The sequence below is a fragment of the Ascaphus truei genome, chromosome 3 (assembly GCF_040206685.1).
Source record: "Ascaphus truei isolate aAscTru1 chromosome 3, aAscTru1.hap1, whole genome shotgun sequence".
Classification (NCBI taxonomy): Eukaryota; Metazoa; Chordata; class Amphibia; order Anura; family Ascaphidae; genus Ascaphus; species Ascaphus truei.
The window spans coordinates 349,690,262-349,762,350 of NC_134485.1; the positions used below are offsets into that span (position 1 = coordinate 349,690,262).

Consider the following 72,089-nt stretch of genomic DNA (forward strand, 5'->3'; position numbering starts at 1 on the left):
CTCTGAGGAGTTTCACAGGTTCCAATATTAGGTTTTGCACAGTGATTCTGTGTTACCTCTATAGCCCCAATCCCCTTGGGCTTTCTTTACCCCCCTTACCTTGGCGGCAGTTGCGGGTGCCACCGGAGTCAGTGACGTACCGGCCGGTTGGCCGCAAGGGTTGGGGTCGTGAGCGAGGTGGCGTGCGGGTGGTGGAGCTGCATGACGGGGGTGAGCCGGTCGTGGGAGCTCATGGCGTACCCAGTTAGCGGGGACCGCCATCTTGATTGCGCACGCATGCGCAGAAAGATTAGGATGGATGGGGCACTGAGACAGGTCGCGCATGCGCAGTGACAAGCGCGCGAAGTCCCAGCGAATAGGAGAAGGCTCTTGGCAGGGACTACAGGTCACATGAGCCTGAGAGACCCATCACCTGATGCCAGGGACCAATAAGGTGTCAGGATTTCCTAGGAAGGGAAATAGGAAGCTGTCACTAGCCCACGTTTTAGTCAGACAGGACCAGGAAGAGCTAGAGGTAGGAGGTGAGTGCAGGGGTCTGTGACCCACTGCATTAGGTCAGCAGCCCCCGAGGCCCCAGTTAGGCCCTGAGCCATATTATAGTTTGTTGTGCTTCAGGGACAGGCCCAAGGTTAAGGACCCTGCCCCTTAGTGTTATACAGTAACAGTAAGGGATACAACGGATCCTGTGCTTCCCGCTAAGAGGCTTGGTATCAGGTCTACTCCACAGAGAGAGCAGGACTATATATTAGGGTGGACTGCCCTGACAGAGCATCGCGCTGGTGGAACCGGACGTTGCCCAGGAGGTTGTCGGATCCTTTGCAAAGATATTTGAACGCCCAGGTGCCGCCGCACTGGGCAGGTATCGTTATACACGTGCACCAACTGAGTACTCACACATAGTGGCAGCACTGACCACGGGACATGGGTTATACTGTGGACATGGTGTGGGGGTACACGGTGGTGGGAGAAGGGTTATTCTTTCTATAGGCGAGAGTATTGATTATGACAGTTATAGAGTGATAAGTGGTATGTATAGTAAAGCCAGTTCTGTTTAATACGTGTGTAATTAATGTTTTGAGTACCCGTGAGGGGCAAATCCCACTCCGTTGGGATCCCTCCCAGGTGGAGGCGCTGCACCACATGGTAGAATTATATCGCCCCAGTCTCTCCGTGGCAGAGGCTCAGGCCCTGTGAGCCAACAGGTTTATACAGCATTCGTAGTTTCTGTGTTCAGGGGGAAACAGTGCTACACCTGCCATTCAAGTAAATGAATGCATTTAATAAACCTTGGTCTCTTGCACACACCAGAACACCCTGCTACTGTCTCTGTATAGTCGTCCTACCAACCAATTAGATTGTGTGCTCGTCAGAGCAGGGACTTCTTTAGCTAAATGTTACTATTACTGTATGTCTGAAGCACTTCTCCCCTGTATGTGTTATTTGTATTTGTTATTTATATGATTGTTACGTGTATTACTGCTGTAAAAAGCTATGTACATTTATGGCGTTATATAAATACAGACATAAATATATTAATGCATGGCAGTTACCACGAGATAGCTCTGCACGACCTGGAATAAAAACTCAGTGTACTATGTCTATATATTAAGCCCTTAAAAGTTGTGCAAGGTTTTTTTTTGTGTAAAGTCATGCTGTTTTTGGTGTCACAAAAAAATCCCTAGCATGCTATTGCAATTTGAAGCTCCCTTATGGCTGATGAGTATAATAGGCAAAGATATTCATTGTGCCATCTGCCGGACTCACATACAGCACTGAACTGCATAAATAACCTCACAAATAATCCCCTCTCTCTCTTTCTCTCTATCCCCCTTTTTTCTCACCCAACTCACTCTCTCCTCCATGCATATATTCCCCTCTCTCACTCCACCTCTACATGCCCCATGGCTCTTGCCTGAGTCGGCCGTCTCCTTTTATCCGCCCTCCTGCTCCTTTGGAATCACAGCATCAAATGACGCAGCAGACATCATGACCGTGACATTGCATGGTGGCGCATTGCCATGGAAATGCGAAGTCATAACGTAATTTGTCATCTATGGCAACGAGACACCATGTGGTGCCAAGTATGGGACGTTCGCGGTGTTATTTGACGCTGGGATTCCAAAGGAGCAGGAGGGCGTCAGAAAGGCAGCTGACTCAAGCAAGTTCATTCTTATTATGTCCGATAGGCCAGAGAGTGCGAAAAAAGTATATGGGCAATTTTTGCCGCCCCCATATTTTTCCGCTCTAGGCCCAGGCCTAATGGGCCTAATAGGCCTAATGGGAAATCTGACACTGTCTACATGTATTGATCCACACCACGCTCATTCTCCCCCCTTTCTCATGCCCTCCATGTATTTTTCTCCTTCTTCACCCACTCTAACAATTTTACCCTGGAGGTGGGGGGGGGGTGGTGTGATGGGAGGGGTAAACCCAACTTCCGGCATTTGGCTAAATGCATGGGGCTGGTGGGATGGTTGTTTAGATGACCCCACAGGGTCCTGTGATCTAGCAGCATACAGAGGACCAGTGGCCCAAAGTGGAAGTTGGACCTGACATTTAAGCGGGTCAAACTTCCAACATCAGCTGACCGGGCTCTCAGAGCCACCAGACCCAGGACACTTGTCCTGATTCTCCGGCCTTTTGGGGGGCCCTGGGTGGTGTAAGCTCTGATTTTGAACCACAATTTAAGCACAGTACTTGGTGTACAGTAGGTTCTCTTGGGCACATATAGTGTAATACATTCTAATATATGGCACAACTTTGTGGTTAAACCTATGCAATTTAAACTCAAACTCTGTCTGTCTTGAGCTGCAAATACTACATGATTCTGTGGTAATTTAGCCAGGTTCTTGAACCAGATTTGCATCTAAGAGAAGGAAAGAAAAGAAAAGGGTAAAGTTGTGAACATTGCTATAAATGCCCATGCCAGTCCCATAAGGCTACCAGCATAACAAGAAAAAAGAACAAATGGGTCTGATAAAGGTACGCCCTTGTTCCAAGCTTTGACGAAGACTCTTCTGGGATACCCCTTACTTAGATTCTTAAGTAAAGTGCCCAGTCAAGTTGATGCCTGGGTATCACCTGCTGGGAGAAGTTATTGCTGCCCAAAGAAATCATTGTTGCTGCTGTTGAATATATTTTTTTTTTTTATATATATATATAGTATATAAAGTCTCTGGGGACTATTTGTATCCTCCCAAGCTTGTCACCCTGCCTCAGGAGTTTGTGGCCAGATTGCAATCTTTTCCTGATATAAAACCCCAAACATCTAGCTGTGCCAAGGCTTTTGGCCCTTAGCAGCTGATAAGTGATAACTTTCACATTGACTTCCTCGCTGGTGGGTTAAACAATATTTTTATTTACAATAGTATGCTCCACATTGAGATTTGAGGGTATCAATAGAACAAAAATCAATGCTTGCACATCTGTGACTTTTATGGAGTATCTTTGCTATATGCATAATTCATTAATAATGTTATACTTATGTATTATGTCATATTTCCCTCCTCAAAAAGGGACTAGTGCATTAAATGTATCTTATTAATTTTCTACTGCTAATCTAACACGGTATAAGCAACTATTGTTATATATGTTAAATGTATGAAGGAAGATTCTGAAATGGAGATGTTCCTTAAAGTACATGTAACGGGTATTCCCCCCCCAATCGCAGATACAATGTGGGTGCAGAGAACATACGGGGTTACCAGGTGTGGTGCGTATACCTGTCAGGCTCACAGGAGGTCTGAGCCTCCGCCAGTGAGAGCCTGGGGTGAATCCTCTGGAACGTTTCTTGGTTTCAGCGTCTCCACCTATGTAGGATTCTATGGAAATGTAGAATGACCCTAACATAGGAACCCACCCAGAAAACACATACACCAGTATTATGGATAAAAGGTTTACTGAGTGAACAAAGAATACTCTTACATCATCTTATAACATTATAGCAAAACCACCTTATACGGGTGTCCCTCTCTAGAGGAGACACTCACTCTTGCGTCTCGCAGGACGCTTCCCCCTACACTGGGTGATCCCACCCCGTGTCCAACAATCCCCTCACACTGTCCCACGCTCTTAGAGGGATAAGATATAGGTGACTGCGCAGTCACTAACTAATAGAACTGTTGGTGCACTTGATGACAAAAGGGGTTACCTGCCGAGTGCTCCTGCACTCGGGCCTGCAGCACTTCGAAAAGGATCCGTTGCTCTGGATCCCATCTGATCCGGTGGTTCCTTGCATGGGGTCCGCCAGGGGCGATCCCACCCTGGAGATAGTCTCTATGGACCCCAACGTGGGTACGAACCTCTTCACAGGAACCGCAGCGTCCGCTGTGTCCCTATCTAATATCTGGCACTACGTGACACGGTCCCTAACCTAGGGCCTGTCCCTGTAGAACCAAAAGCTGGGGAATGAGGATCTACCTGGGACCTAAGGGGTTAATGGCCTATCCCGTCTCCCTAGCTCTTCCCGGTCCTGACTCTACCTAACTACTAACACTTCCAGCACTTGCAGTAACGCGCTGCAACCTACTGGGTTGCGTACAGCAACTCGCTGCACACTAACACTATGCCTTCTTGTCAGGCCTCAAAGCACTGCCAGCCGTGACCCTGACAAGACAGCACACTATGCGCTAAGGGCAGCATCCCTATCTTGGGCCTCCCTCAGCACTTACCCATTAACCTGGTGGGGAGTTGGGGCCTACCTGGGGTGTGGGTACCTATCTAGGTGCAGGAGCTGCTCTCGCTCCCCGCACCCTTCCTTCGCTCACAGCTCCCCTGCTCCTACTCACTTAACTGACACCTATCAGCGCCTGCAGCAACGCACTGCGAATTAACACTCAGCCCGCTTGTCCCTATCTTCCCTTCTGTTCCCCAGTTCCAACTAAGGTAAGTGACAGGGTCCCTATCCTGAGGGCTGTCCCTGGCAACACTCACTCTACTGGGGGAGTCAGGGCTATCTCGGGCCTTGGGGGCTGCTGGCCTAGTGCAGGGAGTCACTGACTCCTGCACCCTACCTCCTTCCCCTGGCTGCTCCTGGTCTGGACTGCCTAGCATGGGCTCAGCGCGTGAATTGTATCCACTAACCTTTCTGGGACTCTCTCACTGCTATCCTCCCCCTCGCGCTACTTCTCCCTGGCTCTGGGGTAACTTCTGCGCATGCGCGATCACTGCGCATGCGCGAGCCACTAAGAACTGACGGCGCACTCTTCGCTAGCCGCCGGGACCATGGCAACACGATCGCAGCCTTAGCGACGGCCCGATCACGTCCCCGGCAACTGGCCTGCACTAGGGGGCAACGCGCTAATCCCTGTTCTGGCCCTACACTCGCGCAGCCACTGCGCATGCGCGAGCTAAGGGGTAATGGCGGCGCCCTCGCCACCTGGCTCCGGGATCACTGGGAGTCCCGTGATGCGCGTGCGGCCTTGGCAACCGGCCGCAGGCGTCCCCGGCAAACCCCGAGCCGGGACCTGACCGCCCTCACCTCTGTGATCACCGGGCAGGGCCGCCATTGGACTCGGCGGCACCCGCGATCGGACACGAGGTGAGGGGGGTGCTGCTGTGCAGGGGAGACCTGGCTACATCCTCCCCCTGGTGAAAAACCCAACGCCCTCGCTTGGAGAACGACATACCCTGACATAAGTTTACACAATAAAAAATTGCATGGCATAATTGGTATACTTAGCAGGTCGACTATAACATCCCTGAAACATGGCACATCACACCCAATAATACCGGAGGCCAGCTGAGTATCAGCTGCTTGCTGAGACCATTTGTGGGGTGCCCCTAACTGATCATGTGGGGGTACCTCACTTTTGCGTCCGTGAGCCTCCCCCAGAAAAACCTCTTGGAGAGTACACTCTGGGGTGACAGTCACCGGTTCAGTACTTCTTCCTCCCCCTGTGGAAGGAATAGCACAGTGTCTTTTAACTGGGCCTTTTCCCGATCATCCGCGGCATGGATGCGGTAGACCAGGAGGCCAGGACCTTTTCCACGGTCCACCACATGGTGAATGGGTGCTCCTTTTTGGGCTTAAAGGATGCCACTTTCCCTGAATTCTTTTCTAGACAGTCTTTGTCCCTACATACTGGCGAGGCTTCCATTGGGAAGCGAGCAATAGACAATGTCTCTTTCCTCAAAGTCTCTATTTCAACCCGGCAGGGGGTAAAGGGTAGATACTTTACCACTGCGGTGCTTCAAGGTGGCCAACAGGTCCTCGGGGACGCTGTCAGTTCCCACCTCGGCTGTATCGGAACCTGTCCCCGGTACTTCTGGGACAGTCCAATTACTTGCTGGAACCTCGGGAACGTTGGATCCCAGTACTGGGACCATTTGGGTGGGAGCGTACGGGCTCTCACTCAGATCAGGCACCGTAAGTCTGGCCTTTTTCACGGCCACCTCCATCGGAGCCTGTGGGGAGCAAGGGGGTTCCTTACCACTTGGCTGGCTTGCAATGGGTTTCTCTTCATCTGGAACCATCTTTGGATGTCCTTCTGGTACACGGGGAGTCGCCATGGCCGGGAGCCTCTTCTGCCGCTCCGGCTGCACCACTGCTGGCTGCTGAGGGATATCGATGCAAAACGGTTCCACAGCAGGGTCCTTCGCTGATACTTCAACTTCAGGTGTGTGGTCCGCCGTCATGCGCATCACCACGAGCGGTTGGTCGCTTTAATCAACAAAAGAATATGGGGGTATAGACACCTTACCCTGTGATTCCGCTGCCTCCTCTGTATCATCGCTGGGATGGTTCGCCGGTAGGCGCATCGCCACCGATGGGACTTCAACTTCTTCCTCTGAGAATATTACGATCGGATCCTCCGCCAGGGAGTCACCGGAGTCTTCTGCGATACAACCAGTGGTTGGGGGTACGAAGCTGTCGTGCTCCGGTACCATCACTGCGGTCGCGCTCTTCTCAGCCGATGGTTCTTTCTGTTCCGTAGCTTACGGGGTCTCAGTTCTTCCCGCTTGGTTGCAACGGGGAACTAGGGCAGCCTTGTCTTTCAATTCCTCCACCTCTGTGGTTGAGGTAGAGCCGTTAACAGCATCTTCATCTCTGGGTTCGGCCACATGGTTTTGGACACACGGGTCCACTGAGGCCTCTGGAATTAGGACAGACGGATTAGCAGTGTCACTCACTTTTGCAGAGGGATCAGGCTTCCTCGTTTCTTCCTCAACTGCCTCCGTAGCCTGGGGTGTAATAGGCTTCAGGAACCGCACACCGCAGCATTCACATTCGGGCTCCCACGCCAGTGCACCCCTAGAACAGTCACAGGTGGGACTAAAACACTGTATCCCCGGTTCTCCGCCTACCTCATTTGTCTTGTAGTCTAGCGGTAACTGGGACATGTCAGCTCCCTTGTCATAGGCTTCTTGCAGGCAGGGGCACATTAGCATAAGGACATCTATTCCCAACGCTCACCAGGCCACATACATCTTGGGGGGTATGTCCTGACAGTCTTTCTCATCCTCATACATTATCTCACCCTCAGAGAAGTAATAGTCTATTACTGCATCAACATATGGTTGGAGATCACAATGCTTGCTCCCCTGGTGGAATATGAAGGAGGGTCAGCACACTCTTTCAAGGAGTTATTCTGGCTCTGCACGGCGTCACTCAGTTGGCGGGGGCGGGGCTTAGGTTTTCCCGCCAAACCCGGGCGAGTTTCTTCGACCCAAATTAGTGCAGGCTCGCAGTCAGCAGCACGTGCGCGCTCCTGTTTAGGCGGTTCTGTCGACCGCCGCAGCACGGGTGTCATGAGCGGTGACCTGCAGATGGCACAGTGGATGCCCCAGATCGCTTCACAGAATGAACAGTCACATTTATTACAGGCACATCGTATGCACTCCTCCCCGGTCGCCTGGCGCACCATCGCCTCTATCAAGTGCATCACATAGTCACGGTCTAGGCTACGAGCCCTCTCCAATAATAGTTGCAAGCACTGGCACAACAACAAGGATACATTTCCTCCCTCTATCGGCCAGGATCCATACAACGGAGGGTCTGATTTACTGCATCCTTTGCTCTCATTATTGCAGGGGCGGGGGTCGGATTTTCCCGCCAATCCCGGATTGTTTTCTGCAAAGGCAGTCGGCGCCGCCTTCAGCGCAGTACCACGTGCACTCTGCTCACTTGGGGAAAGTTGCCATGGCGCGGGGTCAGCGTAGACTAAAGGGTAACCCTTCGGAGTGCACCCAGGCATAAACAATATGGACGGTGCCTCTGCCAGGCATATATCCTTAAAGGGGATTGCCACAAAAAGTATGGTTTTCCATGTGGACGTGGGATCTTGTTCTTCACCTAAGACACATGCGTACGGCCACCCAGGAATTTTGCACATATACTCCCTGACCGTGTCCGTGGGTATAGTTGTGTAAAGGCCTCCTACCACCACCACCTGGCCAGGTTCCATATATTGCCTCAAAGCCCAGGCAAGGACCTCGTGTCCGGACTTTACAAACATGGTGAAAAAAAATAGGAATTGGACAATTTGAAAAAAAATGGACAGGGCACCCCAGGTCGCTCTCAGCAGTGCCTCCAAATGTAACGGGTATTCCCCCCCCCCAATAGCAGATACAATGTGGGTGCAGAGAACATACGGGGTTACCAGGTGTGGTGCGTATACCTGTCAGGATCACAGGAGGTCTGAGCCTCCGCCAGTGAGAGCCTGGGGTGAATCCTCGGGAACGTTTCTTGGTTTCAGCGCCTCCACCTATGTAGGATTCTATGGAAATGTAGAATGACCCTAACATAGGAACCCACCCAGAAAACACATACACCAGTATTATGAATAACAGGTTTACTGAGTGAACAAAGAATACTCTTACATCATCTTATAACATTATAACATCACCACCTTATACGGGTGTCCCTATCTAGAGGAGACACTCACTCTTGCGTCTCGCAGGACGCTTCCCCCTACACTGGGTGATCCCACCCCGTGTCCAACAATCCCCTCACACTGTCCCACGCTCTTAGAGGGATAAGATATAGGTGACTGCGCAGTCACTAACTAATAGAACTGTTGGTGCACTTGATGACAAAAGGGGTTACCTGCCGAGTGCTCCTGCACTCGGGCCTGCAGCACTTCGAAAAGGATCCGTTGCTCTGGATCCCGTCTGATCCGGTGTTCCTTGCACGGGGTCCGCCAGGGGCGATCCCACCCTGGAGATAGTCTCTATGGACCCCAACATGGGTCCGAACCTCTTCACAGGAACCGCAGCGTCCGCTGTGTCCCTATCTAATATCTGGCACTACGTGACACGGTCCCTAACCTAGGGCCTGTCCCTGTAGAACCACAAGCTGGGGAATGAGGGGGGAAGAGAAACAGGGGGAAAAAGGGCAAACAAAAGGAAAAAGAAATACTGAGTAATGTTAATAATGTGATTAATATTTCAGGAATGGAGCTGTCGCCCGCAGAGATCTCGTTACTAAACAAAGGTTTGAAATACGCGCCAACAATGGACATCGACCTCTTCGGTGTGGCGGTGGATGTCCACAAGTTTGTGCGCAAGATGACTTTGAAGAAATTTTTCCATCAACCAAACAGTGGGGGATCTCTGACGGCGACAGATTCAGGTGAGGTGTTACAGGACAATTATTGTCAAGCATTGCCTACAACCACTCCCCTCCCTTCATTAACCCTTAACTCCCTAGATTCTTTTCAGGATCAATGTACACTTAGAGACATGGAAGATCTTTTAGCACAGGGAGAGAATGTGGAAGACTCACAGTCATATACTCTTGGGGATTGGAGATCCAGACTCAAAGAAAAATCAGTTTTTTACCCCACCTTCATTAAAGGTCCATTTCTCACTATGTTCGAGAATCTAGTGATCAGGGATCTCAGAATATTAGCCCAAGGGCTCTCATCTCCTCAATGGAGATATGATAATCTCAACAAAGATGAGCGTGCAGCCATCAAATCTCTACAGGAGAATGAAATGTTAGTAATCAAAAATGCAGACAAGGGGGGAGCAGTGGTGGTGCAGAGTAGGACAGACTACTTCAGGGAAGCCTTTCGCCAACTTGGGGATGTCTCATCCTACTCTGTACTACCACGGGACCCCACAGATCCCTTTTTGAGGGAGCTACTAGATTTAGTAGACTTAGGAACAGCAACACATGTTTTGAATAAAGATGAATCTAATTTCATAGTAAACCCTCAACCTGTCATACCGATATATCACCATCTCCCAAAGATCCACAAGACGTTGGTCGACCCTCCTGGTCGGCCGATTGTCTCTAGTATTGGATCTTTGGGAGATGGTCTGTCTCGGTATGTCAATTCCTATTTGCAGCCTTTTGTGAGGACCTTGCCGTCCCACATTCTGGACTCAGGGGACTTACTTACCAAAATGCAAGATATTTCTTGGAATAAAGATTACCTGTGGGTGACCATGGATGTGGTCTCCCTCTACTCGATAATACAACACGATCTGGGCTTGGCGGCTGTCCGACACTTTATAGAAAGTCCAGGTAGCTCCTTACCAATGACTACATTTATTATGGAATCTATACTTTTTCTTCTTACACACAATTATTTTCTTTTTGAGCACAAGTTTTATTTGCAACTTCGGGGGACGGCAATGGGGACAAGTTTTGCCCCCTCTTATGCCAACTTGTTTATGGGGTGGTGGGAGCACACTTTCATTTATAATAGCACCAATCTGTTTAGACACCATATTATTTTCTATAGACGTTTCATTGATGACCTTATTTTTATTTGGCACGGGAGCACAGAAACATTATTAGAATTTTTCAATCATATTAATAACAACACATTAGATATTCACTTCACAATAAATTATCATGCACAACATATCAGCTACCTTGACATTCTATTTTATATAGATATAGAAAATACAATACAATCGGATGTATACACAAAAACGAACTCGAGAAATTCATTTCTGAGAGCGGACAGCTGCCACCCCAGATCAGTGGTCAAAGGAATACCCAAAGGTCAGTACCTCAGACTACGAAGGAATTGCTCTTCGATGAGTGATTTCAGGGCCCAGTCTGAGGTGCTGACTAAAAAGTTCATAGAAAGAGGGTATGATCAGGAGACCCTCCAATCAACTGTACAAGAGGTAATGAAAATTGATAGAAAAACTATTTTGCCCCCTGGGTCCAGAGTGAGGAACGAACAAAGGGGGAAGAACACAATTCACCAAAGTGATAAGGTGTGCCCCCTATTTATATCTCAATTTAATAGATCAAGTGGTCAGGTTCGAGAGATCATTAACAAACATTGGGAATTATTACGAATGGATCCCATTCTAAGTGAGTACACGAACTCGGGCCCGAAATGTGTATACAGGCGAGCCAAGACACTAGCCGCATTCATTTCACCAAGTGTCATATCCACCAAGGTGGGTGAACCTGACCGGTTCATGACCAAAGGCTCCTATAGATGCAATAGCTGCAACATGTGTCAGTTCATGAGGCCCTCGCAACATTTCTTTTCCCACAGTCCACATAAAAAATACAACATTGGGAGCTATATTAATTGCAATACAAACTTTGTAGTGTACCTAATTAGTTGTGGCTGTGGGAAGAGATATGTTGGTAGAACTACGAGAGCTCTGAAAATAAGAATGCAAGAACATTGTAGACTAATTCGTAAAGGGGATCTGGAACATCCTGTATCAAAGCACTTTACGCTATGCAGTAAGGGCAGCATTAGGAACTTTTCGTTCATGGGTCTAGAGAAAGTCAAAAAACCAGAGAGAGGGGGTGATATTCTCAATACTCTGAATTGTAGAGAGTCCTTCTGGATCTTTACACTCAGAACAAGGTTCCCGGAGGGAATCAATGTGGAGTGGACAATAAACCATTTCTTAAAATAAGTATGAATGTTAGGGCAGAGATGGTTGTTGTCCACATGTATATAAAAATTGTTGAGTATACTAATGAATATTGTATATTATATTAAATCTGATAATTGTCCATGGGAACCGACCTGATCTCTTGATATCTTGATATATTGAAATGTAAACTTATTTCACATCTTGATATATTGAAATATTCTATGTGGACTTAAAATAATCTGCATAAGTGACTTAGGATAAAAATTTAGTATTCTTTTTTGAATAAAATATTTGATCAGATGGGGATAAAAACTGTTATTAACTATACTAATGACATAAAATATCCAATATGGGAAAAAAAAAAAAAAAAAAAAAAAAAAATTGCTCAAAAATAGGCACGAATATATAACAACCAAGTGTATTATATTGTTGTTACCTCATAGCATAATAACTCATACTAATGCCTCATGTATATAATTGTGTGAATAGATGTTCTCTATGGTCACTCATGTTTTTTCCTATTGGGTTCTCCACAACAGTTAAATATTAATATTCAAGTACTGCTTTATTTAGATACAATGATCATCAGTCATCAGTAGGGAGCACATTTGTTTTTACATGAGTATAGCAGTATACTTTTTATTTTAAGGTCATATTTAAGTTTAGTTTAGTTTTATTTATAGATAATAAAAATTTATATTTCATGTTTTGATATATGGTTACATTGATGGCCGAACTCATCGCAGTATGTGTAGAAATAGATCGCTTTTTTTATATATGCATTGTATTAATTTGTTATTGCCTCTCTTGGTGGGACGATGTATGTGAGTATGCCATATTATTTTTGGCGGCTCGTATGCGTTGATTCATCAATAGGGAAGGCATTTGAGAGCACCTATTTGCGCATGCGCGGGGCGGAGGGTCCGGTATGCACGGTTTAAGCAGCCAGGGCTGGTCTCCTGATTAGCGGTGTGTCTACCAGCTGAGATACACGCAACTGCAGTGAGACAGGTGGTTTGCCGTGATTGTTGTTGTGCAGGGCTCGATCGCGTCGCGCATGCGCGGGGTATGGTTGTCTCATTGGTTAATAGCGGTCTGATGACGTCATCGCATCTCGCGAGAGTTGAGCGATCTCTTGTATTTAAGTGGCTGTATATCGTGTAAAGGCACTTCTTGACAAAGTGCTTTGCACGAAACGCGTTGAAGGGCTGCATCCCTCTTTTTATGCCTTGCTTTAAATAAAGAAAGTTTTCGCCAGACCTGCCTTCGTTTTTGGATGCTGTGCGCTACACAACCATATCTCTGCATTTGAACCACATGGCGGCACGCATTGGAAGGGAGATTCTGGAGGCTAACAAGGAGTGAGTACCTAAGAGGGGGCTATCCCAATGAGGTGAAGGAGATTGTCCTAGGGCTGCTTCCCCAACCTTCAGGGCTTTCTGATGCCCCCCACCCCATCTTTATGGACTGAGTACATAATCTATGATGCCTTAATACCCAGTGTTCTCCCTTTCCATAGAAGCACACATACAGCACTGTGAGCACCATTGTTCTATCTCTAACTCTGGGAATGAGGACCTACCTGGGACCTAAGGGGTTAATGGCCTATCCCGTCCCCCTAGCTCTTCCCGGTCCTGACTCTACCTAACTACTAACACTTCCAGCACTTGCAGTAACGCGCTGCAACCTACTGGGTTGCGTACAGCAACTCGCTGCACACTAACACTATGCCTTCTTGTCAGGCCTCAAAGCACTGCCAGCCGTGACCCTGACAAGACAGCACACTATGCGCTAAGGGCAGCATCCCTATCTTGGGCCTCCCTCAGCACTTACCAACTAACCTGGTGGGGAGTTGGGGCCTACCTGGGGTGTGGGTACCTATCTGGGTGCAGGAGCTGCTCTCGCTCCCCGCACCCTTCCTTCCCTCACAGCTCCCCTGCTCCAACTCACTTAACTGACACCTATCAGTGCCTGCAGCAACGCACTGCGAATTAACACTCAGCCCGCTTGTCCCTATCTTCCCTTCTGTTCCCCAGTTCCAACTAAGGTAAGTGACAGGGTCCCTATCCTGAGGGCTGTCCCTGGCAACACTCACTCTACTGGGGGACTCTGGGCTATCTCAGGCCTTGGGGGCTGCTGGCCTAGTGCTGCTGACTCCTTCACCCTACCTCCTTCCCCTGGCTGCTCCTGGTCTGGACTGTTGGCGTGGGCTCAGCAAGCGAATTGTATCCACTTGCCTGCCGATTGCTCCTGAGCCCTATTGGCTCCCTGGCATCACGTGGGGTGCACAGAGGATCCTAGGACTCGTAGTCCCTGCCTAGGGCCTTCCATAATAGGCTAGGGTTTCGCGGGCTTCCTGGGCTCTCTCCTGCGCATGCGCGACCTATCTGGGACTACTGTGACTCTCTCACTGCTATCCTCCCCCTCGCGCTACTTCTCCCTGGCTCTGGGGTAACTTCTGCGCATGCGCGATCACTGCGCATGCACGAGCCACTAAGAACTGACGGCGCACTCTTCGCTAGCTGCCGGGACCATGGCAACGCGATCGCGGCCTTAGAGACGGCCCGATCACGTCCCCGGCAACCGGCCTGCACTAGGGGGCAACGCGCTAATCCCTGTTCTGGCCCTACACTCGCGCAGCCACTGCGCATGCGCGAGCTAAGGGGTAATGGCGGCGCCCTCGCCACCTGGCTCCGGGATCACTGGGAGTCCCGTGATGCGCGTGCGGCCTTGGCAACTGGCCGCAAGCGTCCCCGGCAACCCCCGAGCCGGGACCTGACCGCCCTCACCTCTGTGATCGCCGGGCGGGCCGCCATTGGACTCGGCGGCACCCGCGATCGGACACGAGGTGAGGGGGGTGCTGGTGTGCAGGGGAGACCTGGCTACAATCAGATGTCGCTAGACTTACTGTTTTCAGTGCCACACATAACCATGTTTAAATCCCCGGCATCTATTTGCATATTGCCGTGGCCGCTAAACGTTAGTTTAGAGGTGACTGTAGTACTCTGAAGTAATGATAGGTGGTGCCAATGTGCTAGTACTGTACAGTATGTGTTTAATCTAAATGCAATGCGACCAACCACTTATTCCCATAAAAACTTCAGATGACTAAAAAGTAATTTTTATGTATGACATTTTTATTACATTCAATTTGAGCTGAGAGATATATAACAAAGACATGAAATAATGCAATCTTCTTCAACCAACATTTTCCTCTGGCTGTCTCTTGTACAGTTTCACCTGTAAATAATGCTGACAATGTTGTTTATTAATATTTGAGAAGAAATAGATGCATGAATTACACTGTGCTCCTGTATCTACCAGTATGTGAACTGTATGGAGCACACATATGGTTAATTTGTGTGCATGTGTGTACAATGTAAACTGTATGGAATGCATATTCGATTAATTGATTGTTCGCATGCGCTTACTCCCAGTATTTGATTAGTATGGAACACATATGTGGTTAATTTGTGCGCATGCATTGGTACAGGCAATGCCTATTTAATGGAACGCATACATTAACTTAATTATTCATAATCACTGGAAGTGTTGACATTGATCAGCCTGCCGAATCTGCAAAAAAATATGAAAACAAAAATTAAACAATGATAAAAAATAAATGACCATATTAAAAACTGTATGCATTAAAAAATGGTATGTTTATACATTGGTTTCATTCACTGATTGGTCCAGCACACAGCCTTCTGATGCCGTAAATGTCAATTGATTATGTCTTTCACGGTCTTCAAATTTGCAGTAATTCATTCATACTGCTTCCCTAATTTATCTAAAATAGCTCTCCTCAAACTGTAAGAATAACCTTCTTACCCCTGGAACCCACAAAGTTCACATCTAGCCCACTTGGCATAACGTTCAAAAGTCACATGATGTTGAAAGATTAGATAGGCAAATCGACTTGGCTGTCCCTTGCTCTATGAAACATAGCTTTGCAACGAGTCACCAGAGTAATTTTCAGGGTGGGTTTGCCGGAGAAAGTTGTTACAGATTGTGGCTAGGTAACGGGTTCCCAAGTTATGAGGTATCCCAGAAATGTATCTTGGAATCAAGTGAGAATCTCGTGTACATGGAAGCTCAGTGCTCTAGGCAGACCCCCATCCTGGAAACGTTCTTGCAACTCGCCCCTAGGATGTCCTGCTAGAGCATAATCCAGGAAAAAGGTAATATGAGGCACAGGGTTGCCTGGTATAGAGGAAGTTTGTTTTATTAACATGGGGACACAAGGGGTTAATGTATATTTTACCACACATAAGACAGACCACAATATTATATTATATATATATACAATTATATTACATGGGTTTAGTTTAATGTGTATATTTATAGATGCTCTGTGGGTGAACTGTGGGATTTAGAAGTCATGGCTAGCAGGTTTAGAGCCTATGCAGCTGAGAGTTTATTGAGGGGGTAAGGAAAATGTTTAATTCATGCTAGAATAACGGTGTAAATTAGATTTTAATGTCCCAGCGGGGGCTTATGACTAATAGCTTCAAAGGGACATTTGTCCTAAAGGTGTTAAAAGAGGTGTTAGCAGGAAAGGCTAATTGGAACACGGTTATCCTCACTTTAAAGGGTTCATTTGGCCTACTGTAGCTAGACTGAGCGGCATTCATTAAAAAATCAGGAGGGCATATGCTAACTGGCAAGTGGCCAGTGGGGAGAAGATGACAGTTTTGTTGCACATGCTCAGTCACTGTTCTGAAGCTTCTGCCATGCTACATGTGTTAATGGTGGAGCATGCCCATTGGCCAGGGATAAAATGCCACGCAGTGATTCGCTGCAGACTGACAGGATGGATTTTGGGAGTTTTTAAAAAGTCATGCAGTCAGTCAGAGAGTTAGATTCATCAGTTCCATCTCAGAGTTCCATCTAAGTTTTTGATGAGTTCCATCATTAGTTCCATCTTGTGTGATTAACCTTAGATTCAGTCCCGTTTGAGAAGTTCCAACTCTGAGTAAATCGCCTAAATTTCTCAGAGGCTAAGTGACCGGAATTCAACAGCAAGAGGCCACAGGATGGAAAAGTGTGCAGGAATTATTTTGCTGTGTGTTTGCCACTAGAAAAGATTAGTTTTGTTATCCCAATTTCCAAAGTAAGTGTGTCTTTTTCCTGTAATTTGTGTAACATAGTTTTGTACGTTCGTTATGTGAATAAACACAATTTATTTTTATCTCTCTGCTTTTCTCAATCAATGATCCCGGTAATTAAAAGTCTTAATAAGCTTGGTCTACCGTGACAATATGTAAATCACAAATTTGATTTCTCCATCCTTTTGGATTGCAAGAAAAGAATGCAAGTTTTTATAGTACGATATGCATATTGGAGTTTAGTGAATATTTTTTCAGCTACCACACTACTTGTTACAGCCGGAGTGTTATAGCTCAGTAAAAAGCTTTTTTTAGTGCTATATTGCCCTGTTATCTAAGCATTGTGAATAGCTACACATGCAATATCACTCTAAAAGGGCACTTACAGTGCATTAATACACTTATCAAAGTTTAGTGATTAAGCCCCATTTAATCAGTTCAAAGGGAACATAGCCCTTTCAACCATGCAAAATAATTGATGAATAAGAATTTAAAATGTTCACTGTAAACCCATTATGGATAAATAAGGCTGTAACAAACTAAGGGGCTTAATCTACTTTCTGTCCACCAAAACGACTGATGGGGACATTTTTGGGCAAAATTCCTCATTGTAGTGAGCATGGAATTACAGTCGAAAATGGCCTGATAGACTGCTTCGGCAGATATGCTGTAGAATAAGTCCCTCTCATTGCAATGATTAACCAATGAATCAACAGTATAAAATAATAACATAAGAATATGAATAATGTTACATTGTTAAACATAATAAAAAGTTATTTAAGTACCTTAATAACAAAAAATTAGAAAAAAATATATAGGACCCTTTCAGTGTGAGATAGGTAGCCAAATTATTGGAGATAAGGAAAAAGCAGAGGTATTAAGCACATTCTTTGTCTCTCTATCTACAAAGGAAGAATCAATTACAATAATAGTGATGCAGGAGGAAACCATAAGCTCTATATTAATGAGCAATTGGTTAACTGAGTAAGAAGTTCAAAGTCGGTTTGATAAAATTAAAGTAAATAAGGCACTTGGCCCTGATGGCATACATCCAAGAGTTCTTAAGGAGCTATGTTCAGTAATAGCCAAACCATTACATTTAATATTCAACGACTCAATTTCCACAAGCTCAGTACAACAACAATATTGGTGTAAAGCAGACGTGGCGCTTATATTTAAAAAGGGAGCTAAAGACTTGTAAGCTTAACATCAATAGTGGGGAAGCTACTTAAAGGTTTAGTACGGGATAATATTCAGGAATACCAAATTAAAAACAAAATTATTAGTAATAGTCATCATGTAGTTCATGAAGGATAGGTCATGCCAAACAAACCTTATTAGTTTTTTGAGGGGTAAGTTGGAATTTAGACCAGGGTAATGCAGTTGAAGTGGTCTACTTGGATTTTTCAAAGGCTTATGATACGCTTCCACACAAAAGGTTAATGTACAAAATTAAGCAAATTGGACTTGGTAAAAATATCTGCACCTGGATTGAAAACGAGTTGAAGGATAGACAACAGAGAGTTGTCGTAAATTAAACTTTTTCAGGTTGGTCTACACTTGTTTTTAACTTGTGTACTAATGACCATGAGGTTATCATAGGGAGAAAAATCTCCATGTTTGTTGAAGACATTACATTGTGTAAGGTTGTAGAATCAGAGAAGGATGTAATTTTTCTCCAGAAGGACTTGAAAAGACTGGAATCTTGGCCAGGTAAATGGCAGATGAGGTTTAATACAGATAAATGTAAGGTTATGCATTTAGGAAATAAGAATAAACAGGCAATTTACAAATTAAATGGGGATAAATTAGGAGAATCCTTGATAGGGAAGGATTTAGGTCTATTTTGATCTGGTTTTGTTGATTGGCCAACGGCTAAGTGAACCAGCAATTCTACTTTGTTAGAACCAAGAAACACAAAGAAAAACCAGCCAAACCAATACACAATTAAAGCATTAATGAGTACAGGCATACCCCGCTTTAAGTACACTCACTTTAAGTACACTCGCGAGTAAGTACATATCGCCCAATAGGCAAACGGTAGCTCACGCATGCGCCTGTCATCACGTCCTGAACAGCAATACCGGCTCCCTATCTGTATCGAAGCTGTGCGCAAGCGGGGAGACTATAGAGCCTGTTACAAATGCATTATTTACATCAGTTATGCACGTATTTAACGATTGCAGTACAGTACATGCATCGATAAGTGGGAAAAGGTAGTGCTTCACTTTAAGTACATTTTCGCTTTACATACATGCTCCGGTCCCAATGCGTACGTTAATGCGGGGTATGCCTGTACACTGTAAAGAAAATAAAGTGCGCAAAAAATGAAGGGTTAGTACAAAATAATCCAAAGTGGGCCGCAGGAGGAAGCCAAAACCTCCATATTAATGAACAATTGGTTAACTGAGGAAGAAGTTCATAAGCGACTTGAAAAAATTAAAGTAAATAAGGCACCTGGCCCCGATGGCATACATACAAGAGTTCTCAAGGAGTTAAGCTCAGTAATAGCCAAACCATTATATTTCATATTCAAGGACTCAATTTCCACAGGCTCAGTACCACAAGATTGGCGTAATGCAGATATGGTGCCTACTGCTGCGGCACAGTTTATTCGAGCATTTGCCCGTTCTGTGCCGCAGCAGTAGCCTGGCGCGCGCTCGAGTGTGATGGGCGCACGCCGAAGCAGCGGAAGAGCGCCCTCCGATCGGGGCGCTCTCCCTACCGCTGCCGGGTCCGCCGGGTCCCCCGGAACCCCCTGCCGCTGTCCCGCGATCGCGGGACACCAGGGCTCCCTCGGGGAGCCCCTGGACACGCGTGCAGGGGGCGCACGCTCCCGATGACGCGTGACCGCGCGTCTATGACGCGCGGCACGCCGAGGGGCGGCCACAACCAAGCCGGGAGATTTCCCGGCTTGCGGTACCGACCACACTTCAATAAAGTGTGTCGGTAGTGTATATTAAAAAAGGGAGCTAGATCACAACCGGGAAATTACAGACCTGACTTCAATAGTGGGGAAACTACTTGAAGGTTTAATACGGGATAATAATCATAAATACCTAATGGAAAACAAAATCATTAGTAATAGTCAGCATGAATTTATGAAGGATAAATCATGCCAACCTAACCTTATTTGTTTCTTTGAGGAGGTACGTAGGAATTTAGACCAGGGTAATGCAGTTGATGTGGTCTACTTAGATTTTGCAAAGGCTTTTGATACGGTTTCACACAAGAGGTTGGTGTACAAAATAAAGCAAATTGGACTCAGTAATAATATATGCACCTGGATTGAAAACTGGTTAAAGGACAGACAACAGAGGGTTGTCATAAATGGAACTTTTTCAGGTTGGGCTAAAGTCGTGAGTGGAGTACCTCAGGGATCGGTACTGGGACCCCTGCTTTTTAACTTGTTTATTAATGACTTTGAGGTTGCCATTGAGAGCAAAGTCTCCATCTTTGCTGATGATACTAAATTGTGTAAGGTAATAGAATCAGAGCAGAATGTAAATTCTCTTCAGAAGGACTTGGAGAGACTGGAAACATGGGCAGGTAAATGGCAGATTAGGTTTAATACAGATAAATGTAAGGTTATGCATTTGGAATGCAAGAATATAAAGGCGACTTACAAATTAAATGGATATATATTGGGGGAATCCTTGATGGAGAAGGATTTAGGAGTGCTTGTAGACAGCAGGCTTCATAATAGTGCCCAAAGTCATGCAGTATCTGCAAAGGCAAACAAGAACTTATCTTGCATCAAACGGGCAATGGATGGAAGGGAAGTAAACATAATTATGCACCTTTATAAAGCATTAGTAAGACCACACCTTGAATATGGAGTACAATTTTGGGCACCAATCCTAAGAAAAGACATTATGGAACTAGAGAGAGTGCAGAGAAGAGCCACCAAATTAATAAATGGGATGGACAATCTAACTTATGAGGAGAGGCTAGCTAAATTAGATTTATTTACATTTGAAAAGAGGCGTCTAAGAGGGGATATGATAACTATATACAAATATATTTGGGGACAGTACAAGGAGCTTTCAAAAGAACTATTCATCCCATGGGCAGTACAAAGGACTCGGGCCATCCCTTAAAGTTGGAGGAAAGGAGATTTCACCAACAACAAAGGAAAGGGTTCTTTGCAGTAAGGGCAGTTAAAATGTGGAATTCATTACCCATGGAGACTGTGATGGCAGATATTCAAAAAAAGGTTGGACATCTTTTTAGATGGGAAAGGTAAACAGGAATATACCATGTAAGTATACATGGGAAGGATGTTGATCCAGGGATTAATCCGATTGCCAATTCTCGGAGTCAGGAAGGAATTTATTTTTCCCCTTATGAGATATCATTGGATGATATGTCACTGGGTTTTTTTTGTTTGCCTTCCTCTGGATCAATGGGTAAGTATAGATATAGGATAAAGTATCTGTTGTCTAAATTTAGCATAGGATAAACTTGATGGATGTACGTCTTTTTTCAACCTCATCTACTATGTAACTACTATGTAACTATGTAACTATGGATACCGAGCAGAGCACCCCGCCTGACGCCCACTGGGAGGCAAACTCTGACACCGTCCCAGTGGACTCAGAGTACTTGTAGACAGCAGGTTTAGCAATAGTGCCCAAAGTCAGGCAGTAGCTACAAAAGCAAACAAAATCTTATCTTGCATTGAACGGGGAATGGACATGTAAGGGTTCCAGTCCTGTGTTTTTCTGGAACTTACATGGCTGTTACAGCCATCTTTGATCATTGCAAATCTCTTCCTGGATTTAGTAATTGGCTGCACCTGATACATAACTTTAATATCAGTCAGTGACTTACAGCCCGGGCCTGAGCATGGAATTATATCTCATGTTCCTAATCCCCTTGAGATCTTGTACACGTGCACCCACTGTACTTGTGCATCCCTTGTACCCATGCATATCCTGTACCCATGGATTCCATGGTGCTGACCGCATCCTGTGACCCTGACCATCGCTCCTGTGCCACCTGCCTCGACTCCAGCCTATATCCTGACTTTACATCTTTGCCACCTGCCTTGACCTCTGCCTGGATCCCAACTATAACTACTAAAGCAGGACTCTGTCACCTGGCTCTTGTCGGTGACATATACCCCTACCTCAACTCTGCGGGTCCGCTTCCTATCGGAGATGAGCAACTTTATAGAATGGAAGGGGAGTTAATATAATTATGCCCCTCTACAATCCATTAGTAAGACCACATCTTGATTATGGTGTACAATTTTGGGCGTCACTCCCTAGAAAAGACATTATGAAACTATAAAAAGTGCATAGAAGATCACCTAAAATTAATAAATGGGGTGGATTATCTGATTTATGAGGTGAGGCTAGCTAAATTAGATTTGTTTACATTAGAAAAGAGGTGTGTAAGAAAGTATATGATAACTATATACAAATATATTCGGGGACAATACAAGGAGCGTTACAGTAGGGGCAGTTAAATTGTGGAAATCATTACCCATGAAGACTGTGATGGCAGATACAATAGATACCGTATCTTCAAAAAATGATTGGACATCATTTTTTAGAAAGGTATACAGGGATATACCAAATAAGAAAACATGGGAAGAATGTTGATCTATTGAGTAATCTTATTGACAATATTTAGAAATGGTAGGGGAACCCCTGCTGCAGCCTCTTGCGGTGAAAAAATGATATGAACGGTGCTTGGGTGTAAACTGTAGAATATGAAGGAGAGAAGGAACCCAATATAGCACTCAGGTTCACACTCTGGTGGTGAGTGAATGATTTAAAAACATAATCTTTATTAAACAACAATTATAAAATATTGGTCGAGCGACGTACTAAGGGTGGGTTGATCCTAAATAAAGAACACCAAGTGGCACTTAGTATACACGTGCACGCGCAGATCAGGACTGCCTCCTCATGACTCTCAGAGACCGCGAGTTAATGCGGTAGTCTGCGAGTGCATTTCTATACAGGACAAAAGTGCCCCGACGGTCACTCTTAGCCTCCTGAAGGTGTTTATAGGGATAGTGTTCCGGCATCACAGTACTGAGGGAACGTACCTTCAGCATACTGCAGCTGCCCTGCAGTGTTGGGGTGCTGCATACCATCCGTGAGGTTCCTTCAGCTTCAATTAAAATCACTCTGTTTAGTGTGAGTCAACAGCTTGCCCCCCACCATCAGCGTCTCCCAGATTGGGATACTGACCCTTATGACCTTAGTCAGGATACTTACCTCTGACTCCTACCACGCTGGTATATATAGGTCCACACACCCCTCAAGTATAGCACGCAGAGGGTTAACCTTAGGTCATTCTGACACTGATAGGGGCACACACACTTCTCCATTGAGGAGCTTAGCTGATTGTACTATACTACCACTGATATACATAGTGTATTTGTTTTTTATGTCTATCAGTTAGGTCACGCTTACCATTAAGTACTATATATTATATCTCTGTGACCTGCAATCTCAGTACTTACCCGGACACACCTGGAATAATCACCTACCACACAGGTCCGCATCAGGAATACTGTGCGAACTCAGTACCAGTGATTTATTAAATTCATCTGGCACACACTAATTATTTTGATCCAGACCCAAATGGTGTTCTTTATTTAGGATCAACCCACCCTTAGTACGTCGCTCGACCAATATTTTATAATTGTTGTTTAATAAAGATTATGTTTTTAAATCATTCACTCACCACCAGAGTGTGAACCTGAGTGCTATATTGGGTTCCTTCTCTCCTTCATATTCTGACAATATTTAGAGTCAGGAAGGAATTTATTTGTCCCTTTGAGATATCATTAGATGATATTTCACTTTGGTTTTCTGTTTGCCTTCATCTAGATCAATATACTGTAAGCACAAATAGAGGATATCTGTCATCTAAATTTAGTATACTGTAGGTTGAACTTGATGGACGTATGTCTTTTTTCAACCTCATCTACTATGTAACTATGTAATACCATAAACATCTTAAATGATACAAGTACAATTTTCTTTATAATTAATACTATGGCGTCATGACGTCACGCATCGCGACACGCACCATGGCAGCCTGCAGACTGACACAGGCTTGACTGGGACGCCGGCACTCATACAGGCACAAGGGTATTTCGGATCGCGCTCCTACAGGGAAAGCACAGTCAAATGCTGAGGGTTCTCTTTCCCTCTGTTCTTTCCTCTCCCCCTCCCCTTCCCCCCCATGTGAAGCAGGGGTATGTTGTAAAAGGATAGCTATTAGGAGTTGACGATCCGTCTGTTTAGCACCATTTCATTGCTATATCTCCCTGCAGGGACAGTATATATTGGTGTGTAGGGTCCTGATTAATTTCTCTCCCATCCCTGTGTGTAGTTATCAGCATCCAGGGTGAGATCATGCGGGGCTAGGTACTATTCTACTAACAGTGTACCATCTCATTTCTGATAGTGTATACATCTTTACTGTCACACATCCCAGCAGCTGAGATATCGTGCTAAGTTGCATATTTGAGCATTTTCAGTTATTTTGTCCTGTGTGTGCTATGTGCGTGGAGCTATTGGAGCTCAATACAATTTGAGAGTTAATTTGCACTTTTTCCCTCTATTTTGGGTTATATGCTTATAAGTGTGGGAAGCTCACTCCTACATGTACTGCATACTGGGATGTGTATTGATGCTTCATTAACCCCATTATTGTTCTTTGCTCTCTACATCTGAACAAGGAAATGTTTGTGGTAGTTTTGGCTATCAATTGCCATGACTTTGGTTTTAGAGTGCATGCTTCACAGGCTCTCATGAGTTGATCATATATACTCCAAACGCACCAAATTGAGTATATTATACCTGTATGGTTGCTATCTGTTGACGTTGTGACTATATCACAAGCATTTGTCAGTAAGGATATACTGGGATTCTCTGACATATGCTTCTGTTTTATTTCAGCCCGTTGTGCTGTCTCATTAGTTACTTACCTGTAATTAATTTTCTATGTCCCTACAGGGACATAGTAACACGTACCAATACGCTGTGTATTTCTTAGCCCCCACGGGGACTTACACATGACCTGCTCTAATTTGTAATTAAACCTCCACTTTAACTATTATTTACGGTCTGGTTCCAATTTTTTAACGTATACCAATAAATGGACGTTAACTTAATTAGTTTCCAATACATATCGTACCAGTACTTTGCTTCATACTGTACATTAGCTGCTGATTAAGGTTACTATCTCCCCACAGACACAGAGTGCATCACACAGGGACTTATCCAGATGGTAGTGCCTTTGCTCCATTTGGTGTTTTTTCTTCCTATTACGGTTTAGTCAATGCCCTTTTTGCACCTATCTGTATGTATGACCTTTGGTCATAATAGGTAGAGTGGGTTCATTTTTCTTGTAATTAATACTATGCATGTTGATCCATCTTCAAATATTTCATTTCAGTATTTGTCATAATCAAAATGGTGAAGGAGAAGCTCAAAAGGATGTTATATTGTATAACATTAAATAGAAGAATATGCTTTTCATCTTTAATAATATTGTAGGTGTGTTGCTGCTTTGCTTTCTTTTAAGCTAGGAGGATTGTAATAATGTCAGCAATGCCAAATCATAACAGGCAATTACAAGCTATTAGTATACTTCAAAGTAGCCAAATCCATTTTGTTGTGAATATAAAAGGGGAACATCTCTGCAGTCAACTTAGACGGACTTACTAAAAGCTCACTCCAGAGTCAGCTCCAATACCACTTTGTCCTTCTGACTCTTGCTGAAGCAACATGTCTCACCAATCTCATCAATCCACACATAGCAGCTCCGGCTCGGGGCACAAGAATTTCAGTTCATCCTCAGCTTGTTTACCATCTTTCAGCAAACATTGTGGGAGCTCATTCACATCAAAGAAAGTATCCATGGGTCACAAAGCGCTACACAGTTTTGGAAGCAAAAGTGTTTATAGTCATGGATCAGGTGGACCTAAGATCTCAGTGGGAAGTTGTCGACCAATGGGAAGTGGACATGGATATGGAGGATATGGTAGTGGATATGGTTTAGGTGGATCTGGCTATGGTTTTGGGGGGTCATCCTGCTCTGCAGGCATCACCAATGTTACTGTGAACCAAAGTCTCCTGGCCCCACTGAATTTGGAAATTGACCCAAACATCCAGAGAATGAGGACAGATGAGAAGGACCAAATCAAGGGTCTCAATAATCAGTTTGCATCCTTCATTGACAAGGTAAGGTAAACATGTTGAACATCCAACTTTATAAACTGGAAAAGGGTCTATGCCATGTCCTAGCTTGAATAACCCACATCAACCCACATCAACCCACATCAACCCACATCAACCCACATCAAACCAGATCGGGAGAAGGAGTGGCTCAGTGAGTAAAGTACTGAGTACTGACTGACACTGAAATTGCTGTAGGGGAGCCTGGTTCAATTCCCGGTGTTGGCTCCTTGTGACCTTGGGCAAGTCACTTTATCTCCCAGTGCCTCAGGCACCAAAAACATAGATTGTAAGCTCTACAGGGACCTGTGCCTGCAAAATGTACCTGTAAAGCGCTGCGTAAAATTAGCAGCGCTGTACAAGAACATGCTAAAAAAAAAATATGGAAACCGATCAACAACAAATAAAACTTGACATCTTTTCATCTATATTTTTTAGGTCTAACAGCATTACATTTGTTAACAATATCTAAAATGTTATAATATTACTTAGATTGTAAGCTCTCTGTGACAGAGATTCCCTTTCCTGTTGTGGACATTTCTGTTTGTTGCACTTTTTTTGTTATAATAATGTACTTTATATCCAACTGTTAATATCATGTAGCACTTTGTACATTGTTGTGCCACTTACAATTTTTCATAAAATTGAAAACAATTTATAAAGGCTCTTGGTTTCAACATTTCCAATGGACATACAAAAATCACTTCATATTTCTTTAAGATGAAAGTACAATTTCAGATCTGTTTACCTTGAAGGGAAAAGTACAATGTGACAATATTAGGAAGAACATTTTAATTTGTCATTATTTATACACGATTTTCATCTATATTTCAATGTTTTTATTTAAATCTATTTGTTTTATGAACATTAACCATTGGCAAGAATTGACAATTTCAAAATATGTATTATTTTATTCAAGGAAACTTATTTGTTGCAAACAACTATTTTAGCAATGGTTTATTTATTTACATTTTTTATGTGTCCTAGGTGCGATTCTTAGAGCAACAGAATAAAATGCTGGAGACAAAGTGGTCTCTTTTACAAGACCAAAGAACTGCTAGATCTCAAATTGAACCTCTCTTTGAGGCCTACATTAGCAGTCTCAGGAGACAGCTGGAGAATCTGGGATGTGAAAGAGCGCGTCTGGATGCAGAAAGGAGGAATATGGAGGAATCAGTAGAAGAATTCAGAAGAAAGTATGTAAATTAGGAGACATGTTGGTTTTCTAAACATTGCAAAATACCATCAAAACCATATACTAATCTACAAACACACCATTTAATAAAACTTTCTTACCAAACAGATATGAAGAGGAAGTCAACCGACGCACAGCTGCAGAGAATGAATTTGTTGGGCTTAAGAGGGTAAGTGTAAAGTGATGAACTGTACTAAATGTAGTCTTATTTTATAAAGGTAAAAATGTAACTTTGAATCAGTAAAACTATTCTTAAAGCACATTAAAGCAGCATTTCCTCCTTCATTTCCTCCTGTCTGTTTTTGTTTTAATAAATGCAGAAGTTCCTTACATTGCAATTATCTAAGGTGCCGATCGATTAATTCTCCGGGATTGATCGGTGAAGTTTCGGCTTACGCACTATGCGGCCTATTTCAAAAGATGAAGTTGTGAATGGTTGCTATAGCAACCCAAGGTTGTTTAATTAATTTAAAAGCATTAACAATGGCATAAAGAGAGGGGAAATAATGTGGTATTATCTAATACTACACAACTCATTTGTTTAAAATAAACACGTATAGAATTTTGAACGAAATACTGATTTAATTTCAGAAGCATTGTATTATAAATCCTAACTTTGAAGGGATATACTTACTGTATCTATTTGTATCTTCCCTGTAGGAAGTTGATGCTGCTTTCATGAGCAAAGCCGAATTACAAGCAAGGGCGGACTCCCTATCTGATGAGATCAACTTCCTGCGAGCTCTGTTTGATGCGGTATAAATATGGAGCTCTTTAATCTTCTTATTCTTTAATTTGTTGAACAACAGACTTGGTACCATTTTCCTAAAATAGTAATAATGATTTTACACCACATGCTTTTAAATGGGTAAGAACTAGAACTTTATTTCTAACAGCTACAAAATGTAAACCTCTTTATGGCAATTCTAGCTTTATGATTTCTTATAGTAGAACAATATATTTAAAAATATATATTTTTGAAAATGAAGGGACCTTTTTCATACGGTACCTGTACATCATCAGCACTTATATCACTGTTTTCTCTACTTTGCAGGAAATATCTCAGCTTCAGTCTCAGATCTCAGATACATCAGTCCTTGTTTCCATGGATAACAGCCGAGACCTGGATCTGGACGGCATCATTGCTGAGGTCAGATCCCAATATGAGGACGTTGCTAACAGGAGCAGAGCTGAAGCAGAGGCCACATACCAATCAAGGGTGAGTTTATTGAAGGCAAATTTAAACAGGCCTAATCAAAATTTTCACATATAGATAACATACACATGCTTTGGTATATAGTACTCAACTGAAATATAATATCCACATTATACTAATTGTAAAACTGCATATTGTTCATAAACTTCTGAATCTCCATAATTGTGTAAATATAAGATCATCAAGCTATTTGGTTTTAGATACAATTAGATGCTTCACACCAATGCTTCAATCTACTCTCACATGATTTTATCTCTTCAGTACGAGGCGCTGCGCTCCACAGCAGGCAGTTATGGGGATAATCTGCGCAACACTAAACAGGAGATTGCTGAGCTCAACCGTCTGATTCAGAGACTTAAGGGAGAAATAGAGAGTGTGAAAGATCAGGTAAAATTAATACATGTGTAATATGTAATCTTACTAGTTTAACAAACAATGATAACTTCCTTAATATACAAGATAACATTTACTGTAAAGTATATATTACAGTACATATTTACTCTGTCTGAAATGAAGAATGGAAGTATTATAAGAGGATTTGTCTGTTTGTCCATTAGTTAACAATGTGAAATAGTGAAAATCCTAGCACAATGTTACATGTATTAATGTACAGTGTGACAGTGGGTGGGGGAGTGGGGAATGTGGATGGACTGGGCGCTTCCCAATTAATATTAGATTGGTGTAATTAGTGACACACCTTAGATACACACAATAAACCTTACACCACAAAGTGATAATAGAAATAAAAGTGTACAAGTGCAGCTCAACTTCCTCTGGTGGGACAGTTCCAAGTTCCAGGATGTAGAATTTTCTTTTCTTGGGGTTGAGGAGGAGCGCAGGATAAGTTCGTGATATGTGAAAAAATAAAAATATATATAGTGCAGATGGTACAGTAGATCACTGCTAGAAAGATAATCAATAAATGAAATGAACTCACAAAAATCGTATTGTATTACTGCATGTCAGAGATCCATCTCTCTCTGACTGGAGCCCTTTGTGTAGCTGGGGTCAGGATGCCTCTCAGTGGAGTGGATGATATGCAAGTGAAAGAAACCACAAATAGTGCATACTGTATAAACTATAAATATGTATTAGTCACAAATGTTAAGGAAACTCACATTTTCCATAAATTCAATGGGTGGTGGAGAGAACCGCCGATAGAAGGGTGGTGGAGTGTAAGGCTGCTGCCCGGTGCTTCCTTTCACTTACACCTCACAGTGTAGTTCCGCATCAGTCTCTGCGGTCGCGTCACTTCCGGTTTCGCGTCACAGGTGAGGGCAGGAAGCCAAAATGGGTCTGGTGTCAGCAGTAGATTGCCAGTCCTTCAGTGAGCAGATTCTCTCCAAACTTACTCAGGAGTACTCCTGACGAAGCAGTGTGCGAAACGCGTAGAGTTAGAGTTTGGAGAGAATCTGCTCACTGAAGGACTGGCAATCTACTGCTGACACCAGACCCATTTTGGCTTCCTGCCCTCACCTGTGACGCGAAACCGGAAGTGACGCGACCGCAGAGACTGATGCGGAACTACACTGTGAGGTGTAAGTGAAAGGAAGCACCGGGCAGCAGCCTTACACTCCACCACCCTTCTATCGGCGGTTCTCTCCACCACCCATTGAATTTATGGAAAATGTGAGTTTCCTTAACATTTGTGACTAATACATATTTATAGTTTATACAGTATGCACTATTTGTGGTTTCTTTCACTTGCATATCATCCACTCCACTGAGAGGCATCCTGACCCCAGCTACACAAAGGGCTCCAGTCAGAGAGAGATGGATCTCTGACATGCAGTAATACAATACGATTTTTGTGAGTTCATTTCATTTATTGATTATCTTTCTAGCAGTGATCTACCATCTGCACTATATATATTTTTATTTTTTCACATATCACGAACTTATCCTGCGCTCCTCCTCAACCCCAAGAAAAGAAAATTAATGTACAGTGTAAGAAAGAATCTTTTATTTACTTTGTGTTTTACCAGCGTGCTAGACTAGAAGGTGCCATATCTGAGGCTGAGGAACGTGGGGAGATGGCCGTCAGAGATGCCAAGTGTAAACTGTCTGAGCTGGAGGATGCTCTGCAGAAAGCTAAGCAGGACATGGCTCGCCAGCTCCGTGAATACCAGGAGCTGATGAATGTGAAGCTGGCTCTGGATATTGAGATCACCACCTACAGGAAACTGCTGGAGGGAGAGGAGTCCAGGTGAGTGACAATTATGCAGCATGTAGACACACTGTCAATGTTAAAATGTCTTTCTTTCTGAATATTAATTAAAGATATGTATTAAATAAACACAGAGAGCTGCAAGCACTACAAAAACAATCTTCACGACGTACAATTTACACAAAAAGGCATCCATTGATATATGTAATAAATAATATGACTTTGAAATTGTAAATTAACTTTAACAAATGTTTTATCTTTATTTCAGGCTGGGCGGAGAAGGTTCTGTTAGCATCTGTAAGTAAAGGCGTGATTCATTTTTATATTTGTATACTATTCCAGCTATTTAAAACTGAAACCAAGAATGAACTACAGTTTCACTGGCATTCAGAAACAAGAATAGAGGTGGCACTGTAGCTGCTAGTTTAACCACTTTGATTGAAGATGCCTAGTTATCTATAATCATTTTTTTTCCATCTCAAGATTTAAACTCCTTTGTCTTTCATTATACTCCTGTGCTGGAACAAATGTTAAGTTGGACATTAAGATTTAATTTCCTACATACTATTATTTCCACTAACATTTCCAGTCATTCGCTCTTTCTTTCAAGCTCTTTGGAAGCGTGTCTTCAAATTTAAGAGTATACAGTACTATTGAGTCAAATATATGAAACTAGTTAATCCAGCATTTTACATCTGACACAGATCTGCATACCAGGGATTTTTTTACACCAATTCAAACTTGATTGAGTAAAAAGGAATACAAAAGAACAGTTTACACTAAAAAGTTACTACTATACATCCTACCACTTGCTAATTGGGAAGAAAAAGAAGGGCAGAACACTTCAATGTATTGTTACTAAAATACATGTAAATATTAGCTCAGATTTTAGTTCTAAATCATACTTGGTTTATACTTCCTTTAAAATGTTTCATCCCTGACACGTTGCTTGTTTCTTTACAGCTGTGCTTCACTCTAGTACTGGAGCATCACACTACGGTGGAAGTGGACACCACCACAAGAGCAGATGTAGCACTGGCAGTGTTTCCCAAGGAAAACATGGCTCAGGACATGGACAGTCCTGCTAAAATGGAATTGGCTGATGTTATTTGTCTCTTAGAAAACACCTGCTAAAGTTCTAAACTTATTAAAAGCATAGCACTTACAACAACAACATTGGCTAATTAATCGATTACCTTCATGTTGACAGCTTTTACAGGTTTCAGTTCACCACAAAACCACAACCACCACCACATTAAACCAATTTTTGCACATCTTGGATAATGCAAAAAGTACTGTGTTTACTATAATACAAATGTATATTTTGAGCACTACATTTTGAAACATGAATCTAGTAAAGCTATAGAAACCTGGTTACTCTGTTTGGTACGATTGATATTATTATAACAGGTGGTGTAACAAACAGACCTGATAGTCAGTATATTTTGTTATTGGAGCTCTCAGTGTGAAGACATAATATACAAGATCTTCTGTCAAGGAATTCCTGCATTCTTCTGATAGAATCACTGAGTGATTTTCAAACCTTGGCATTGTTTACTTTTCTTTACAGATGCATTTAAAATCCTCCATTGATTTTCCACTAAAGTACCGCAGTATGTCTGAAACTGTAAACAAGCAATTGTTTTTCAAACTAATCACACAGAAATTAAGTTTGTGAAAAATATCATATAATTAATAGCAAAGCACTAGATATGACAATTAATATAATATTTTACTGTATACAATATTAACACATTTAGTAATTAAAAATTCAAATTTTAATACAGTACAAGAGATTGTTTTACATTATAAATGTATCAATTGGTTTTGCTTGAATTTTTAATACTTGAGTAAGTGGAAAATGTAGAATTAATTTCCATTGTTTACGTCTAATCACAATAGTGAAATGCATTGTCTATTCTTTAAACTGGAACATAATCTGTTTTTTCTCTGTTCAATAAACTGCTATTTTCCTGCTATGGATTAACTCAGATGTTTCTTATTTAATTGCACATTCATTAGAAACTTTAAACATAATCATTCTGAATAATCCAACAAAATAGGAAAAGTGTTGTTTTTATTTTAATGTACTGTCATTATTTTGCAACAATGGGTTTTGCTAAGAAACAAATCAAACAAGACACACATAAAAGGGATCAAGTTTTACTAGTATTTGGAAATGCATCAGGAAATCAAATTATTCCTTTTCCAATTAATTAAAAAATATATAAATGGGTGAATATTTCACATCGAAGCAATTAATTACTTGTACTATGTTCAAACTGTAAACAGAGAAATCCTAAATTAGAGATTTAGTGACTGGTTGGGTCTTAAAACCTGTTTCTAGAGTTATTATCTGTATTTCATCATGAAAACTTGAGTAGTCCTCTGGGGGCTGATGCAAAGTTTTTACTAACCTTCAAGTGAAAGGTCCATTAGTGGGCCATTAGTCTGTCTGCAGAAATGTCACAGAAATGTTGCAACAGATTTTCCAAGGCAAGTGTTCGGATAGTCGTGGCTGGTTCTGTATGCCTGCTTCAAGAGGCCACAGGGTGCCCGAATGTGCTCCCCTCAAGAACGCCTATGCTGCGTGGATATCTGTTGATGACCTGGTGCTGACTGATGACCCAGATTGGAGCTGCAGTTGGTGTCGCTGCTAGGCTTGTAGTGTGTGAGCCATATCGTGCGCACGCAACTTTGGATCAGCTGATGAGAAGGGTTAACCTCTTAGCCTATGCGTTTCGTGACTGATGTCACTTCCTCAGGGTAATGGTAGTCCCAATAATGTGTTACTTTTAAATTGAGCAAAATCACAATATCTGAAGTTTAATTGCATTTTTTTTGTTAAGTATGTTGCCGTTGCTTTCCCCTGGGAATCAGCTGTATACTATGTCAAATTATAAAATGTTGAGCTTTTACCTATCAAATGAATTGGTATCCTCCCATTGTATTAACTACTCCAGTGTTAGTGAATTTTGCTGCAATTCTTTGCCAAATCTTATGAAATTTAAGTTGTAAACATAACTCTACCCCCTCACTATGTCAGAAATTCCACACACATTCCAAGCCTGTCAAATCCTAAATTTCCAGTTTAAACTACTTCACAGACTTGGATGAAGACCCTTAAATATGCTCAGTCAGTCCATTTGAGCCTAACGAGGTATAATGAATGCACACCTGTGAGCTCATGACTTGTAAATGTGACAAGGGTTAAAACACACAGCTATATAGCTGATCCAAACTTAACCTGTGCAAGGTCCCTCAACTGAGGAGTGAGGGAAGAGGATTGTTCATGTAATGCAACCAGGAATAAACTATGCTCCACCATGGCTGTTTGTTATTAAAAAGTCTGTCTTTCTTATTCATATGTTTTACTGCTGTATAAACCTACAAAGATCATTACATGATATCAGAAGAGATGAAGAAAAAAGAGGAGAGATTACCGTGTTGGTTTATTCAGTGCTTAAAGCAGAACATAAACAAAGCAAGTGAAGCAATAAACTATAGAAGTACAAAGGCAGTGTTGCAAGTTGCAACCCCCATCCGGCGGAGAAGAAAGATGATAAAGTTAAATCATCCATATTTGTACATTTTGTGGGTGTAGATCGAGGCAGCATCGATTATTTACAATAACCTTAAATCTATAGGAGGCACAAGTAAAACGTTAAGTGAGATGTTGACAACATTTGAGGAATGTTATATGCCAAAAAAGGATGAGAATTTTGAAATATACAATTATTGTACATGCATGTAACAAATTATGAAACCATAGAGCAATATGTAACTGAATTAATGATACTCAGTAAGCTCTGTATCTTTGGTGAACTGACAGTCTCAGAAATGTGATTGAAAAATTTGTAGCATCAAAGAAAATGTGTTGAGAGAGACATCCGTGAAGCTGATCTGACCTTAGATAAATATCCCCATATATGCAGGCTGCAGAAATTGTTATATCACAAGCACAAGAGCTGAATCCATGCCAACTACTAACTATGACAGAAGTGCTCAAAACAAATTGAATCACATACTGTACACAGTAAGGATAACCACTGATACAGGAGATCGCATCTGTATAGAGGATTGTATTGGAAGTATGGGTTGCAATATGGCCCTAATCAATGTGAAGCCTTTGCAAAGTTCTGCGCTGTAAATTGCAGATGCAAAAAAGTCCAATGCATGCAGGTGAACACAATCTTTGCCAGGTTTGCAAAGTATTGGGAACTCCATGATAGGGGAAAGGAAATATTCCCACGGAGAAGATAGGCTGCACTAGTGAGGAATAGGAATGTTAACCCTATAAGAACCATATATACCATATAGCCCATCAGGAATGAGAGTCATCATGCTGTAACAGAGTCATCATGCTGTAAGAGTTTCATACCATCTAAGTATTCGTGCAAGAAACATCTAAGTTTCAAGATTTTAAAGTTTCATCACGAAAGAAGCAGCTCCAGCGGAGTAAACAGCAGCGGCAAGTTGTGCTGCTGACCGAAGACTGTTTCAGGCTCTTTTTGCGAGCAACTCCCGCTACTGGGAAATTGTTCCTAGAGACTTTGTTTTGGCAACATTTCATTTTGGGAACATTTTATTTCGTTTGACCCAGTTCCAGTAAGTGTATTTTTCTTTGTAATTGTAAATCAAGCTGTGTATGTTCATTCTGTAAATTAATCACAATTTATTTTATTTTTTGCTTTGCTCAATCAAAGAATCCGGGTATTAAGGTGTTAAAAGCGCTGGTCTCCCGTGACACAGTAATAGTAATGTTAGGCCTGACTCCTTGTGAGAAACTCAGTTGGGTAAATTTGGCAGGTACTCTCAATACAAGCTGTCAATTAATCTAATTGATTAAAGGTGGACACTTTGACCAGTGTTTTAGTTTAAAAAAAAAATTGGTTTCTCATTTGAATGTGATTTTAGTTCTAAACAAAACATTGTGTTTTGGTTTTGCAAAAAGTCGATTGTTTTAGGTTTTTTTTCAAATGATGGAAAAAATAAAAATAAGTAGGAAAATTCGAAAATTAATATCATAAGGCACGAAAAAGCCTAAAATAAGAATATAATAATATTAATAATAAAATCAACCTGGAAAAAGCTGAAGTGTACTGTAGTTTGAAAAATGGCAAATACTGTCTTAATATCTCTAATTTCTTTATTGGTAAACCAAACAATAGTAAAACTATGTCCCCCCAAAACTTATCAGTAGACGGACATATACAATGCACCAGTTGGAGAAGCAGATTTTTTTTTAAATAACCATGCTCCAGTCTCTTCTGTAGAGCCAGACTCTAAAGCCTTATACAGCCATGGCAGAATCCTGGGCCAGGCCTCCCCGCCTCCATCACACAACTCATTGGGGTCTAAGTATATAATTCATTTATTCCTCCCGCAAGCATAATTTCACAGTCTTGGCTAGAATTTGTGGACCGTAAGTATATCTCTAGGCTTTGTACCAGGGGGAGGAATAGGGAAGCAACAGACACCTGTTTCTGTACAACAGATGATTAGCTGGATGCATCCCTGGACTCTGCCCAGGACATACTTGAAAACGAGAGGTAACACTCAATGTATTACTTCCTGGTAAAACATTTTATAAATAAATTACCCCACATTGCTCAAATCGGACACAAAGAAAATAAAAAAAACTGCAGCACCTACATATGCAAACCATGATATATTAAAATATATAAAAAATTGCATCAAGAAATCCCTCACCTACTGTCGCGGCCCCTTTTATTCTCCTACATCTCCGAATTTTTTCGGGGATTTTTCCGAATGTCACGCACTTTACCGCACTTCACCGCATTCATGCCGAGACAGCGCTAATACAATGCACTAGGAAAAGGCGGCCGCGGCTAAAATACCAGAACATACTGCATCAAATACTGCATCTGCCCGTGGTTTTCAGAGTTGCGCCGATACGGCCGCACTAGGGTAAAGGCGGCCGCCACTGTATATTTGCTTGTTTGTCCAAGGTTCTAGAGACAGTAGGTCTTGATACATCTGTACTCCTCCTACACAACACTACCTATAATTCCTCAGAGTCCCCCCGTATAAGAGCTAGAGCCAGTTCTGCATTGTTCTCCCCAATTTTTGCTGAGGAATATGTCTTTGACCTTTCCCTGACAAGAAGTTCTGCTGTAGTCATTGCATACTTAGAGGTTGAGGCATGTACAGTACAGATTCAGAAAAATATTCCTCAGTGTCCTCCCCCTCATTTTTACTCACACAATTATCTTGAAAGATGGGTCCCACACTGCTATTTTTTTTTTATTCCTGTTGGGTAAATAAATTAACTGTAAAAACTAGGTAACCCCAGAAATCAGTACTGTAGAACTTTTGTTTTGATAACTGTAGCTTAAAAGTTGGCACAAACAGTGACATGAATCATTCTTTGTCCCACAACTTTTCTAAATTCTAAAACTTGCCTTAAACTTGCCTTAAACTAGCCAGGTACATGCTGGGTACATTTCAGTGACATTTCTGCATAGGCTAATGGCCCATAGGATTAATACAGCAGGGGATCCTGGCAGTCCCATTCAGTTTGAATGGGACTACCAGGGACCCCCGCTGTTAATTCGATGGGCCATTAGTCTGTCTGCAGAAATGTGTGAAATGTTGCAGCATGTACCCAGCATATACCTGGGTCTTTTTGGAGATTGCCCCAGGTTTTTTTTGGAATAATAGTCGGCACTACAGTACATCAAAATGCTGTAGCCAAAAAATGCGGTATTGCAGCTTCACAGAAAAGCATTATTTTTATTGTGCAATTCTACATTGCAGCACTGCTAAAAGTAACACACTTTTTATTGAATATCGAATCCGGTAATAAATCCAGTTAGTCAGTCACCCACCAAGTCAGTCACCCACCCAGTCAGTCACCCACCCAGTCAGTCAGTCAGTCAGTCACCACCCAGTCAGTCAGTCAGTCACCCACCCAGTCAGTCAGTCACCCACCCAGTCAGTCACCCACCCAGTCAGTCACCTACCCACCCACCCAGTCAGTCAGTCACCCACCCAGTTAGTCAGTCAGTCACCCACCCACCCAGTCAGTCAGTCAGTCACCCACCCAGTCAGTCATCCACCCAGTCAGTCAGTCAGTCAGTCACCCACCCAGTCAGTCACCCACCCAGTCAGTCAACCCAGTCAGTCAGTCACCCACCCAGTCAGTCACCCACCCAGTCGGGCGCCCACAATTCTTATTAGGAATTTATTCCATTTTTTAAAAGTGGGGCGGGGCTATGTGGCGAGTGGATTTTTTGGTTCGGCGATTAGATTTTTGGGTGATTTGTCGACCATTGCTCATTGCCATATCCAAAGGTTCTTTAAGTTCTTTTAAATACATAAAGGTGGGGTCAGAGTCTAAAAGGGCATATGAGGCTTGATCCGCTAATAAATGTCAAGCCTCAAGATGATAATCGTCTGTTGTTTTGACCACTATCCCTCCTCCCTTATCGGCTACCATTATGACAATGTCCTTAAGTTTCTAATGAATTTTCAATTAAATAGGAAACATTTGTGCTAATCCATAGCATGAAAATAGCAGTTTATTGAATAGACAGAAAAACAGAAATTACGTTTCAGTTAATAAAAATGTATTTTGCATTTTACTGTTGTGATTAGACTTAGATAAAGGAACGTGATTCTACATTTTCCACTTTCTCAAGTATTACAAATTCAAGCAAAACCAATTGATAATTTTTCACTGGGAACCGTAAAGTATAATGAACAGTACCAAGGCTTGAAAATCATATTCAATCAAAAGAATGCAGGAGTTCTCTGACAGACGATCTTCTATATTAATGATTTCACATTGAGAGCGCCAATAACAAAATATACTGACTATCAGGTCTGTTTGGTATACCACCTATTATAATTAGATCAATGGTACAAAACAGAGTAACCAGGTTTTTATAGCTGTACTAGATTCATGTTTTAAAATGTAATGCTCAAAATATACATTTGTCTTATAGTAAGCACAGTACTTTTTGCATTACCCTAGATGTGCAATCATTGGTTTAATGTGATAGTAGGGGTTTTGTAGAGAACTGGAACCTGTAGAAGCCGTTAACATGAAGGTAATCTATTAATTAGCGAATTCCATTTTAGCAGGACTGCCCATGTCCTGAGCTATGTTTTCCTTGGGAAACACTGCCAGTGCTACATCTGCTGTTGTGGTGTTGTCCACTTCCACCGTAGTGTGATGCTCCAGTACTAGAGTGAAGCACAGCTGTAAAGAAAGAAGCAACGTGTTAAGGATGAAACATTTTAAAGGAAGTATTAACTAAGTAGGATTTAGCCCTAACATCTTAGCTAATATTTAACATGTATTTTAGTATCAATAAATTGAAGTGTTCTGACCTTCTTTTTCATCCCAATTAGCAGTGGTAGGCATTTATATAAAAAAAAATAGGAAGGAAAATAGGATGTACAGTATTAACTTTTTAGTGTAAGGTGTTTCTTTTGAATTCCTTTTTACTCAATTAAGTCTGAGTTGGTGTAATCTTCCCAGGAATGCAGATCTGTGTCCGATGTAACAAAAACGATTCTGTTTTGTATATTTGACTAAATACTCTTACATTTGTAGCCGTTCTTCCAAAGAGCTTGAAAGAAAGAGTCAATAACTGGAAATGTTAGTGTACATAATAGTGTGTAGGAAATTAAATCTTAATGTCCAGCTTAATATTTGTTCAAGGACAGGAGATTAATACAAGACAAAAGAGTTTAAATCTTGAGAGAAAAACGATTTTAGATAACTAGACATCTTCCAGCAAAGTGGTTCCACTAGCAGTTACCATAACACCTCTATTCTTGTTATGCCTGTGATACTTTAGTTCATTCTTGGTTTCAGTTTTAAATAGCTGGATTAGTATAAAGCAAACAAAGAAGTGACGTCAGTAGTCACGAAACGCGCGTAGGGTGGAGTTTAGACTGTACGCGGTACTGCATGCGTGAGCTGGCTGAGGAGAGACGCGGCGGTGTATCAGTGACGTCATCTGAGGTGGACCTGGCGCTCCGAGTCGCGGCCGCGAGTAGGAGATAGACGCGGGACCTAGCCTCTCACACCACGCAGCCACCTTCTCAAGCCTGCGGACGGCACGTTGTAATCCGCTTGCAGGGTTGCATAGCATGTGAGTGCATTTGCTGTTGATCCTAATTGTTTTATAACATTTTGTTACGGTACTACACCATTGGCATTTTTATTCTTTTTATATATCTTCCGTGACTGTGATTGATCCATGTGGAGAGGGAAATTATAATCACCTGAAGACCCACTGCTATCCAGTCTCATACACCAGAGCACCAGCTAAAGATACCTTTCAAGGCCTTTTTCTATCTACTTTTTTGTAAGTAGCTAGCAGCTGTGTGGGTGTGATCTCCAGTATCAGGAAGTACTGCGCAATGGTTCTTTTGTTTTGTCTGATTTCAGATACACATTCACCAGCAAAGAATTTCTGAAAGACCATCTGTGAGATCTATGAACTGTTCCTTTAATCAGAGGACTGGGAATTTACCCATCAGGTTTAATATACCTGGTAGTGCGCCAAGGACTTTTTCTCTTTGTTTGCTATTTCTTCTCTAGCCTCGTTGATAGGCTTGTTGTATATTCCTAGGCAGCCACGCCCCCATTCACTCTTGGTGACTGTGGGCTCTCTTTGCATTAATGGTTTATCCTTTCATCATTAGGGTTAATCAATCTCACAATTTATTTGTTATCATTACACTGATCTGCATTTATGTTTGTTGAGTATCACGTATATGTAAATAGGTTGAGCGCTTAGTATATGTTTTAGGTTCTCTTTTCCTTCACTTCTGGATTAGTATAAAAACACAAAAATGAATCACTCCTTTACTTACAGATGCTAACAGGACCTTCTCCACCCAGCCTGAAATAAAGATAGAACATTTTTTTTTAAAGTTGGTTCAGAATTTCAAAGTCATATCATGTCTACACACAACTGTATTATTTATAACATGTATGTTCACTTCCTTCAATGTATGACATTTTGTGTACCTTGTACGTAATGACATTTATGTCACTGGTGAGCTGGAAACTTTCTGTGTATATTTAGTATATTTTTTTCTATAATTATTCAGATAGAAAGACATATATACATTGACAGTGTGTCTACATGCTGCATAATCTTCACTCACCTGCTCTCCTCTCCCTCCAGCAGTTTCCTGTAGGTGGTGATCTCAATATCCAGAGCCAGCTTCACATTCATCAGTTCCTGGTATTCGCGGAGCTGGCGAGCCATGTCCTGCTTAGCTTTCTGCAGAGCTTCCTCCAGCTCAGTCAGTTTACACTTGGCATCTCTGACAGCCATCTCCCCACGTTCCTCAGCCTCAGATATGGCACCTTCTAGTCTAGTGCGCTGGTAAAGCACAAAGTAAATAAAATATTCTTTCTTACACTATACATTAATACATGTAACATTGTGCTAGGATTTTCACTATTTCACATTGTTAACTAATGGACAAACAGACAAATCCTCTTATAATACTTCCATTCTTCATTTCAGACAGAGTAAATATGTACTTTAATATTTAATTTACATGTAATTTTATTTTGTATATTAAGGAAGTTATCATTGTTTGTTAATCAATAATACATATTATACATGTGTAAGGATGTGTTAAGATACCGTATATGTATGCACTTGTACGGCGGGTTCCGCGATGGCAAGCTAGTACAGGGCGCCGCCATGTTGTTACGCAATTTTGCCGAGGTCACTAATCAAAGGAAGAGGTCGCGCATGCGCTCTTGAAGCGCGCGAACGATGAGCCAATGAGGAAGGGCTCTGTAATGAACTATAACCCCCGCGAACCCCGGAGGAGTCAGCTGGCACTAGGAGCCAATGAAAAGGCTGGGTTTGGAGGGGAGGAGAACAGGAAGCGTGGGGGAGAGACAACGCTAGCAGATGAGAGCGGGACAGGGCTGCAAGCGGTAGTGCGAGTGCAGGGGGTCCGTGACCCGCCTGCATAGGCCAGCTACTACCCCCAGGTCCATAGGAGCATTCCCTGAGTCACTGTAGGTTGCGGTACTGCAGGGACGCCCGTAGTGGAAAGCAATTGTCACCTTAGATAGGAATCAAGCGCACGGAGTTGTGGCCGGATACTGCTGTCTGGGCTCAGACAGTGGAGCCGCGCGATATCGGGAGGTCAAGGGTCGGATGCGACGGACCCTTTGAGAAGAGGTGCCGGTCACCGCCGTGACCGGAAGGTACTTTGTAAACAGCAAGTGCACTGACACCGGTCAACAGGCACTGATCCCGCCTTAGGAGTAACTTTGATAAGACACTAGCAAGTGGCTAGCGGATAGAACCTATCCTACTTAATATTCACAAGGACATACTCTATGAGAGCGTGGCGGAGCCACGGTTGTACAGGACGATATTCCCCGCGGGGTGTGGCCGAGCCACTTTAGTATAAGAGCCAGTTGTAATGGTGTGTTAGGTGTTATGAGTGATGTCAATGTTATGATATATATGCATGTTATGTGAATAGCGAGATACCCCAGCATAATCACAGTAAAGCTTGGTTGCACCCGCAATGTATGGTATGTTCTTGCCCAGGGTAAATCTTTCATCATGGGGATCCTGGGTAAGTGGAGGCGCTGCACTAGAATCATTACCCCAGGCTCCCTACTAGCGGAGGCCCAGATCTTCTGAACCTACAGGTTGTGTACAGCACTAGTAGTTCCTTTGGAAGGTGCCAGAAAAAGGGCTACACATGTATTAAATTTTACCTGATCTTTCACACTCTCTATTTCTCCCTTAAGTCTCTGAATCAGACGGTTGAGCTCAGCAATCTCCTGTTTAGAGTTGCGCAGATTATCCCCATAACTGCCTGCAGTGGAACGCAGCTCCTCGTACTGAAGAGAAAAAATCATGTGAGAGTAGAGTGAAGCATTGGTGTGAAGCATCTAAATGTATCTAAACCAAATAGCTTGATGATCTTATATTTACACAATTATGGGGGATTCTGAAGTTTATAAACAATATACAGTTTTACAATTAGTATAGTGTGGATATTATATTTCAGTAGAGTACTATATACCATGTGTATGTTTTATCACGTGAAACTTTAGGATTAGGACTGTTTGAATCTCTTTTCAATAGACTCACCCTTGATTGGTACGTGGCCTCTGCCTCAGCTCTGCTCCTGTTAGCAACGTCCTCATATTGCGATCTGACCTCAGCAATGATACCATCCAGATCCAGGTCTCGGCTGTTATCCATGGAAACAAGGACTGATGTATCTGAGATCTGAGCTTGAAGCTGAGATATTTCCTGCAAAGTAGAGAAAACAGTGATATAAGTGCTGATGAAGTACAGGTGCCGTATGAAAAATGTCCCTTCATTTTTGAAGGATATATTTTCAAACACATATTGTTCTACTGTCATTTGTTCCCCAAATCTGTACATTAAATATAATAGATACAATTACAAAAAAAATATGTCACATGTTGCAGATGTTAGAAATGAAGTTCTAATTCTTATACAGAAAAGTGAGTGTCCATTTCAAAGTATGTGGTGTAAAATCATTATTTCTTATTTTAGGAAAATGGTACCAGGTCTGTTGTTCAACAAATCAAAGAATAAGACAATTAAGGAGCTCCATATTCATACCGCATCAAACAGAGCGCGCAGGAAGTTGATCTCATCAGACAGGGAGTCCGCCCTTGCTTGTAATTCAGCTTTGCTCATGAAAGCAGCATCAACTTCCTACAGGGAAGATACAAATAGATAAGTATATTCATTCAATGTTAGGCCTTATAATGCAATGCTTCTGAAATTAAAGCAGCAATTCATTCAAAATCCTATATATTTTTTTAATTAGTTCTATAGTATTAGATAATACCAACTTATTAACCCACTTGTTATGAGCTAATTAATCCTTTTGAATGTATTAAACTTCATTGGGTTGCTATAGCAACCATTTCGGAAGTCACACATCTTTCTCTTTTGAAATAGGCAGCCATATTGCATGCCCTGGGAATCCGGATATTCACTGATCGATCATGGAGAATGGATCAATCGGCAGCCTCCATATTGCCTTTCAAATAATAAGGAACTGCTGCATTAATTTTTTTTAAAAGAATGAAAAAACAGGCAAGAGGAAATGCTGCATTAAAGTTTTGAAAGAATTATATTACTAGTCCAAAGTTATATTTTGATCTTTAAAAAAAAAGACAAACTTTTGTACAGTTAATGACTTGACACTTACTCTCTTAAGACCAACAAATTCATTCTCTGCAGCTGTGCGTCGGTTGACTTCCTCTTCATATCTGTTGGGTAAGAAAGTTTTATTAAGTGGTGTGTTTGTAGATTAGTATATGGTTTTGATGGTATTTTGCAATGTTTAGAGAACCAACATGTCTCCTAATTTACATACTTTCTTCTGAATTCTTCTACTGCTTCCTCCATATTCCTCCTTTCTGCATCCAGACGCGCTCTTTCACATCCCAGATTCTCCAGCTGTCTCCTGAGACTGCTAATGTAGGCCTCAAAGAGAGGTTCAATTTGAGATCTAGCAGCTCTTTGGTCTTGTAAAAAAGCCCACTTGGTCTCAAGCATTTTATTCTGTTGCTCTAAGAATCGCACCTAGGACACATATAAAAAAGTTAAATAAAAAAACAATTGTTAAAATCGATCCAAGGGTTTGCAGTACCCAGGTTTTTTTTTTTTTTATAAATTGATTATTTGCAAGTGATCTAATCTTGACAATGCCTACTGTTCATTAAATAAATACATTGAAATGAAAACATTGAAATATAGATGAAACAATAAATGAAATAAGTATGACAAATGAAAACATAAGTATGACTAATGATATATATATAAATATATATATATAAATATATATATTGATGCCTGGTGCATTCCAAAAGCAAAAACTGGGATGGCAAAAAATGGGGTGCCAGCAAATGGGGTGACAGCAAATGGGGTGCCAGCAGAAAGACTGGGATCCCAAACCAGTCCAAAACAATATAGACAATAGAAAAATCTGCATCACTCATCAAGATGATGGTGTAAAAAAATGTATTTATTCACAACATGTGAAGTAACTGAACACAGAATTATGAGCAACGTTTCGGACCACTATGGGTCCTTTATCAAGCTCTACAATAATGTACTTTATATTCAACTGCTTATTTTATATAGCACTGAATTATACATATAAATATTCTGTATAAAGTACATTATTATAACACAATAAGTGCAACAAACATAAACGTTTACCACAGGAAAGGGAATCTCTGTCACGGAGATCTTACAATCTAAGTAATATTTTAAATATTTAGATGTCAACAAATGTAAAGCTGTTAGATCCCCCAAAAAATTCTATAGAGAACCATGTTTATTTGGTGATTATTTTCCATATCTTGTTTGATACAGGTTACTCAAGCCTGGGCATGGCATGGCATAGCCCCTTTTCCAGTTTCTTACCTTGTCAATGAAGGAGGCAAACTGATTATTGAGACCCTTGATTTGATCCTTCTCATCTGTCCTCATTCTCTGTATGTTAGGATCTATCTCCAAATTGAGTGGGGCCAGGAGACTTTGGTTCACAGTAACATTAGTGATGCCTGAAGAGCAAGATGATCCCCCAAATCCATAACCAGATCCACTAAAACCATGTCCACTACCATATCCTCCATATCCATGTCCACTTCCCATTGGTCGACAACTTCCAACTGAGATCTTATGCCCCCCTGATCCATGACTATAGACACTTTTGCTTCCAAAACAAGGTAGTGCTTTGTGACCCATGGATACTTTCTTTGAAGTGAATGAGCTTCCACTGTGTTTGCTGAAAGATGATAAACAAGCTGAGGAGGAGCTGAAATTCTTGTGCCCAGAGCCGGAGCTGCTATGTGTAGATTGATGAGATTGGTGAGACATGTTGCTTCTTCAAGAATCAGATGGACAAGCAATTTTGGAGCTTACTGTGGAGTGAGCTTTAAGTAAGTACTGCTGTGTTCCTAGCAGAGATTTACCCCTTTTATATTCACATCGAAATGGGTTTGGCTACTTTGAAGTTTATTAAGATCCTATAATTGCTTCTTTAGAGTTTCAATTGCTAACATTATTACATCTCAATTCTCCTAGTTTAATAGAAAACAAAGTATATCGTACAAGAAAAAAAAAGGGAGTGGGGCAGTACCAGCACTCAAATGAGTAAAATGACAAATATGTTATAAAGAAATGTTACTGTGATATTGCCACAATATGTATACAATATGGATAGATAATTTCAAAGGTCAGCTATACTGTATACGTACAACTGTATACGTACAACTGTGAGTAAAAGCAAATGGAGTGGGAGAACATAGGGTGGGGGAAGGGAATGGAATAAGGAAAAGATAAGAGAAAGGGGGAGGGATCAAGACAAATAAGGGGGGGGGCAACATTTCGTGGTGGAATACACCTTCATCTGGCCCGTTCCCCAAGATCACAGGGATCAAGGGTACTTCGCTTATATCCTATATGGACGGTAACTCCCAACAAAATCCCAACTGCTACAGGCAAAGCAAGTCAATAATATCATAGGATCAGAGACAGATTGTCAAAAAAGGTTTTTTATTAACCTCTGCATTACTGCCTTTTGAGCCTCTCAGTACTGGTTATACCTTAGGCTTAAATCTCATTGTTGCTTGAGTTTATCTCTGCTGAAGGGCTGGTTATACCTTATGCCTACCAGACTCTGATCCTATGATATTATTGGCTTGCTTAGTCTGTAGCAGTTTTGTTATTAACCCCTGCATTACTGGTTTATATAGCATTGTTGCTTGAGATTATCTCTGCTAATTACCGGCTATCCTTGAGATTATACTCTTTAGTTGGTTTGTATAATTGCCACTAGCCTTGTTTGGGTATACATTTACTTGTGGCAACTCTTGGGTCACTAAATTATCTTATAGGTTGCCATGTTGTATATTTTGTTTTTAGTTGTTTTGTGTGTTGGGAGTTACTGTCCATACACATTAGGACTTAAGGGAAGAACCCTTGATCATTGTAACCTTGGGGAATGGGCCAGAAGAAGGGGCATTCTGCCTCGAAACGTTGCCCCACTTATTTGTCTTGATCCCACCCCCTTATCCCTTGCCTTTTCCTTATTCCATTCCCTTCCCTCACCCTGTGTTCTCCCACTCCATTTGTTATTACTCACAGCTGTATTGTATGTCTTTAGTCACAGTTGTACGTATATAGCTGACCTTTGGATTTTCTATACATATTTGATGGTCTTATTGCGGCAATATCACAGTAACATTTCTTTATAACACATTTGTCATTTTACATTATTTTTCTCATTTGAGTGCTGGGTACCCCCACATTTCTTGTTCTATATTGTTTTTTGGGAGGGAATAGGGTCCCTCCAGGTTCCTATGCACCATAGTCTTATTTTACTACCATATATGCTTAGAGTGCTGTTTAAACCATATACTTAAAGTATATAATACCTTGATTGCGCTTGTTCAATGATGGTGAGCCGTGTTGAAATATCTGCTTATTTTGGGATGTATTGAGTCAGATATAAGATCATTTCTTGTCTGTGGTGATAGCATCTCTGTAATTCATTCGGTATAGTCTGGCATTATGCCTTCTATTTTGATGACATATTGGGATCTCATATTGTTTACATTTTCCACTTGGCATTGTGGTTGGTCTTTGTTGAGTTAGACATTCAGTCCTTGTTTTTTTTTAATATGGCATAATGCTCACTTTCTGTACTAGGTGCTATGATCATGTCATCCCCGATGATGTCAACATCCTCATTATCTCCAAAGCTTTTATGTTTTTTCCTTTGAAATATGACTCTTGCTGATATTATTGCAAATGGCAACTGATGAAATTTGTTCAGACCACCAGTGTATTGAAAGTATTGTCCAGTTTTATCTGCCAATAACAATTTTTTCATCAAGTATTGTAAATAGTTTCTGTCCCGCCAGCAGTGCCACTGACAGGGGGGAGTGCAGGTACATCTGTTCGGGGTCAGTCGGTGAAGGGGGGCCCAACCAAGCAGTCTGAACCCAGACGTTAGGCCCAACTATTGTTTTAAGCCGCCTGGGTGAGACCGCTTGAAAGGACTCTGCACACCTCTCTCCACAGGCAGGGCTTGTGGTGAGGAGAGAGGGGTAAAGTATGAGAGAAAAGCAGGGGGTTTGTAAGAGAGGAGGGGGGAGTGTGAAAGAAAGGGGGAATGTGATAGTGAGAGGGAGAGAGGGGGGAGAATGTGAGAGGGTGAGAAAAGAGTGTGTATTAGAAGGTTAAATGTGTAGGAGAGGGGGGAGTGTGCAAGAGAGAGCAGTGGAAGAGAGAGGGGGAGCATGATAAGGTGGGTGAGAGGGGGTATAATGTGAGAGGGGAAGTGTAAGAGTGTAAAGGTTGAGAAAGAGGGAGGTGAGTGAGAGAGGGGGGAGTGTGACAAAGAGTAGGAGTGTGAGGGAGAAGGGCATTTAGCATGGCAGAGGAGTGTGAAAGGAGAGTGAGAGAGAAGTGGTCACTGGGATAAAGGGAAATATGTGAAAGAGAGGGAAGTGTGAGAGATAGTGGATGTGTGAGAGAGAGGAGTGTGAGAGGGAGTCAAAGAGGGATAGGGTGTGAAAGATAGAGAGTGAATGGGATAAAGATGGTGAAATGTGAGAGAGAGGGGAGTGGGAGAGAGAGGGCATACAGTATGGGAGTGAGAGAGAGAGAGAGGTTTGATAATGGGAGAGGGGAGCTAGTACGAGAAGGGGATGTTAGATAGAAAAGGGGAGAGTATGATAGCAAGAGGAGGGATTCTGTGAGGGAGGTGAGGTGTGAGAACGCAAGTGAGAGAGGGGATAGTGTTAAAAGGGGGAAGAGAGAAGAGGAGAGTGTGTGTGAGAGATAGGAGAGGAGAATGAAAAAAATGGGGAGTGAGAGAGAGAGAGAGAGAGAGAGAGAGAGAGAGAGAGAGAGAGAGAGATAAGTGGGTGAGATATGATATGTGTGATAGAGCATAGGAAAGTGTGAGAGGGGTTTAAGAGAGAATGAGAAGTGTGAGAGAGAGATTGAGATAGGGGAGAGTGTGAGAGAGTGTTGAGTGTATGAGACAGCAGGAAGTGTGAGAGAAAGGTAAGAGAGTGAAAGAGAGAATGGATGTGAGAGAGAGTGGGCTAGAATGATTTTAGAGATGGGGAAACGTGTGCATGAGGGAGGGGAAATGTTAGAGTGAGGGAGGGGTGTGTGAGAGGGAGGGAGGAGTGTTAGAGAAAAAGTTAGAGAGAGGTGGGTTGTGAGAGAAATGGTGTGCATGAAAGACAGTGTGGGTGAAAGTGAAAGGGGGATGTGTGAGAGAGGGGAGGAGTGTGGGGAATTGAGAGAGAGGGAAGAGTGGGAGGGAGTTAAGTTAATACCTTGTTAAATGCTAATATGTGTCTTCAAAGTTCAATACTGCAATTTAAGATCTGTTTTCGGACGGAAATTGGCATTGCATTAAGTATAACACCTGTTATACCATTGCTAATAATGGTAGGCAAAAGAGGTGTTCCCCCTAACAGAGCCTCTTTTACAATGTTCTAAGTGACATATATACCTCACCAAACACCCATTTATATAATAAGTGTAGTGAAACCTTTTCACGAAAAGGAACAAACCTGAGATACTGTACCTTGAAAAAACTGTATGGGGATGTTGATATGCAATATATATGAAATGATCTACTGGTGTACTGTGATTTTACTTAATGCGAGTCATGTTATTTAAAGCTTATGCAAAGTAGTGCTAACTGAACATGGTGATATGACTTTGCCAATGAGATAATTAACGGCTGTTGTTTTTGCATATACTGTAATTAGAAGAGATGGGGAATTTGATACCAACATTCAAATTAGCGGTGAATAAGGCATTAAGGCATTTCTTCACATTTACGAATATTCGAGGTTTGTTCCAATAACATTTTTTATTAGGCAATTTCACATTTCACATTTCACATTTTTGCTGTTACAGTCAATTATGTGGCCTAATACAATTTTTACATATTAACTTAAGGTGGTAAGGAAAGCCTCAACGCCCCCCTGTTCCTCCAGGGTCTGCCGGGGTGACGTGAGGAAAGAAACAGAGAGGGGAAGAAAAGAGGGGAAGAGAAGAAAGAAAGAAGGGGGGGAGGGGTTGGGGGGGGTGTAGTCCTCCCTCACCTTGGCGTATTCATTTTGGTCCCTTATTCTGTTTTGGTTCTTTCATCTACCGTTATGTGGTATTTCTGTGCGTAAGGGCCATTTGGGTTAGCCATGGGTCCCAAATAGTATTGAAGGAGGTAGTGGACCTTTTCAGAAAGGCTGACAGCCTCTCCATTTCCACCACCTCTTGAATTCTATTTTTTACTGTCTGTTTGGAGGGGGGAGACACTTTCTTCCAGGCGGCTGCCACCGCACATCTTGCCGCGGTAAGAATAAAGGAGATTAATTTGCCTGTTGGTCGGTCCAGTGTTTCTAAGGGCCTGGCCAATAGGTAGGTCAGCGGTTCAATGGGTATTGTGAGGTCTGTGACCTCTTTTATTAAATTGTGTATAGTTTCCCAGTACTTCTGAATTTCTGGACATGTCCACCAAATGTGGGGCATGTCCCCCTTTTGACCACAGCCTCTCCAACATAGATCGGAGGCCAGGGGTTAGATTTGATTTATTTTAGCTGGGGTGAGATACCAGCGAAACAGTATTTTATATATATTTTCTTTGATTGTGGTACATATAGAAGTTCCTGAGGCTGTTTCCCAAATACTTTCCCAGTCCTCTCGGTCTATAACTATATCCAATTCTGCTGCCCAATGTAGCATATAGTCATGTGTGGGGGCTTCTGTGGCCCTCTCCAGTTCTGCACAAATTTGCGTTATAAGACCTTTCTGGTGGCCGGTCTCTCTACAGAGCCGCTCGAAGCCGGTGAGAGGGGGAAATTCCAACGTTGGGGATAATGTTTGAGTAAAGTGCCGAATTTGTAGGTATTTGAAGACATTCAACCCTACTATTTCATATTTGGTTTGTAGGTTTTGGTAACTTAGGAACTCCCCGAGGCTCAAGAGATCGGCAATCGCTCTAATATTTTTTGTTTTAAATTGGTCGAATTGTCTGGGCTCACATCCAGGTGGGAATTTCGGATTTTTATAGATTGGTGTGAGTTGGGAATGAGGTGTTGTGAGCTTAAATTTGAATTTGCATTTCGTCCCGGTCTCCCATGTGTGTCTCATCGGGCCTAGTTTAAATTTACTGTTCAGCATGTCATCCCTGCTCATGGACCAAAGGCAAGCTGGCAGCGAAGGCGTCTCAGCATAGTGTGTTTCTATACCTAGCCAACAGTATTGATTTGGATTAGCGTTCCACACTACTACCTGTCGTAATTGAGCGGCTAGGTAGTATCTTGTGATGTCTGGAATGCCTGGTCCTCCTCTCCCCCTTGGGGCCAAGAGAACTGTTTTGGCGACTCTAGGTTTTTTACCTTGCCAAATAAATTGGAAGATTAGTTTTTGGATGTTTTTCAATTCCGAACCAGGGATGTGGACCGGGAGGGTCTGGAAGTAGTATAATAGTCTAGGGAGTATGTTCATTTTAACCGAGATCATTCTCCCGATCCATGATATCTGGTATCCTCCCCATTTATCTAAGTCTTGTTTAATTTTTTGGAACAGGGCCGGATAGTTATGTTGATATAGAGATTGGTAGGTCCTCGATATCTTGACTCCCAAGTATTTGATACAGGAGGAGCTCCAACGGTAATTAAAGTTTAGTTTGAGGAGTTTCACCTCTGGCTCTGGCAGGCTTAGATTCAGGGCCTCCGATTTATCATTATTAATTTTATATCCTGAGATTTTTCCAAAATCCCGGAGTTCCTTTTGGAGGTTGGGTAGAGAGATTTGAGGTTTGGAGAGGGTTAAAATGACATCATCTGCGAATAAGGATATTTTGTGCTGCCTGTGCCCAATTTCTATTCCTTGGATGTCTCTATTGAGTCGTATTGCTGATGCCAGCGGTTCTATGGTTAGTGCAAAGAGGAGAGGCGATAAGGGGCATCCCTGTCGAGTTCCATTTGTTATCTCGAATCTCTGGTTATTGCCCCCTGGCAGTTTTACCGTTGCTGATGGGTTTTGGTACAGTCTACGGACCCCCTCTAAGTATGCGTCCTTGAAGCCAAATTTACGCATAGTTTGGTCCAGGAATTGCCAGTTTATTCTATCGAACGCCTTCTCTGCATCTAGGCTTAACAAAAGTGCTTTGGTCCCTCTGAGGTGTACATGGTCGATAATGTTGATTATCTTCCGAGTGTTGTCTGAGGCTTGCCTGCCCGCGACAAATCCAACTTGGTCAATATTAATTAGCCTCGGTAAAACGGGATTTAATCTATTTTCCAGTATTTTACTATATAGTTTGAGATCACTGTTGAGGAGGGAGATAGCTTCCACACTGCATCGGGTCTCTGCCTTCTTTATGTATAATGGCCAGATTGGCAAGAGACATTGATAGGGGAATTTGGTTCCCTTCCATGAAATAGTTAAATGTTTTTAGGAGATGCTTAGATAGTGTGGGCAAGAATCTCTTGTAGTAGACATTGGTGAAACCGTCAGGGCTAGGAGACTTAGTGATCTTTAGTGATTTGACGCCTCTTCCAGTTCCTCTTTTGAGATCTCAGCTTTGAGGACTGTGTTTTCCTCCTCCGTTAAAGTGGGGAGTTGACATTTGTTTAGGTATTGTGTTATGGATTCTATTGCTATTGGTTCGGGTCGGCCGTTTTTAGATCTTAGACTATAAAGTTCGGTATAGTATTTTGTGAATTCCGCTGCAATTTTGTTATCACTATATTGTATCTCACCAGACCTACTCTTGATCGCTGTTATTTGGGATCTTTTTTGTACCCCTCTTAGTTTACTGGCTAAGAGTCTGTTAGCCTTGTTACCCTTATCGTAGTAGTGTTGATTTGTCCATTAGAGGGCCTTTTCAACATCCTCCAGCTGAATCTGCCTACGTTTTGTTCTAGCTTTTACAGTAGCAGCGTTTTGTATATTTTTTTTGAGGGGTTAGACTTGTGGGTTTGTTCTATTGTTTTGATGCTATCTGTGAGTTCTTTAATTTGTGCTAGGCTGGCTTTTTTCCTATGGGAGGCGATGGAAATAAATTTCCCTCTGATGTTTGCCTTATGGGCTTCCCATAGGATTGCTGGAGAGGAGACTGTTCCTTTGTTGAAAAAGAAATAGTCCTTAAGTGAGGTTCTAATTTCTCTTTCTATTTCAGGATGGTTAAGTAGTGAATCATTTAGTCTCCAAGAGTAATTTGTTGTTTTTTCAAAGGGGATTGACAGTGTCAGGTTGATCGGGGCGTGATCGGACCAAGTGATTGAGCCAATGTCTGTTTCAATGGCTGCCGCCATCCCATTTTTGGTGGTCAGGAAATAATCTATTCCAGAGTAAGTCTGGTGAGGTGCTGAGTAAAAGGTATAGTCTCTCTGGCCTTGATGTTGGGATCTCCAGACGTCCACTAGTGAGAACTCGTTCAGGATTCCCCTAAACCTTTTCCCTTTGATTTGGGAGTGGGTTGTGCGGGGGGGACCCACTGTGGTTGATCTATCCTCGGTAGGGTTTAAGACCATATTTAGGTCTCCCCCCACTATCATCGATGATAGATATCCCGGGTCAACGCCTTCGAGAACAGATTGTAGGAATTCCGTTTGGTTTTCGTTCGGGGCGTATACATTGATCAGGGCAATTGCCGAGCCTGCTAGGGAGCCATATACCACTAGAAATCTACCCTCTGGGTCCACTGTTGTTTTGACATGATTGAATGGGGTGCCCTGTCTGATCAGGACAGCCACACCCCTCTTCTTACTACTAAATGAAGCAAAAAAGCTTGTTGGGAACATTTTTTTGAATAAATTTGGGGGTCTTGAGATGTGAAGTGTGTCTCCTGTAAGAATATAATGTCTCCCCCCGATTTTTTTATGTCCTGGAGGGCTAGTCTCCGTTTCCTATTATTTTGTAACCCTTTAACGTTTAATGAGCGCACCTTAATTGGGGCTGTGGTTGTCATTTTGTTTTTTTTGTGGCTCGGGGACTCGGGATCTCGCCTTTCCCACTAGGGGAGATCTAGCCTTTATTTCCTGGTGGTTTGTTGTACTTTAGCCTGTGTACTCGCTCGGTGGGGAGTGTTACTTCTCTATTAGTCCTTTGAGGCTTACGTTTGGTCTGCCAAGGAGAGGGGGAGGTGGGGGGGTGGGGGGGAGGAGGACGGAGAAGATCTGCTGGGACAGGGTCAGCAGATGGAGAGATAGTAGGATTAGGCCTTTTGTAGGTCCTAATGTGGTGTTGCCAGGTCTTATAGCGACCGGCATTTGGGCAAACTTGCCCTTTCTGGGGTGGGACCGGTGTCAGAGGCCGGAGTGCAACAGAGAGGTCCAGGCCCTCAGTTGCGTGTGACGCCCTTCATCCCTCCGACCCTTTGTTGTGGTCCTAGTGTGTGTCTTGGTTGGTTTGGGGGAGAGAAGGGCGTGAGGGGGGGGTGCGAGGAAGGGGAGGGCAGGGGGGGGCATGGAGGGAGGAAGGAGGGGGGGGAGTGGGGGAAGGGGGGGGACGAGGGAGGGGGGGGAAGAGGGGGGGAGGAGGGGGGAATGACGGGATAGGGGAGGGGGGGGTCTCCTAATGAGACTGGTCCCATACTGGGTGTATAGATCAGAGGGGGCGGGGGGAGGTGTATATAGTATATGATGCCTTGTCAGGGCAATTGCGGGATTTATCCCCTTTTTGGTTAGTCTACCTCTTTCAATCACTGGTTATCATCTTGCGGCGGGGGGCGGGGGAGGGGGGGAAATGGTGAGGAGGGGGAGGGAGGGGGTTCCGGGAGGGGGGGGACGGAGAGGGGGAGGGAGGGACGGGGGGGGAGTGGAGGGGAAGGGGGGGGGAGGGGGGAAGAAACTGGGTCTCCCGTGTTACCACGTATCGGGCGGTGTATATATTTGCTACCTTTTTGCGGGCGAGCAGAGTGTGTTTCATGTTATGCTTTTACTATTACGGTTTTCTACCGTGCTTCCCGTTTCGTATAATGGGGGCATTCACTATATTTAGTTTCTGGGTTATAGCGTTTGCTCTGCTCTTGATCGCAACACCTATCTCACTCAGCTTTCCTGTCTGTGTGATAGCGAGTGTTAGAGTACAGTATCCTTGGGAGCATCGCCACTCTGTTTAGTGAGAGGGGGCTAGAGGGGGGGGGCTGGGGGAGGCATGGGAGTGGGGGGGTGCCTAGGGAAGGGGGGAGGGAGGAGAGGAGGGGGGGAGGCGAGGAGGGGGAGGAAGCGGGATCTCCTCTTTGGCCAGATATCGGCCGGTGTATGTATTTGCTACATCTTTTGTGGGTATATAGAGCCTGGTACATATTATACATTCACTATTACATTTGTCACAAGGCATTACATATCACTTAGTGGTTGTGTTTTTCTCATGCAGTTTTTGGGTTAGACCGTTTTACTCCTTTTCTGACATCGGCACATTTCTCTCTCAGTTTACTATTCAGTTTGGTGGCGAGACTCAGAGCACAGTGTCCCTGGGAGCGTCGCCGTGCAGTTTGGTGAGAGGGGATTGGAGGGAGGGGGGGGGAACGTCTCCGCGGGGTGGGGGGGGGGGGGGAAGTGAGGAAGAGGGGGGGGAGCGGGGTCTCCTGTTTGGGCAGGTACCGGACGGTGCATGTATTTGTTACATCTTTGTGGGTATATAGAGTCTAACACATATTATACATTCGCTATTGCGTTTTTCATCAGACATTGCATATCCCATAGTGGGTGCATTTATCACATGTAGTTCCTACATTAGACCGTTTACTCTATTTCTGCCATCGGCACATATCTCTCTCAGTTTACCAGTCAGTGTGGTGGCGAAACTCAGAGCACAGTGTCCCTGGGAGCGTCGCCGTGCAGTTTGGTGAGAGGGGATTGGAGGGAGGGGGAGGGAGAGTGAGGAAGAGCGGGGGGGAGTGGGGTCTCCTGTTTGGGCAGGTACCAGACGGTGCATGTATTTGTTACAGCTGTAGTTTTGGGGCATGCGTCCCAAATACAGTGCTCAATCTAAGTCTGAACTTTAGTGAGTAGTTGAGTCCATTAGCAGGAAGTCAGCATATAAACACAACAAGATATTGGACCCAGTGCTTAATAAATGCATCCACAATCGCGTATTGAGATAAAGAAATAAGGGTTAACATACCGTTGGTTTGTAGGACTGCGCCATACATAACCCTTGTGTTGCTGCACTGTTACCGGTCATCAAGTCTCTAGTGAAAAGAGACATACAATACTCACATATAGCTGCTTCCCTGAGTGCGTGCATCCACGCTCCATATGCAGTGTAGTGGTAGAAATCCAAGGATTCCAGTGGTGCACAGCTCAGTAGAATAGGAGACCAGCAAGGTGTTGGTTTAAAAATATGAATTTATTGAAAAAACATGGTATGGGGGACACACTCTTATACATTCGCTATTGCGTTTTTCATCAGACATTGCATATCCCATAGTGGGTGCATTTATCACATGTACTTCCTACATTAGACCGTTTACTCTATTTCTGCCATCGGCACATATCTCTCTCAGTTTACCAGTCAGTGTGGTGGCGAAACTCAGAGCACAGTGTCCCTGGGAGCGTCGCCGTGCAGGTTGGTGAGAGGGGAGTAGAGAGGAGGAGAGGGGAGGGTGGGTTGGTGGCGGGGTGGGGGGGAGGGGAAGGGGAGGGGAAGAGATGGGGTCTAGGGGGGAATGGGGGGTGGGGTCGCCTCGGGAGGGGGGTGAGGGGGGAGGGGAGGGGGGACCCTCTATATGGTCTGGTATTAGGCGGTGTTTGTATTTGCTATATCATTGTGGATATACGGAGCCTGGTACATATTATATAATCATGAAAACATTTTTCACAGAGCATTACAATTCACATAGTGGGTATATTCATCACATTTAGTTTCTAGTGTAGACCGTTTACTCTATTGCCAGCATTAGCCCTTCTCTCTCTCAGTTGTGCTGTCAGTGTGATGGCGGGTCCCAGATCTCAGTGTCCCCGTGAGCGCTGCCGTGCTGTTTAGTGTGGGGGGATTAGAGGGGGGGGGGGGTGTATGAGGGGCCGCTTAAATAGCCTAATATACATCTTCAGGGTGAGAATGGGTATGTCATGCTTTTGGATTGACCGCTTCTTTCAACCTCAGGTAAACCGCTTAGGGGTGGGGGGGAAAGGGTGGTGGCGGGAGGGGGGGAGAAGAAGGGGGATTAGGGGAGAGGGATGGGGGTGGGGAGGGGAGGGGGGGTAGGGGTGAGGGTGCATTGTTATAAACTCCTAACAACTTTAAACTTTTAGGAATGGGAATAGCTGGTGTCACTTGCGGTCCCTTTTAGTCACTGCTCACAGTCTATTAGCGTTTATTGTTTTTCGAAGCTCTGAGGGGTTCAGGAACTGTTTTTGCGCGGGAGACTGTCCCATAGGCCATAGTGGCCACGTTTATATAAGTAATGTACTTACATTTTCGTAGGGTCCGACCTCATACTTGGCGTGGACAAGTTTAACAGACTTTCATAGGTCTGCTTGCCTCGGGGTGTCTGCTGCAGCTACTCATGGGGTGGTGTAACACCCGGAGGGGGGGGATAGGGGTAGAGGGGGCAATGGGGCCTTCCTCCTTAGGCTCTCTTCCATCGATCGCCGCTCCCCACATAAATCTCCACCACCCTCCCCTCCCCCCAGCAGCAACCTCCCCCCCCCAAAAAAAACCGCCACCCCGTGGATCTGATCGGGAGACGAACATGGCGTTGATTCTCTCATCTTGCTCCTTTGGTGCGGGTGGGCATTTCTTCGCGATGGCCTCTGTGGCGTGGAGGGCGGGTGGTCTCCGACGTCTGCTGCAACAGGTAGGTGGGTTCTTTCTCTCTGTCTTGTTCCCTGTTATCCTCTCTGCAGTAGTCTCTTGGGAGTCGTTGTACCCTGTGGGTGGGCAGCCTGCTCGATCTTACTGGGGTGCATGCTTGTGTGACACTCTAAAGCTAGAACTAGGGATAAATGTGCATTAGAAATTTGTGTTTTTATTTCCTTTGTTGTTTTTGCCCTGCTAGGCGTTCTGAGGCCCTCACCGAGGGGCCCTCATTCTCTGGTCCCTGGGAATTGGGTGGGACGGAGTACCACGATGGAGGGGGGGACAGGCCCACTGCTTTTGCCAGTCTGGGCATCTCTGCAGGGTTTCTGACTTCCCATTTCTGCTGACTATTAATTTGAATGGGAATCCCCATTTGTATTTAATCCCATTGTCTCTGAGAAGTATGGTCAGTGGTTTTAGTTCCACCCGTTTGTTGATCATCTGTCTTGCCAGATCATTATATATTTGCAGGTGGTCGTCCTGGAACGTGAGCGGTTCTTTCTTTCTGCAGGCCGCCATTAGTTTCTCTTTAGAAGTATAGTGGTGTAACCGGACTATAATGTCCCTGGCCTTGTTTGGGTCATCAGACCTTGGTCCGAGAGCACGGTGGGCTCTGTCCATTTCAAAGTCCTTTTTGTCTAAGTCCTCACACAGCGAGGAGAAGAGTCCTAAGAGGTATGGCTGTAATTGTTCTGGTAGTATCGCCTCGGGTATTCCGCGTATCCTCAAGTTCTGCCGTTTCTCGCGGTTCTCCTGATCCTCGAGGCTGTCTTTTAGACAGTTAATTTCCATCCCTAGCCGGAAGATTTCATCATCTGTGGCTGTTTGTGCCTGCAGTGTCTCTTCCATTTTTGTTTTTAGTGCTGTTGTCCGTTCAGTGAGGCCTGTGATGTCTTGCCTCAATTCTGTAACTGCAGCTTTCAGGTCCTTTTGTATCGATACATGCAGTTTATCTAACATGCATGTCATTAAATCCTGCATGTATTCTCTAGTAAGGGTTGCCTCCGGGCTTTGTGCCTGTTCCCCTTGATCTCTGGCCGCGGCCTGCTGTTTGGGGCCTCGTGCGTCGCTGGCCCGGCGCCATCTTGGATTCTCGGGGTGAGGTCTGAGCTCCGTTGAGGCGGCGAAAAGAAGTTTTTAGCTCCCTGGCCGGGCGGCGCTTTTTGTTTATTGGCCATTACGGGGCTTTTATCTTGCTAGAAGTTTGTAGGGTCGGGAGTCGGGGCGAAGGGTGTTTTTATGGCAGTTTATGCGTGAGGGTCGGCGGAGCTCTGCTCTCACACGTCCATCTTCTCTGGCGTCCTGGACACGCCCCCTCTGTTCCAATAACATTTGAATAGCCTAACTTTAAAAAGCTTTTAAAAATGTGTACGAATGTATATAATTCCGCCGGTAGCCACAATTCACAAGTTCATTGTCAACCATTGTCAATTCATTGCAACAGAAAGTAAGATCAACCCTAAAAAGTTATTTAAGTACCTTAATAACAAAAAAATCAGAAAAGAAAATATAGGACCCTTGCAGTGTGAGATGGGCAGTCAGATTATTGGAGATAAGGAAAAAGCAAAGGCATTAAACAAATTATTTGCCTATGTGTTTATCAGGGAAGAATCAATTTCAATAGTAGTGCCACAGGAGGAAGCCACAACCTCCATATTAATAAACAATTGGTTAACTGAGGAAGAAGTTCACAAGCGGCTTGAAAAAATTCAAGTAAATAAGGCACCTGGCCCCGATGCTATACATCCAATAGTTCTCAGTTAAGTTCAGTAATAGCCAAACCATTACATTTAATATTCAAGGACTCCATTTCAACAGGCTCAGTACCCAAGATTGCGTAAAGCAGATGTGGTGCCTATATTTAAAAAGGGAGCTTGATCACAACCAGGGAATTACAGACCTGTAAGCCTGACTTAAATAGTGGGGAAGCTCCTTGAAGGTTTAATACAGGATAATATTAAGGAATACCTAATGGAAAACAAAATTATTAGTAATATTAAGCATGGATTTATGAAGGCGAGATCATACCAAACTAACCTTATTTGTTTCTTTGAGGAGGTACTGTAAGTAGGAATTTAGACCAGGGTAATGCAGTTGATGTGGTGTACTTAGAATTTGAAAAGGCTTTTGATACGGTTCCACACAAGAGGTTGGTGTACAAAATAAAGCAAATTGGACTCAGTAATAATATATGCACCTGGATTGAAAACTGGTTAAAGGACAGACAACAATCTGTCATAAATGGAACGTTTTCAGGTTGGGCCAAGGTCCTGAGTGGAGTACCTCAGGGATTGGTACTGGGACCCCTGCTTAATAATTTGTTTATTAGTGACCTTGAGGTATGCATCGAGAGCAAAGTCTCCATCTTTGCTGATGATACTAAATTGTGTAAGGTAGTAGAATCAGAGCAGGATGTAATTTCTTTCCAGAAAGACTTGGAGAGACTGGAAACTTGGGCAAGTAAATGGCAGATGAGGTTTAATACAGATAAATTTAATTTATGCATTTGGGAAGTAAGAACAAACAGACGACTTACAAATTAAATGTGGATAAATTGGGGGAATCCTTGATGGAGGAGGATTTAGGAGTGCTTGTAGACAGCAGGCTTAGCAGTAGTGCCCAAAGACATGCAGTAGCTGCAAAGGCAAACAAGATCGTATCTTGCATTAAACGGGCAATGGATGGAAGGGAAGTAAACATAATGATGCCCCTTTATAAAGCATTAGTAAGACCACACCTTGAATATGGAGTACAAGTTTTGGCACCACTCCTAAGAAAAGACATTATGGAACTAGAGAGAGTGCAGAGAAGAGCCACCAAATTAATAAAAGGGATGGACAATCTAACTTATGAGGAGAGGCTAGCTAAATTAGATTTATTTACATTAGAAAAGAGGCGTCTAAGAGGGGATATGATAACTATATACAAATATATTCGGGGACAATACAAGGAGCTTTCAAAATAACTATTCATCCCACAGGCAGTACAAAGGAATCGGGCCATCGCTTAAGGTTGGAGGAAAGGAGATTTCACCAGCAACAAAGGAAAGGGTTCTTTTACAGTAAGGGCAGTTAAAATGTGGAATTCATTACCCATGCAGATACAATAGATTTGATCAAAAAAAGGTTGGGCATCTTTTTAGAAAGATAAGGTATACAGGGATATACCAAATAAGTATTCATGGGAAAGATGTTGATCCAAGGATTAATCCGATTGCCAATTCTTGGAGTCAAGAAGGAATTTATTTTTCCCCTTATGAGATATCATTGGATGATATGACTCTGGGGTTTTTTGTTTGCCTTCCTCTGGATCAATCAGTACGTATAGATATAGGATAAAGTACTGTTGTCTAAATTTAGCATAGGTTGAACTTGATGGACGTACATCTTTTTTCAACCTCATCTACTATGTAATTATGCAACTATGTAATTATCCCAACCCCCCACCCACCTCGCATGCAAAGTCTTACTACAGTAACAAGACAATGGTAATGCAATCGCTTATCAACATCCCCCTCCCTCCCCGAGCCATTCATGAAAATTCTTGTAGCCTTCTTGAAGGAACCATTACAGTATGTGAAATGTTATACTTACTGTATGTTTTCTAAAAGGTGACACAATGAAACAATGAAACATTTTTTTAAAAGCAACTTTATTTTAATGTTTTGAGTAAAGACATTATTTTATAACTTTTGAACAACACAACAATAGAGCAGCAGCAATAACGGAAATATATAATATACTGTACCAGTAATAATTTTATTTTTCCTCAGAAAAGAAACTTTGTCATCAAGCGGAAAAATCCAAAAGGACGGATTTCGATGGACCTACTGTATAATAACGCTTTTTTGAAAATTTGCTAGCGCATTGATTAATCTGATTTTAAAATCCAGGTTCTGTAGGCAACAATTTAGTGACAGTGCAATTTTTATTGATTAGGCTAGAATAATTTGGAGCTTTATAGAAAACCTTAAACAGTATGCTGCTGTTTTCATATTCAATATTTTTTACATACTGTACAGCAATACACTTGCATGTTGAATTAACTCTTATAAGAAACCCCCAAAATAACAATTTATAATCTTTAATTCTATACAGTATGTATTTATTCTACAGTATATGTATTCTATATGTATTGTTTTAATATTGTTTTGATTTAATGCGCATGCGTGTATGTCTCATGGAACCTTATTGACACGCATATGGGTGTCATCACATTTAGGCGCATGAGTGTATGACTTCTCATTCAATGTGAATTCCAAGTCTGAAAAAACAACTTTTTTTTTTGTTTCTCGACATGGGCTTGCATAACAATTTTTGCTATTCTTAGAATCAATCACTACTGTAGCTTTTTAATTCTACACTAGTCATGTACGTACTTTATGAGGTGGGTGGCATACTTTGATTTTTATTTGGGGGTGTGGGGTTCAAAACATTATGGTGACCTGTTGAAAATATTTCTTTGAACTAATAATCCAGCATACAGCCCTCTCTCCCTCCCCCCCCCCCCACACACGGCTAAAGTATTTCTACTTCTTATCGACACCTCCCCCAAACCATTCATTTTTAATGGGTGGCTTTGTGGCTTAGTTTAATTTTCCAGAGCGTGTTATCACATTTATGCGCATGCGTTTATGTTTCATTGGAACCTTGTTGAAACGCATATGCGTGTCATCACATTTAGGCGCATGCATGTACGTTAACAAGAGACACCACACATCCCCCCCGAGCCAATCATAAAAATTCTTGTAGGCTATTAAGCCCTCACTGTGGAACGAATCCTCCCCCAAACACATTTATTATTTTTTTTACTATCTAATCCTGCACACACTTATACGGTAGCAGTCCCCCACCCCCCACCTGTCTTACTAACAAGACAACGGTAATGCAACACCTTATCAACCCCCCCCATCCCCCGAGCCATTCAGGAAAATTCTTGTAGCCTTCTTGAGGGACTGACTGATTTTAACCAACCATTATGTGAAATGCTATACTTATGTTTTATAAAAGGTGACACAATGAAACAATTTTAAATAATCAACTTTTTTTATTTTATAGTAAAAATATTATTTTATAACTTTTGAACAATCAAGCAGCAGCAAAGTCAATCTCCAACAGTCTGTCCTTCCAGGGACGAGCCCTTATATGCCACAAAATGTCATTGATGGTGTCTCTCACGGTTCTCATTAAATGATCGGTAATAGTAAAATAACACTGCACTTCCTCCAAAATTGTTCTCTTAAATTTTCTGGCAGAGCCTTCTTGATTTCATTCCCTTCATAATTAACGTTGTGGGTCCACCCGGTGTACACCTCATAACTGACGTGGTGTTTAACGATGGACAGGGCATATTTCTGGGCTAGACCAGCACTTCCGTTCTTGTAACTCCCGGACTTGCTGGGGCAGGTCGCGCAAGATGATGTCTGGCAGCGTTTCAATGCAAGCGTGTGTGCTTCTGGGAGCGGGTATGCTTCTGTCAGAGGGCGAGGGTAGGTGGTCTGGGAGGATGCTTTCCTCTTGTTGTAGTAGTGGCCTTTTCGGTGTTGTCATCTCCTGTCGTGGTCTTACTGGGGTTGTCATCTCATCAATGTTATATAGGTACACATATTCTGCAGATGGAGGGGGTGCGCTTGGTGATGGAATCGTGAAGGTCACATCCAGGCCACCCTCCTGCTCCTGCATCCGACATACAGGGGCAGGAACTCAAAGCAAAGAATTTATCCCTGCTATGTTACTCTCCATCTTCTCCGTGTTCCTCTCCATCTTCTCCAAACGCCTATTCATATTTAACATGGTCTCTAAAAGAAGATAAATCTTTTGCACCATAGAGTTGTCAGGGATATCGACACAACTTAAACCATTCAGCATGCAAGCAAATGAGCTGGATCTGGTGCGAGGAGTTCTTTAGACACCTGCGTGGATGGGTGCTGGAGCGGATGAGATAGGGGTTCCCAGCAGAGCATCGTAGGTGATGGGTGCTGGAACAGGGGACCTGGGAGTTCCCACCAGATCATCATAGGGGATGGGTGCTGGAACAGGTGACTTGGGGGTTCCCAGGAGAGCAGCATTGTAGGGGATGTGTGCAGGAACAGGTGACCTGGGGGCTCCCAGGAGAGCAGCGTCGTGGATGGGTGCTGGTGGATTCCAAACGTTTTGCTTTCTTTGTACGCCAGCGAATTTCTTCTTGACATAATAAGGCCCAGGCTTTTTAGCCTTTGGAGTCTTCGGAACGTTATATTTATTCTCCTTTGCCTTTTGCTTTGGCTTTGAAAAGTCTTCCGCCTTTCGCTTTTTTATGGTCGGCACAGCAGAAGCAAGCAGCTTCTTGCGTCCATAGAATCGGCTGTGATCCATGGAAGCAGATGGCATAATACACAACGCAGTATCTGGACAAGGGCAAGTTCAGATAGAGATCAGCGTGTGGTAGGCTATGCAATTTGTGCCACCTTTTATACACTGTGTCACTATTTGAATTTTTTCGCATTCATGGACATGAGGTGCAGGTGTTAAAAGTGGACTTAATGTTTACTAAACCTGTCAAGTGAGGTTGAGACCCATTAAAGTATAAAAACACAATCCATTTTGTTGATTCATTGCACATTGAATACACATCGACTACACATCGAATATACATTCTTGTGCTTGTATTTTTTTCTAAACGCAGCGATGCTGACGAAAAAGATTTCAAAGGATCTCAGCATGAGAATACAGGATATGTACAAGTGAGGACAGCAAATTTCACAGATACAACACTGGTTAAATACTTTGGGCCTCGTTTTACCAGCAACCACTGTGAACTATCATGCCCATGGTAAGGTCAAAAATGTCAAGCGGACCCCAACAGTCACTACCGAGTAAGTATTTACAGTATGTTTTCTTTACTGTACAGTACAGATTAAATGCATGTTTTTAATATTTGAACAAGATTTACATTCGTCTAATCAATTAATTTTAAGACACCCATGACACCCATTGTATTTCAAAGTGAGTTGCACCTCCCCCCTTAATTATCACTAACTTCATTATTATTCATTATTACTCACTCACCACCCCCAATGCAGTATAAAGTATACTGTATACTGTTTACAGTATGACACACACACATACACTACACGTAATATTATATTATAATGTTACAGTATATTTATATAGGCGGCAAAAGTGTATACCTGTACTGGTACATATACTCTATCCCACATAAACTATACTGTATATACAGTATATACTGTTCATAAATGACAAAGAATACAATACAGGGAATTTTTGTGGCCTACTGTAACAAATTGTTGTTTTTCCTTTACACTGTAGGCCAACAACGCTTCTGGTTGACCAAATAAGTGAAGAGAATGATGAGAGGTGTGCCACAAGGGTCAAGTATGCTCTAGAGCAAAATCACAATATAACCGCATCTCTGAGTAGCATCAAAGTGATGAGAAACAGATTGGGATGGAAATATGGACGTGTAAGGTTAGTACTGGACAGTGCAGTAGGTAAAAGTGTGGTTTAACTGTACAGTACCTCTAAAATTATTCCTTGTCATTACAGAGCGTATCCTATGATAAGGGAAGCCAACAAGATCAAAAGAGTGGACCCGTCACGGGCATGGATCGAAAGTGGCAAGACTTTTCAGGATTGCATCTTTACTGACGAGTCAACTGTATCGCTTGAGAGATTTGCCACTTTTGCATTCCAGAAAAAAGGACGCATATCTCTAAAGCCGCGTCCCAAACACCCAGTGAAGCTGCATGTGGGGTGCCATCTCTAGACGTGGACCAGGATGCATCATCATCTTTGATGGTAAAATAATGCACAAAGTCACATGCTGTTGCCTTATGCACTATACTGTACAAGTGTACAGTATTTGGAGCACTTTTCTTTTCTTGTTACAGGAATCATGAGTAAAGTACACTGGCGACACACTTTATTCGAGCTCGGCTAGTCCCACGAATTCGGGTATACCCGGGTGTATTGAGGTTTGTGACTGTTTTCTGCCTGATTGCATTGAGGTATTTTCCAGGCAGGGATTGAAGCATTTTATTCCCGCTGGCTGCAATACTGCACAGTATATATATATATATACTGCATTACAATTCATGAATTTATGCCATCTGGTAGACACGCGAAGCATTGCAGCCTATTAAATCCTAATCATTATCATTTAACAGATCAGCCGCCCGTCAGCCAGGCATGAACCCAGGCTGGGAAGGCAAACGCAACGGGGCTTGTCAGAGGTGAGGAGCGGCGCATTCCAGGTATCTGCCAGGTACATACTGGGTATTTGCTCGAATAAAGTGTGTCGGTGCAGTATTTTTCCAAGAGGAAATAGTGCCCGAGATTGTGGAATACATTACACGTGAATTCCCAGCTGGTCACTGGTTCTTCCAGGACAATGATCTGAAACCCACCGCGTCTAATGCGCATATTCTTGCCAGCGGTATCAACTGGGTTAACACTCCACCAGAGTAGGTACGGTAACCATTTCTCATTGTTTTGCACTGTTTACTGTATATCTCTTTAACTAATTCTCCTTCTTCCCCCTCCAATTCCAGATCGCCAGATTTGAATCCTATCGAAATGATCTGGCATCAGCTCAAGGATCATATCAGAAAAGTGGTGGGATGAATTGGCGGATGGCATACTGAGTTTTTGGAACAACGTACTCAACGTAGAAAGATGTAATAAATATATAGATAATATTGCGACCGTGTTGCCCATTGTTTTACAGCGTAATGGGCAGGCAACAGGAAAATAGTAAGGTACAGTATAGTACTGTAGTGTGGTAAGTACAGGTACAGCAAGTATGATACAGGTAAGTACTGTATGGCACAGATTGTTTCATAAGCACTTTACTGCTCTCATTTTTTCTTTTCTTTTCAGAGCTGCTGCACTAAAAAACTTGTTATAAAGCAGTTATACAGTACTGTAGTTATAATGTAGTATAGAGTTCCAGTATATACTGTACAGTATACTGTAGTTATACAGTTACTGTGTACTGAACAGTATACAGTATCGTTTGACAATAGTAACTGCATAGTCCAATATAGTGATATACGCAATGCCTTAAATGCACTTTACTGCACTAATTTTTTCTTCTCAGACAGAGCTGCTGCACTAAAAAATTAAGTGTGGGGGGTGGAGGGGAGTATCATGTGTAAATGTATTGCACTGTGTGTACTGTGTATGGTAGAAACAGGCATTCATTTACACCACCATCTCTCAATGACAAAAGAACTCCTGAATGAAATGCAGCAATTACAAAGAAGATACTGTAAAGACAAGATTGTACATTTGTATTATTCATGATTACAGTACAGTATGTGTATTTGTCATTTTTCAATGATTATCCAGATTAAATAAAAAAAAATATTTAAATTCACGAGAATCATTGAACAGATTAATTTGGGAAAGGTGTGGATAAACATTTATATTCATGTTTTTTTGTTTGTAAGGCTTTGTGTGTGACGTGGTGGGGGGGGAGGGGTGGAAGGTGCTACAGTTACCACCAGCCCTTAAACTTGAAATTTACTTGGAATGTGTATGGAGGAGTCTTTCGAGAAGGGATTATCAAACGTGTGCATGCGTTACTGTGAACAAAGCCTCAAAGAGGCCGCCGGCCTAAAGAAGACTCAGTGACACAATTACTGTAAACAAAGCCTCAAAGATTTTAAAGAATGGCTCGGGGGAGGGTTGATAAGCAGTTGCATTACCGTTACCGGGGGGATGTGTGAGACATGCACACATGCGCATAAATAGATTGGGAAGATTAAACTAAGCCACAAAGCCACTCATTATAAATGAATGGTTTGGGGGAGGTGTCGATAAGAAGTAGAAATACTTTAACCTTGTGTGTGTGGGGGGGGCGGGAGGGGGAGGGGGAGTGGGCTGTTTGCTGGATTATTAGTTCAAAAAAATATTTTCAACAGGTCATCATAATGTTTTGAACCCCACACCCCCAAATAAAAATCAACGTATGCCACCCACCTCATGAAGTACGTACATGACTAGTGTAGAATTAAAAAGATACAGTAGTGGTTGATTCTCAGAATTGCAAAAATTGTTATGCAAGCCCATGTCGAGAAACGAAAAAAGTTTTTTTTCCAGAGAGTGTCTGCAGTGAGGAGCAGGCTCGTGGCTCGTGTGTCCTATTTACTAAGGACTGTCTGGTTTGCATTACATGATTGCTTATATCCTGATTTGCCTCCTCTCTATGCTGTTGCTGGTTTACTAATACTTTGTGGCTTATTGCATATAGTCATTCCCTGATTATCTTTATACAAAGGTTAAATTGTGGATCTATTTTGTCAATTAGTTTAGGGATATTCTATGTGGATTTAATCATAACATAACTCAGAATTTGTGGAGGGTCTTCTACTGTTATTATTTAGGGTCAGTTCTGTTGCTGTGGGTTCTGGGGCTGGGGAAGTACCCTCTTGTCCCCCTGGGACTGAGGGGAATGGGCCTGATGAAGGGACAATTCCCGAAACGTTGCCCCCCTATACTGCTGCGGCCGAGTTTATTCGAGCATTTGCCCGTTCTCGGCCGCAGCAGTAACCTAGCGCGCGCCGGAGGGTGCCGGGCGCGCGCCGAAGCAGCGGAGGAGCGCCCTCCGATCGGGGCACTCTCCCTCCCGCTGCCGGGTCCGCCGGGTCCCCCGGAACCCCCTGCCGCTATCCCCCACATCGCGGGACACCAGGGCTCCCTCGGGGAGCCCTGGACGCACGTGCAGGGGGCGCAGGCACCCGATGACGCGTGACCGCGCATCGGTGATGCGCGGCACGCTGAGGGAGTGCGGCTAGCACGCCGGGGCATCCCCCGGCTTGCGGTGCTAGCCGTGCTGCAATAAAGTGTGTCGGTAGTGTACTCCCCCGTTGTGACCCACTGTTTTGTTGTTTTGCCCCCTCTCCACCCTTCACCTCACCTTCCCTTCATTGCCCCATCCTATTTTCCTTTATCCCTTATACTCCTGCACATTCCACGTATGGCCCTACCTATGTGTTATCTGTTCTTTTAGTGTGGCATTGTCAGTTGTTTGATTCATTTGTGCACTGTTTACATTTTCTATTTGGTTATATACCTGTGACTTTGTATCTATTATTAAGGTGTGCTGGAGATGTCATAGTCCACCTTCATAGATATTCAGTCAAAGAAAAACTAATGGAGGCCTGTCGTGCAAAGGAGCCCCTCAAGTTCAATGATGACCCCTTGCAAGTTTACAGTGACCTGTCCAAAGTAACGATTAGTCGACGAAAAGAGCTGAAGCCCTTGACCATATTGTTAAGGGAAAATGAAATTAAACATAAATTGGGGTTCCTATTCAAACTTATAGTAAACAGGAACGGAAAATTCCACACTATCAGGCACCCTGAGGAGATGACACGACTAGCCCGTGCATTGGGCCTGAATCCTCCCCCAGCGTGGAACACCGAAACCTCCAGGCCTCAGAGACCGTAAACCGAAGATCTACCGATCAGGGCATCGGAGAGACTGGCAGGACAAAAGCAGCAGAGAAATAAATAAAGGATTGCTTACCCTTTTTGTTCCCTTCCCTGTTATCCATTGATACTCCGTTGGGCTCCCCGTGGCTCAGTCCCATTGACTGAAGGAATCCTGGGAACAAGGAGAAAGTTGATCGGTGTAATCAGCTGCACACACCTGAAAGACAAAGAAGCTGCTCAAGATCTGCAACTCAGGAGTAAGGAGCACAGCTGCCGGTGAGGAGATTGACTCCCACCCCCACCCCCCCGAATTGTCCGAAGGCCCCTACCTGTGGCATCTTCTGCGAGGGAAGAAGATGACCAGAGCAGCGACCCTCCCTGGATCAACTCGAAGAACCGGAAAAGTCGCCCTGCATCCGCCTGTTTAGGGGCGACAAAGAGGAGAAGGCAGAGGCATTCAAGCAGATGTTGAAGGAGCAGATTGAGATGGGGTCCTTCTCCCCCGTGCCAGCGCCTTGTCCGGCATATACGGTGGGAACACACCTGGCATATACCTACTCAGCCTAAATCAGCTGGTAGGGTTGGCGGTCCCACCTTTGAACACTGGGTAGGAAGCCCCGCATAACCGTGAGTACTCTAGACTCTACAGCCTGGCCATATACAACCAAAATGGATGCCGCTCTGTGGACATCCTCCGTGGATCCGGGAGCTTGGGCTATGGAGGGGAACCTAGACTGTTTAAGAGTACAAATCCTAGATATTTCTGCAGACAAGCCTTGTTCCCTATGTATGGCTATTGTTTAAAGATATATCAGAAATGTAAATAAACCTCTCTGCCCACCCTACTTCCTCTCCCTCTCCCCCTCCCTGCCTGACCCAGTAGGCCATACCAAGGTTTACTTCATTGTATTACTAGATACAGATGATACTAGACAGGAAAATAAGTGTGCAACCCAAAAAACAACTCAATTGTGTATAAGACTATGTTTAATAGTGAAACAACAGTTTACACAAATAAAACCCCTATAAATCGTTATTACACTGAACACACGATATAAGGCACAACCCTACTGTGGAAGTGAGAAATATTTAAACCATACAAAACTGTTGGTGTTGGCGTATGCTGCTATAGTTAAAGAGTGGCTCGGCACTCCCGCGAACCAAAGATAGGAAACAAGAAAAAAGCGCAAAACGCAAATGGTGAAGTATATCAAAAGTATTTTTAGTTAAAAAAGGTAAGTATTCTGCATACATCAAAAATATAGAACATTCACATTTACGTGTATCATTACACGAAATTACCACACAGCTGACATCAGGGTGGATATTAGAAGGATGTATCACTGGTAAGTTGTCTCCCGCAATTTCCAGATGTTATCTGGGTCTTTCACGGTAACTGCAACCTGCATACAGCATCCAGATCGTCTGAGGAGTGTAAGTGTTAGGCACCACGTTGTCGTCTGTGTCACTTGCGTGACATTGGTGGAAAAGAGTCCTCAGTTCCGTAATGCACACTATGTGTGTAATCCAAGAAGAGTTCCTGTGGCCGTCAGCAAGTTAGCTAGTAACACGAGAGCACAGGGAAGTGTTCACATCACAGTCAAAACGACCGGCACTTGGCAGTGACGGTTCACCCCAGTGTCCGCGCATCAATATGACATCACACGGAAGGGCGCAGCTTAAAGCAGTACACACCCAAGCGGTGTAGCTAAGGGAAATTGCACAGGAAAAAATGCCTGACTTCTACCCTGTACACAGTACTGTTAAGAAGGGTATTAAAAGGTACCAGAATAAAACAAAAATGTAATCCTACGCGTTTTGTAGCTGAAGAATGCTACTTCATCAGGGATAAATTCAATCTCACTGCCCAAAGGTACTATATACGCACACATCCTCCCTCATTGGTCAACTAATTACGACCGGGAGCCAATCAGACGTGTTTGATCTAAAGAGTGTAATTGTTAATTGAATAAAGATGTGATGTTAATTGCTATGTATCTTATTCAAATTCAATGTCATGCCCTTGTGAATGATCAAACATGTCTGATTGGCTCCCGGTCCTAATTAGTCCTGATGTCAGCTGTGTGTTAATTTCGTGTATTGATACACGTAAATGCGAATGTTCTATATTTTTGATGTACGCAGAATACGTACCTTTTTTAACTAAAAAGACTTTTGATATACTTCACCATTTGCGTTTTGCGCTTTTTTCTTGTTTCCTATCTACAGTTGATACTAGACCTGTAGCGGCATAAATAGCTCTAGATAACCCCCACACCCCAACAAAAAAAAATAGCTTCACCAAATACCCAAGCTAGTTATATAAAAGAGTGTTGCCCCCACTATAGGCATCGCTGTATAGCAAGCACACTGTATGTAGCTGCTGGCTAATGCTGTATCAAGAATATGACATATCCCCCTTCTCCCCCCTCCCTCCCTCCCATCCCCTCCTCCTCACCTCCCATCCCCCCCTCCCTCCTTCCGCCCCTCCCTCTCATCCTCTCCTTCCCCTCAGCTCCTATCCACCCCCATAAGGTTGGATCAAAGGTGAAACTAATCATGTCACAACACAGTTATCATAATTATGTATGGTTGTCTGATCAATCCCTTGTTGTTTTCCCACCACCCTTTCTCCCTCCTTCCCTACCTTCCCCCTCCTTCATCATCAGGTCGCAATGTACGCAATGTATGCAATGAAAGTTACAACATGCCATTCTATCTCTAAACGTATACTGTGCAAACTGTCCCCAGATATACCCACACCCTCCCCATTTCTCACAAGGTTTTTCCACACAGGCCAAACGGTTAGGGGGAGACATATAGTCCCAGCTGCAGAGATTGCCATTTTAGCTTACTATGTTGCAGAGCTAAGTTCCCAGGTTGGGTATTGACATACCAGTCAGTTATGTTAATAGACACAGTTCTTATTACAGACACAGTCATGCCAGTTAATTGTGTTGTTATGTAAAGTTCTCACTGCATGTGGTGCCCTACCAAGGAGTGGCGTTGTAAACCACAGATCCCTCTGCAGATCTTTTCGTGTGACAAAGTTCCTGAGTCACCCCCCTTCCCCCTCCTTCCC

General features: G+C 43.0%; 2 protein-coding genes across 2 annotated transcripts; one reads left to right on the plus strand and one right to left on the minus strand.

Moving 5' to 3' along the window:
• Nucleotides 1-25,610: 25,610 nt before the first annotated feature.
• LOC142490075 (keratin, type II cytoskeletal cochleal-like) lies at nucleotides 25,611-32,601 on the plus strand. Its single transcript, XM_075591868.1, has 9 exons — nucleotides 25,611-26,128; nucleotides 27,110-27,318; nucleotides 27,426-27,486; nucleotides 27,978-28,073; nucleotides 28,372-28,536; nucleotides 28,795-28,920; nucleotides 30,519-30,739; nucleotides 30,969-30,997; nucleotides 31,664-32,601. The coding sequence occupies exons 1-9, from the start codon at nucleotides 25,673-25,675 to the stop codon at nucleotides 31,786-31,788; spliced, it is 1,488 nt and encodes a 495-aa protein (XP_075447983.1). The 5' UTR covers nucleotides 25,611-25,672; the 3' UTR covers nucleotides 31,789-32,601.
• A 5,647-nt stretch (nucleotides 32,602-38,248) lies between these two features.
• Nucleotides 38,249-45,667, minus strand: LOC142490078 (keratin, type II cytoskeletal cochleal-like). Its single transcript, XM_075591871.1, has 9 exons — nucleotides 45,151-45,667; nucleotides 44,096-44,304; nucleotides 43,928-43,988; nucleotides 43,330-43,425; nucleotides 42,826-42,990; nucleotides 42,447-42,572; nucleotides 40,853-41,073; nucleotides 40,556-40,584; nucleotides 38,249-38,927 (listed from the first exon to the last, which is right to left on the minus strand). The coding sequence occupies exons 1-9, from the start codon at nucleotides 45,604-45,606 to the stop codon at nucleotides 38,803-38,805; spliced, it is 1,488 nt and encodes a 495-aa protein (XP_075447986.1). The 5' UTR covers nucleotides 45,607-45,667; the 3' UTR covers nucleotides 38,249-38,802.
• Between the last annotated feature and the right edge of the window lie 26,422 nt (nucleotides 45,668-72,089).

Bases quoted from the DNA above. Each gene is read 5' to 3' on its own strand.
- LOC142490075 (XM_075591868.1), top strand. From the start codon at position 25,673: ATGTCTCACCAATCTCATCAATCCACACATAGCAGCTCCGGCTCGGGG. The intron at 26,129-27,109 runs GTAAGGTAAACA...TATGTGTCCTAG, and splicing joins TTGCATCCTTCATTGACAAG to GTGCGATTCTTAGAGCAACA. The intron at 30,740-30,968 runs GTGAGTGACAAT...TCTTTATTTCAG, and splicing joins CTGGAGGGAGAGGAGTCCAG to GCTGGGCGGAGAAGGTTCTG.
- LOC142490078 (XM_075591871.1), bottom strand. From the start codon at position 45,606: ATGTCTCACCAATCTCATCAATCTACACATAGCAGCTCCGGCTCTGGG. The intron at 41,074-42,446 runs GTAAAATTTAAT...GTGCTTTACCAG, and splicing joins TAGAGAGTGTGAAAGATCAG to CGCACTAGACTAGAAGGTGC. The intron at 38,928-40,555 runs GTAAGTAAAGGA...CTTTCTTTACAG, and splicing joins AGAAGGTCCTGTTAGCATCT to CTGTGCTTCACTCTAGTACT.